The following is a 59,491-nucleotide window of genomic DNA, read 5'->3' as shown; positions in this document are numbered from 1 at the left end:
TTTGTTAAGGAGGAGCCGGGAAGGCCTCTTGTAAGCGGAGGAGAGCACCGGCCAGGAGCTCGCGACGGAGGCGGGGCGGGGCCCTCCCGCGCGCCGGGGGCTGGGGTCCGCTCCGGGAAAGCCGCGCCGCGGGGTCTGGGGCGGGGCTTCAGTGGCCCCGCCCCTCGCCCAGGTAGCCAATGGGCGCGGCGGCGCCGGGTGACGGAGGGAGCCGAAGTGCGAGTGCCGCGGCGGTAGCGGCGGCGGACGGCCCAGCCCCAGCGCAGGGGTCTCGTGGGGGGCGCGGGGGCGCAGGGGAGCGGAGCCGGGGACCCCGGGATCCGGGAGGCGGCGCGGCCCGGGCCGCCAGAGGAGCGCGGGCGGCCTGGCGGCGGCGCGATGCCGCTCGCCCAGCTCAAGGAGCCCTGGCCGCTCATGGAGCTGGTGCCGCTGGACCCGGAGGTGAGTGAGCGGGGCGGGGGACGGGCGCCCGCGGCCGGCTAGCCTGGGTCCCCACGGGGGCGGGGCGGCTCGCGGCGCCCTTGCAGCCTGGCTGGCGCTCTCGAGGGCGCGAGTGCACTCCGATCTCTTGTGCCCTTCTTCGGCTCCACACCCCTATGCCCCGGGTGTGTGTGTGTGTGTGTGTGTGTGCGCGCGCGCGCGCGAGGGACAGTTCCGCCAAGCGCCCAGAACCCCCTTAGCACGGGGAGGGGATCCCGCGAGGCCCTGAGATCTGGCCCCCTGTCACCCCACACACCTAGGACCTGTACCGGGAGCTGTCGGAGCTTCCTCTATCAGCGCAGAAGGGCAGGGCTGAGGTGCCAGATGTCTGGGATTCTATAAGAGATGAGGGTCATGAGAACGCCACGTCTCTTTCATGTCTCCCAGCGCCCTACCCCGAGAGCGCCCCGCTTCTCTGCTGCTGACCCTAGCAGGATTACCCCTCTTGACCCTTGGCAGTTGTGGGATGTGGGGTGACACCACCTGTCTAGGGCTAAAACTCTTGGTTTATTTTGCCCCCCGGGTTAGGACCAGAGGACACCTGTGTCCCCTACCCCAGGCTGTGGAGAAGACAGTGGGGAAAAGCCCTTAGACCTTGTGAGGATTATTCCAGGAGACATGGAGGACCTTGGTGCCTGCCTTCTTTCTTGTGAGCCCTCCCATAGGAAGGGCTGGGCCCCTGGGGTTTTTGGCCTCTGTCACCTAACCTCTCCCAGAAGTAGTTTCTGCCCTCCTCTGAGGATTCTGTGGTGCCAAGCCCTAGGATGCAGAAGGCCAGCTCTTCCTGTGCCTTTTGACCCCCAGGGTCAAGGTCAAGGTCCTGAACCAGCAGATTAAGAAAACTTTCCCCTCAGCCTCATGCTGGGAAGGAGGCAGATGAAACTCCATTTCCAGAGGGGATGTGGGGGTATACTGGGAGGGTGTGAAGACCTCAGCGAGCAGGGGAGCCAAGGTAATTTTCTCTTGGCTTTGGTCCCTAGCCCCTGCCTAGCTCCCCTCCTCTGCCTCCTCTTACCTGGGGCAACCACCAAGTACCCTGCCTCCCAGGGCCACAGGTTGTGCTTAGAGTGAGGACCCCAGGTCCCCAGCACCCAGGGTGTGCTACCCCTTTAAAGGGATGGTCGTAGCTGACACTGGCTATTGGATGGTGGGCGCGGCAGGATTAGGTAACCAACCTGAAGGTGCAATTTGGAGTAAATTGCTCTGGGATCCCTGCCATGGGGTTTTTACAGGCCCTGCACGGCTCTCGGAGGTTCTCTCGCTGACTCACCCTCTGAGGTGAGGAACACTGCCCTCTGCAGTACCCCCCCCCAACAAGGCCTGGGGCATCAGGGCTTGGTTGGGGGGGGGCGCTCAGAGATGGATGCCTTTGCCCTGGCATGCCCCTGTGACTTAGGCCTCCCCAGAGGAAGGGAGGCCGGGAAGTACTTAACCTAGGGACTTACCTTGGGTTATACTCACAGGAAGGGCAGACACCCAGGAGCTCGATTCCCAGTGCAGGGCATTACTTCCTGCTTCCCTTTGGGGAATCCTGGGGCAGGGGACCAGGTTTAAACAGGAAACTCAACTCAGTTTTGAGTACAACTGCATCTGAGTTCTGTGAGAGGAGAAGACTAGTGTATTTCCTAGGACTGGAGGCATCGTGATTTCTGAGCTTCACCTTGGAAACACTGTGTGACCCTCTGCCGGTCCTTAGCCTCTCTGCCCCTCTGTTCTTCCAGCGGCCAGTGCTGGGTCCTAGCTTCATGCTTCCTGGGCCTGAGAGGTGCAGAGCCCTGGGCGCTGCTGCCTGTTCTCCCCCTCCCCCACTGCATGGAAGTGCCAGGCATCTGGGTGTTATTGTTTGGGTAACAGGAGCCACGGCCGCTCTCGCTGGAGAACAGGGCCTTGCTGTTCTTAGCCCAGGTGACATGTAAGCGATACAGTAGCCTGACCCACAGGTACAGTCGCTGCCACCGCCTCCTGGCTGGGAAGGAGGTGGGCAAGGGGCTGCTGGGGGCATTTGGCAGAGGCCTGGGGCCTGGATGGCCCTGCCCTCCTCGTGACGCTGCCGAAAATGGGCTGCTGGGAGGCAAGGCCTGGCCCAGGTGGCAGTGTGGGTGCGGATTCCGCCCTGGGCCTTCCCTGGCCCTGCTGAAAGCAGGAACGTTCTCCGGGGGCCTTGCCCTGCCCTGTACAGAGCTTCACTGTATGCCACCGACCCTGCTTTGCCTCTGTTACCTTGTTAAAATAATTCTCTAAACAGCTTCTTAAAGTAGGGATCATTGGGGTGCCTGGCTGACTCAGTAAAGCGTGTGGCTCTTGATCTCAAGGTTGTGAGTTCAAGCCCCATGTTAGGCGGGAACCTCTTTTTTAAAAAAAAAGGGATTATTACCCCCATTTTTGGATGGGACAGCTGAACTTAGGAGAACTGGCCTATGAATTAATGTCAGAGACAGGATCAGAGTTCAGATCTCTCACTGTCTTCTAACAAGTTGGGGGGGGCGGGGCTCAAGGATGGGGAAGGGCTGGGATCAAACTGGCCCAGGTGGAAGGGACTCCAGGAGAGGCTCCGGATGTTGGCAGACTCTCTTTGTTCCACAGGGCCTCTGTCCAGCCTTTTCAGAGGGCCGGTGGTGCCAGCCAATCCTGGCACCTGGCCCCCAGCCTCCTGCAGCGTGCAGGGCTGCCAGGGCTGGGCTCTGAACCCAGCTCCTGGGGCTGCTTCCTGCCCGTGGGGCACGTGCTGTCTTTGTCCATCTGCTGCCTGGCTTCTCCAGATGCTGCCCTGAGCCCCACTTCTCAAGACAGAGCTGCCTGGGCGAAAAGGACGAATGCCTTTTGGAATCCATCTCTGACCTCTGGGGAGGGGGCACGGTGGTCTGGGGGCAGCTGTCCTAGGAACAGTGCTCCCTGAAGAAGAGCAGGAAGAGTGGGTGAGGCCCGAGGGCCCTTCCTATGTCAGACTTTTTAGACAAGGTCTTTGACTCAGGATGCTGCAAGGTCAGCGTCATTGTCCCCTTTCGTTCATTCATTTATTCATTCATTCAGCGAATATTTATTGAGTACTTACCATGTGACAAGTACTGTGCCAAGCAACAGTTCAGCTGTGAACAAGACAGACCTGGCCTCGACACAGATGAGAAAACTGAGGGTCAGAGAACTGACGTGACAGACCCAAGGTCAGAGCAAGCGGCCGGCCGGCAGAGCCGGATTAGCAGCTGTCTTTGTGGCTGGGGAACTGTGTTCTTCCCACCTGCCTGTGCAACAGTCAGGCCAGAGGGGCACATGGACCCTGTCTTCCCAGGACCTTGGCTTTGAGGAGGAGGCTCCCCTGTGGTTTCTTCACTCCCAGTCCTTTCTCCAGGGCTGCCCATCCCTTTCTAGAACCATCGTGCATCAGCTCTTACAGGCATGGGGTTTCATGAGGGTGGCACCCAGGCCAGAGACCCTGGGACCAGAGACAGCCAAACAGGGCCTCTGGGGTCCCCTGAACCATCCAGATACTGCTCAGTAAGCTCACACCTCTGGGGGCATCCGAGGCCTCCTCCCCTCCCTCACTGGGGATTTCGGCTTGCAGCCTTGTGACTTCGGGTTATGGCCCCATGTCCGTCACCTGCTAGGTGAGGGATCTCAGGTAAGTCCCTTAACTCTGAGCCTCGTCTAAAAAATAGGAGTACTAGAAGCTGGTCTGGGCTTCTTGCTCTCCCTGCTGAGCAGCGCTTTCCTGTGACCGACGGCGTGCCGGACCCTGAGCTGGGTGCTGGGAAATGATGGACAGGCTGTGGCTTCTTCCTGAGTTCACCTGGGGTTTGCTCAGTGCCGCTGGGTCCAGAAGAGGGAGGAAAGGACTTGAGACCTTGTGAACAGAGGAGAGGACATTGCTGGAAGAAGGCTAGGCATTTGCCAAAGTGACAAGGCAGGAAGGGTTTTCTTGGTAGAAGGAGCCACCGTGCAGATGCTAGGGGTATGAAACAAGCTGGTCTGCCCAGGGTTCCAGGTCATTCGGTTAAGCTCAAGAATAGGACCCAGTAATGATGATGGCTGTTGTTTGTGGAGAGGGTAGATTTTGTTTGCTTCTTGTCGCCTCCCAATGAGATACATTGCTTTCATGTCTGTTTCACAGACGGGGAAACCAAAGCCCTGAGAAATGAAGTAACCTCAGGGTCGTGCAGTGGTAGAAGCCAGAATTTGAACCCAAAAGGTCAGGTTCTAGAACCCACATGCTTAATCGCCTGTGTTGGGCAGTTGGGGATGATGGTCTTGAATGCCATGCCAAGGAGCTGGGACTTTATTCTGTGGGTAGTGGGAAGCCATGGAAGGATTTTGGGCCGGGTTCATAGAAGGTTCTCAGTAAGGAGTGTGTGAGCGAGAGTTGATTGCTCAATGCGAGGCTCACAGTTGAGTTTGAGGAAGGACAGGGTTTGGAATGAGGAGTGCGGGGGCGGGACGGGGGGACCTGGTCTGCAGGTAGGCTCTGTGACCTACTGTGGGAATTATCGCAGGAGTCTAGAATGCCGGGTGAACTCAACATATAAAGGCATCATGGCACCTACTCCCTACTCCCTGGCCCTGAGCCACCCAGCCCTCCCCTCAGGCTGCTGAGAGAAGACAGCACGTATGTGTACGTGTGTGTGGAGGGACCTGCAGAGCAGCGGGCCCTGGGAAGGGTTGGGGCATTAAAGGGGCTCAGGGGGCAGGATGTTCTGCGAGCCGCAGGGAGGAGCCGCTCCAGGGGCCGGGAGATTATGTAATGGGCAGAGCACAGCTGTGCCTGCTTCTGCCAGGCAAAGCCACAGCTGCCCTGTGGACCCAGCCCCTGGCTCCAAAGTCCTGACCTGCCGAGGCTGGGTCTCGCTAACAGGAGGAGCCGCCATCTGCCTCCCCACACTCCGGCTGTGCCAGGTGGGGTGGGGACTGCTCCTTCCTTGCTTCCCAAGTCCTGGTTACTCACCTCCTATCACACAGGAAAGGGATGGGCTGGGTTTAGTATACCCCTGAGGGCGAAGTCCAGGGGCTGGAAGAAGCAGGACTGCCTAGAAATGGGCCCCAGTGGCCACCTCTTTGCAGGTGTTTCGCCCCGCCGAGGCTGGGCTCCTCTTCAACAGACCTTTCCTTGATCACCTCCTGGGTGTCAGAGTCTGGATTTTGCATCTCCGCTTCCCAGTCCTATGACCTTAGGTGCCATCGCCATGCTCCTCTGAGCCTCAGTTTCTTCGTCTGCCAAGTGGGGACAGGGCCTCCCTCCCAGGTCAGGAGGATTTAATGATGCCACAAGCAGGAGGCACCAAGCCCAGTGCCTGGCATGTGGCAGGGGCTCGGAAGAGAGCAGCTGTTAGCACCAAGGCCTAATCTCTGTCCTCCCCTCTATGAGGAAGGACAGGCCTCTGTGTATATAGTCCCTGCCGCGTCGCCAGCGGCACAGGGGAGGAATGCAGGGGCGCTGTGTGGCGGCCGTGATTCTGCCTGGCAGGGGCAGGGGAGGAGTCTGAGAATGGGGCAAGGACAGGGCAGCCAGCAGCTCCAGGCTAGCCACTGGGGCAGACTTGGTCTCCTTACATCCCTGCAGCAGTTCTGGGAGGTGGGGGTAACTCTCCCCAGCTTACAGATCGGGAGACTGAGGCCTCTTGGCAGTCGATTCCTTAGCACAGGCTCAGTTTGTCTCCAGCAGAGCGGGGAGCCACACGTGCCCTTTCCTTCTCCCTGGGAGGAGGTGACATTTGAGCTCAGTCTTCAGAGATGAGGGCTTTGCTAGGCAGAGAGCATGAAGGAGGGAGGGGGGAAATGCGGGTGAGGGGCTGCTTCAGGAGGGCCTGATACCTGTCCCCCTGCAGCAAAGATGGGGGCAGAGGGCTCTCACCTACATGGCCTCCCTAGCTAGCCAGGGCAGCCCCCCGGGGTGGGTATGGGGGTTCTGGCCGGGTCTGTTTTTGCTCTCTTCCACCCTGGGAAGTTCTGGTAATATTCCCCAATCTTCCTTCCTTTCTCTTTTCTAGAATGGACAGGCCTCAGGGGAAGAAGCTGGACTACAGCCATCCAAGGTGAGGACCAAGGAAAGCACCCTGAGCAAGGGACCGTTTGCATGCTTGTAAAGGAGGAGGGAGACCCACCCAGCTCAGCCTTCCAGTCTGGTCCCACTGAGTCCTCGAGGTGACCCTGTGCACAGAGATAGCTTGCTCCAACTTTCCTCTCTCTCTTTCCTTCCTCCTTTCTTTTCTTTCTTTCCTTTCTTTTCCTTCCTTCCTTTCTTTTTAAGATTTTGTTTTATTTATTTATTTTTGAAATATTTTATTTCTTCATTGAGAAAGAAAGAGAGATGCGCACGCCGATGTGGGGCTCGATCACAGGACCCTGAGATCACAACCAGAGCCAGAGTCAGTCACCCAACCGACTGAGCCACCCAACCATCCCTAGAGATTTTATTAAGCAATCTCACACCCAGTGTGGGGCTTGAACTTACATCCCTGAAATCAAGAGTCGCCCACTCTACCCACTGAACCAGCCAGGAGCCCCTCAACCTTCCTATTTTTTAGGTGAGGGGACCGCGGCTGAGCCTGGGTTAGGAGCAGAATTCGGCTAGAACTCTGGCTCCTCCTCACCCAGGCCACTTCCTTGGTTTATTTCCTCACGGCAGCTGGGCTGGCTATAAGGAAAGGGCTGAAGGGGTGATGGGAGAGGCTCCGGTCAGCTGGGCATGACAAGGGCCTAGAATCTTCTGGGTATGCGGTGCTGGTACATGAAGGGAGGGCACCTGGTGGCCCCCTAAGTCTAACCAGGGCCCAGTGCCTGGCACATGGCACCTGGCCGTTTCTCTGGGTTCCCACGTCCCAGCCCAGGGCTGATTCCCTCCCCTACTGTCTTTGCTTCCCTTGGGCGCCTCCCTTTAGCCCTTCAGTCCCTGTTGCTGGTTTTGTGTGTCCCCAGTTGTGTGACCTTGGGTGGGTCCTTTGTTCCTTCTGGGCCTGGGCTTTCTCATTTCTCTGTTGGGAAAGAGCACAGCCGGTTTTCGGGAGCTGTGAGGCCACAGAGCTGCTGGCCATTGTGGAGCGGGGGGAGAGCGGCAGGCGGTGTGTGTGCTTGGGAAGCTGCCTAGGGAGGGTGGAGCCTGGGTTCTGACATTAGGGCAGACCTGCGTTCAGTTCCTGGCTCCGCGCTCACTATATGGGCAGAGGTGTTCTCCTTTCCGAGTCTCAGTTTCCTCATCTGTAAATTGGGGACGATGGTGCCTGGCTCAAGGGAGTGGTGGGAGGGACAGATGAGGTTGTAAGTGCCCCGCGTGCACGCACGGTGGCTTCAGCACCAGTAGCATGGGTATAACAGTATTGCCTCGCTTCCAGGGACCACACCCTCTAGACCTGGATCGACCTGGGCACCAGACTTGCCATGAGCTTGACCTTTGAAATAGACCTAGAGCTGGTCCCGAGGTTTGCCTTGTCTCAGCCTCCTAAGATAAGGCAGCTGAGCTGCCCGAGGTATGGCAAGGTGAGATAAGTAGGCTGTACCTCTCTTCTGATGGTCACTGTGGCCACCTTGGCCAGCAGCGGCCAGACCGAGTGGTAGAGACTGGCACCCTCGGTTTGTCTGGGCCCCTGGTCTGGAGAATCTCCTTCCAGAGTACCTGCTTCTAGTTGCTTTGTAACAAAACCAAAGGACTCAAGGAAGAACCAGGATGTTCAGATCTTAGGGTTCAAGTTCTGGGGGTTGCAGAGAAGCTCGCAGCTTTGGGGGGGATAGGTGGTAAGCTACCCCAGGAGCTAGAGGGGCCTGTTGGGAGAGGGCAGGAACTTACTCAGGCAGGTAACCTACATTGGGTCTCAAGCCTATGACGCCTGTTCTCAAGCAGAAGACCCTGGGATGGGAAGGGAGACAAGGCTGGGGATGGATGGGCAAGGAGAGCCTTGAAGGCCACGTTAAGGAAGAGAAAGAGCTTAACCCATACCTGGCACCACCCCAGGAGCTTTGCATGTAGTTTTCACAACACCCCTGATGAAGAGATTGTTACTATCCCTGTTTTACAGATGAGAAAATCGAGGCCCGAGGTCACATAGCTGGTGCACAATGGAGTCAGGTCTTGCTTGCCTACAGAGCCCATACTTCTCCCAGCCCAGAGAACACTGCGTGCTGAAGAGGGGTAGTATTGGGTCCCGGTGACCCCTGGTTCCACCATTTTTAAACACCTGCTCATCTCTTCTGTTGCCCCCAGAACCTCACATTATCCCCCGTGCCTACTTCTGGAATCAGCACACCAGGGGGCGCTCAGCCTGTGGTCGGGACCTCATCAGTTTGTGCGGTGCAATGAGCTGGGAGCAGGCCAGTTTCTCCTTTGCTTCATCAGACTTTAGGGGCACTGTGCTGTGGCGCCGGGGGGCCCTAAAACAAAGTCAGCAACCCCAGCCTCAGGTTGCTCTCAGGCTTGAGGAGAGGGTGGAGACAGACAAGCCGTGCGGTGGTGGTTGCTGGGTTGGTAGAGAACATGACCGTGGGCACAGAGAATCTCCATTCTGTGCCAGGCCCCATATCGGGCAGAGAAATATACCCCTTTCCACGTGCCCACGTTTCTCCCAGTGACATGGTAAGAGGAGCAGTCCTGGGGAACCAGCGAGGGGCACCTGTGCTCAGGGCCAGCACGGACCAGATGGATGGTTGCTGTTCCGCGTGGCAGGGGAGGAAGTGTCACGGTGGGCTCTAGGGCTCCCGGCCCCCTTCCCTGCAGAACTGTTGGCTGGGCCTCCAACAGCCAGATTTGGCGGCCCCAGAGAGCGTTGGGCTTTCCAGGTAGAGACGAGGCAGGGAGGGGCCCTTGGGAGTCCAGCATTCTGAGTTCAGAATCCTGCCCCTTTCTCATCTGCTGTGGAAGTCTGGGCAGGTGCCGTGCTCCTCTGAGGTTCCGAAGCTTTTCCAGTAAAGGACGAATAGGGTCTGCCCTCAGGCCCCCCTGGGGGAGGGAGTGTGATATTATAAATTAAACAGTCCGACAAAGTTTGGTGTGTTGGGTTTGTTTTGTTCTTTTTTTTAAAGTTTGTATTTTTTAAGTAATTTCTAACCCGGTGTGGAGCTTGAACCCATAACCTGAGACGGAGAGTCGCCTGCTCCACTGACTGAGCCAGCCAGGCCTCCTCAAAGCTTGGTGTTTAATGCTTGCTTATTTTATTCGTTTTAGGCCAAAAGGGGGATTTGGGTTTTAGCTGCCATAGTGTGGACGGCAGTCCAGGGCAAGAGCTCCCCGGATCCCTTCGGTACCCCGACACTCCTGGGGTCCTCAGGCAGACTGTGGCTCCATGCACCCTCCCTCTCTCCATGACGGTGGACCAGGCGCCCCCCTGTCCCCCCAACCCCCCCATCTCCGGAGCTGGACCCCTTTGAAGCACCGGCAGGTCTATTTTGAGAGCTGAGCGTCTCCCCCCTCCCATCCTCTCTTCCTGTTTATGAAACCCTGATCCATCCCGGATCCCTCCTGCTCCTCTGGCCGGAGCACAAGCAGGATGTGACTGTGGACTTTGGGGAGCCTTGGGGGCCTCAGGTGTTGGGGGGAACTTCCCTCGGACTGGCCGGGGTAGGCCAGCCCACCCTCCCGTGGACCCTAGGACCGTGTGGCTGGGCTGTGTCCCCGGCGCCTGCCGGGAGGAGACTGTAGCAGTGATATCGTCCGCCCAATCCAGGGAGAAGTCCTGCTTACGGCATCCGTTCGTCTCTGGCCCACTGTACTCGTAGCAACAACCTTCCCGGGCTGGAGTATTTAGTTTTAACCTCTATTTTATAGTAGGGGAAACTGAGGCTCACACAGCCTCTTCTTCGTGCGGGTCTCTCTCTGCAAAGAGGGTCTTTTCTCTCTCCTTTCTGCCTGGACAGCTCCTGTTCGTCCTCGGGGTTTAGCTGGGCTGCACCCTCTCTGGAAAGTCTTTTGGGACCTCACCCCTGGCAGGTTGTTACTGCCCCTGGGCACCCATAATACTGGATTGTAGGATTGTAGCCACTTGTGTTTCGTTATCATGGATTTTCAGGAGCTGCCTGAGAACAAGGCCTGAGTCTTAACATGTGCGCCTCCTAGCGTCAGGCTCGTACCTTGGGGACGGGGCCCGGAGTGGGTGGGTGGGTGGGTAGCTTTGAGGATGTCCCAAGGGGAGCCAGGCTCGCACTGAGGGCTTGAATGTAGGCTTCAGAAGCAAACACTCTTTGATTTTGCCCTTAGCTGTCCCCCTTTCTAGCCATGTGGCCTCGGACAAGTCATTTTCTCTCCAAGTCTGGTTTTCGTGGCTCTGAAATGGGGTGACAGGATCTCTCTCAAAGCTAACACACAGGGCCTGGCAGAAGCCACACCGGTAGAGGTTGAAGGAAAGAAAGGCCTCGTGCAGTACATGTTTCGTTGAGAAGGGGTGGGTTCTCGTTGTCACTCATGCCGGTCCTGGCCTGGTGCAGCAGGGATGCCCGGGAACTGCCCACCTCTCCTCACCTGCCCCAAGGAACCAGGAGACAGAACAGGAGCCATCTGTCCCACCGGAGGGGGTAGGCCTGGGAGGCCTTGTGCTCACTGCCACCTGGGGAAGGCACTGTGGGTGTCCGTTACCGCTGGGATTGGCAGCTGGGTTTGGGCTGCAGCTGGTGGTGGAGGGAGGCCCACGGCGGGGACCCTAGGAACCAGGGATCAGGCCGAGGGGCTCTGGGCTTCTCTCCCAGCTGCCTTGTAGGAGGAAGTAAGTAAGAGGAAGTGTCTGTAGGGGAGAACGGGGCAGGGACCAAGGGATGTGGTCTGGTGCCTGTCCTCCCCCACTCCTGCCACCAGAGGCCTCACAGTCCCAGCACAGACCCTCCAGCGAAGGCAGCTCTGAGACTGTTTCCTTCCTGTAGCCCCTTCCTGTACTCTGCTAGCCACAAAGTTTTCCTTTGCTTCTGAGGGATTTGAGGATTGGTGGGGGGCCCAGCTGGCTCTGGCCCAGAGAGCTTTGGGGCTCCCCGGGCTGTCCCGGCCTCCACAGCCCCGCCAGAGCTGGGTGCAGTGAGCGGCCTGTCTGAGGAGGCCTGTTTCCCAACCGCCGGCAGGCCATCATCAGACTGTCGTTGGAGGCCCTTTGAGGACTGGAAGGGGAAGTCCGTGTGTACGTGGGGGCGTGTGTTTCCACATGTCTGTGGAAATGGTTTCCGATCATCGGCCTGTGTGTATTTGTGGGTGTGCCAGTTCCTGTGGGGGTACTGGTGGGACTGATGCGGCCAGGCCATGCGGAAGGGGGCTGGGCCTGGTCAGCCCCTGCCTCACTGCTACCTTCTCCTCCTCTCAGACTTCGGTGAGGCCCTCTGGCCCCCTTGCCCATCCCAGCGCCCTGGCCTGGCAGGCTTCTGCTGGGCAGGGCTGGGTGTGGCGGTGCCTACTCTGGGGGCTGCCATTTTGGGTGGGCCCAGCCGTAGGAAGGTCACTGCTGGGGAAGGAGCTTCTGCACTCTGGCTTGGGGCACTCAGAGACCTCGGCCTTGCTGAGTTCTGCCCCACATTCTCTCAAGGGGCTGTTTGCAGGTGCTGGGATGTCCAGTGTGTCACCGCCTCATTATCTTGTGACTTTTGTCTGTGTTCTAGTCTCCCCTCCTTAGGATCAGAGGAGATGATGAGGGCTGTATCCCTGGACCGCCCCCACCCTGGAGTCATGGGCTTGGGGTCTCCAGTGTCCCCTCCTCAGCTGGGGAGCCTGACCCGTCTTCTGTCCCTCCTCCTTGCAGAGGGGGAAGTGAGAAGGAGGGGGTCAGGGACCCTGCCTTCAGGGCCGGGAAGGCTGAAAAAGCAGAAGTAGAGGAGTACTGGGGCCCTTTGGCCACCGCTTGAGCCCCACCATGCAGACCCCGGCAGATTTCCCCAGGGGTGAGAGAGACTCACTCCCCTGTCCCAGAAAGGTGAGCAGAGGGTTGGTCTGCCTAGTCTCTGCCCCCATGGCCCTGGGCAAGGAATGGGTTTGGGAGTGGCTCTGTCCCCTGGGGTTTCCGGGTGACTGCTTCTGTCCCCAGGGAGTGTCCTCAGAGGCAGGCAAGCGGAGGTTCAAACCTCAGGGCGGGGTGGGCAAGGGCTGCTGTGTGGCCTCGGCTCGCCTCAGCCCCTCTCTGAGTCAGGCTTTCTGCCTGTCCTGCCCAGGCTTCTCCTCAGGGGCCTGCAGAGCCTGTAGCTTCTTGTGGCTGCAGCTTTTGTGGCTGTTCAAGGTCGCCTGAAGATGGGGCTGCGTCTGTCGGGTCCCAGACCTAGAATGGGACGTCCCTGGACTGACCCCAGTGTTGAGGGAGGGGGTGGGATCGGATGGGCAGGGCAGGGCTCTGGCTGGCTTCCCTGCTCACCCCGTCCTGGCACTGAAGGCCCGCTGACCCCAAGCCAGGCAGTAACTAGGGGAAGGATTTGAGTGTCAGCCGGCTCTGCCGCCGGTCTGCTTTCAGCCTGCGTGAGTCACTGGCCTCTGGGCCTCAGCTGCCCGTATCTGCAGTGGGGATAACAGATTTGGGGAATTTGGATCAGAGACAAAGCTATCAGCCTCCACTCAGGAGATGATCCTCTCACCCACTGCATCGGTCCTGGGCCCTCTGCAGGCTCTGCAGGGATGAAACTCAGAGGGGTGTCTGCCACAAAGACGGGACTGCTGCCCCAGATGCGGGGTGATGTCCCCTCACCTACCCCCCCAGCCCCCAGCAGACCAGCAAGAACCCGGAGCTCTGCCCTTGAGTCCCGGAGCTGGCTTTCTGTGTGTCTGGCCTGCATGTCTGTTGGTCTCCCTGGGCCTCACTGACTGGCTTTCTCTTTCTGTGGCCCACCTGCCTCTCTTACCGGGTCCCCATCTCTGTCTCCACCTGATGAGTGCCTGTCTTCACCTGTTGGGTACATGTCACATGTTGGGTGCCTGTTGGGTTGTGTCCCCTTCTGTCTCTGCCTGTTGAGTACATGTCCCCATCTGTCTCCACCTGTTGGATGCCAGCCCCCATCTGTCTCTGCCTGTTGGGTCCCCATCTGTCTCTGCCTGTTGAGTTCACGTCCCCTTCTGTCTCTGCCTGTTGGATGTATGCCCTGGGCCCCTCTGCCTGTTAAGTATGGGTCCCCTCCTGCCTCAGCTTTGTTGGGTACATGTCCCCATCTGTCTCTGCTTGTTGTGTGTGTGCTCTTCCTACCTCTGCTGGCTGGGTGTGTGTCCCCCTCCGTCCCTGCCTCGTGGGCCCATGTCCCCACCCACCGCTGCCTGACAGCTGCCCACCTTCACCCGTCTTTACCTGTGGATGCCTGCCTCTGCCTGTTGGGCGTCTCCCCTCATCCGCCTTTACACGTTAGACGCCTGTCTCTGCCTGTCAGGTACCCATCTAGCCCTCAGCAGCTGTGTTGGCATGGGGCTTTCCCTTTGCAGGCCCATGGGCAGGATGAGGGGGACAGGGCCAGAGGGCGGCCCACAGGCAGTGGGGAGGGGGGGCAAGAGAGGAAGGGACCGTGGTAAGATTGTAGGCCTGGAGCTGGGAAACCACAGGCCCCGGGTGATTGGCGGCCCTGAGCTGGGCCCAGCCCCCGCCCTCACCCTGCACATCCGCCTTGGGCCTGGCCACCTCCGAGGCGGCCCCCGACGCTGCCTGCTCCTGCCATGGTGCCTCGGCCCTGCCGGGCGGATGGAGCAGGCTCCCAAGCCGCCCCGCCTGCGGCTCTGGGCCCTGCTCCCCTGGCTGCCCAGGAAGCAGCGGCCCCAGACCAGCCAGACCTCTCTGCCTGCCCCTGGCCCTGGCTCTGGCCCCAGGCGGGACTCGGTGAGTGTGCCCAGATGTCTGGTCCCGGCCTGGCGGGGGCCCTTGGAGCAGGTGCCTGGACGGCGAGTTTGGCCTCAGTTGGCTTCCGGCTCTCCTGGCCCCGGCCCGGCCTGGCTGGACAACTGGCCCCTGCCCAGACTTGCTTCCTGGGGAAGTGAGGAGGCGCTTCAGGCTCCAGGGTACCAGCGGCTGATTGGAGGGAGGTCAGGAGGGTCCTGGAAGAGCTAGGACCTGGCAAGGGGTTTTTAGTAGATTCCTCTGACGGAAGTCTCAAAGGGCGGGGGGAGCTCATCGAGTCTTTGGCCTCAGCTCCTGGCCACCCCAGACTGGCACTTACTGGGTTAGTGTGGGTAGTCTCTGGTGGACTTTGAGTCTCTGTGACTCTGGGCCATCCTTCTGGCCAGAAGGATCCTATCATCCACTCTGACAGGAATAAAAGCCCAGCTCTGCCTCCCCGGTACGAGAACAAGCTCTACTTCCTACTGTGGCAAAAGCAAAACCTTTGCAGCAGGGGGAAGGGAGTCCCACAGGCACAACCCGTGCCGTGCCTGGGCATCTCCCTGGGCCTCCCCGGGCCAGAGCAGCAGGAGCGGTGGGAGCTGGGCCTCACCTGATGCGGCACTTGGTGGTTTGACCCTCCCTGGCCCTTGAGACCCTTGGGGCATTTTCGAAGAGGAGGTCGGCCCTGTCGGTACAGCTGTCTGGTGTGGCCAGAGGTCGGCCCTGTCGGTACAGCTGTCTGGTGTGGCCAGCAGAGCCCTGTCTCCAGGGGGAGGGGGCTTGGATGGGCCCCCCTGTGCTCACCAGCTCTATCCCTCCCATTAGGATGAGGGCGTCCTCAAGGAGATCTCCATCACGCACCACGTCAAGGCTGGCTCTGAGAAGGCCGACCCATCCCATTTTGAGCTGCTCAAGGTTCTGGGCCAGGGATCCTTTGGCAAAGTGAGTCCTGGGCCCGCAACTGGGAGGGCCACACTGGTCGTGTCAGAGGTGGGGGTGAGGCATCCCCTTGGGGTTCAGGACCAGAGGGCAAGGGTTGATGGGTCTCAGGGGAGGAGAGGAGGTCACCTTGGTACCCAGGGAGGGCAAAAGGTCAACCTGGGGCTTAGGGAAATTAGAGGTAAGCCTGGGGCCTGGGGGATGGGAGCTAACAGGCCTCCCCAGCTTCTCCTCTGCCTTTTCCCCATTGCATTCTCAGGTCTTCCTGGTGCGGAAGGTCACCCGACCTGACAGTGGGCACCTGTATGCCATGAAGGTACTAAAGAAGGCAACGTTGAAAGGTGAGTGAAGGTCACCTCCCCATGCAGAGCCCAGGCTGGGCACAGGATTGAGGGAGACAGCCCTGTTCTCCAGAGTGTTGGGTCTGATGGTGGAGATGGCTCTATTTCCAGGAGCCCCTTGTCTGAAGGTAGAGAAACAGGTCTGTCCTCGGCCTCCCCTTACCCCCCTCCCACCTCATGGCAAAGACAGCATCTGTTTCAAAGAAAAGACTTCTGGGGGATTAGCCTCATCCCTCCGTTCTTCCCCCAAGCCAAGCACCCATTGCCGTAGCTAGAGATAAAGATCTGGAAGGGAGGCAAGGGGTGAGCACGTGTGTTTGTGGCAGGGGTCCTCTCGTGCCTGGCATTGACATGAGCTGGGAGAGCTATTTCATGCTTGGAAGGCTGAGAGAAACCTCTCAGGGTGGAGAAGGGTGTGAAGGAAGAGGAAGAGAGTCTGGGAGACAGTGAGGGAGGGTAGGAGAGGGGAAGTTGAGGCAGAGCCACAGAGATGGAGAGCAGGGAGGTTCAGAAGGGAGCCCAAGGCCAGGTCTGGAATTCCAAGGCTCAGAAAGGGCATGACGGTGGGTGGTGGTGGATTTTGGGCTGGGCAGTGACCCTTTCAGCAGTCTGGGAGCCAGGGCAGCCACACTGACCAGCTGGTGGTGGGGGAGGAGTGGGCCCTGGCTGGGGTGAGGTGGGGAGGATCAGAAGTGTCGACCTTGTAGACTTTAGGGGTCCTGTGGCCCATGAAGGAGGGTTGTTTGTTGGGTGCTGTAGCTTTGGTGCCCTCATGCCAGCTTGGTAGGGGTAGAAGTCATTCCCCAGGAGGGATGATGGGAGCCATGGCAGGGAGGGCGGAGGACTTGGTCACTGCTCTGAAGGCCTCCCAGGCCAGGATGCGAGTGGCCAAGTCAAGCCTGCAGTGTGGGGCAGTTGGGGCTGTGAGTGGGGAGCCCAGGGGCTGGCGGGTTATGGCCTCACAGAGAGTAGGCTCACATAAGGAGGGGCCACCTGAGCTGTGCCTTGAAGGATGAGTTAGGAGTTCTCCAGACTAAAATGGTAGAGAAGAGGTACCGCAGGAAGGAGGTGTTTGCCTGAGCAAAAGTATAAAAATGTAAGGTGTATTTAGGAAACAGTGGCTGGAATAGTCCGGCTCCAGCATGGCCCATGCCGTGTCTGGTGAAGGAAACAAGGAAATTAAAGGAGAGGGTGAAAAGTGCTCTGGAGGGGCAAGCACAAGCACTGTAGGAGAGAGGGCGCTCATTCAGTTTGGCCGTTGAAGGAAGACTTCCTGGAGGAGGTGAGGCCTGAGCTGAGTCAAAGAAAAAGCTGCTGGTGATCAGAATGCCTAGGGACTTTTATTCTTGTTTTTTTGTTTTTTAAAGGATTTTATTTATTTGACAGAGAGAGAGAGAGAGAGCACCAGCAGGGAGAATGGGAAAGGGAGAAGCAGGCTCCCCACTGAGCAGGGAGCTTGTGCAGGGAACCTGCTGGGATCATGACCTGAGCCGAAGGCAGATGGTTAACCATCTGAGCCACCCCGGTGCCCTAAGGGCTTTCATTCTTTTTTCTTTTTATTAAAGATTTCATTTATTTATTTGACAGAGAGAGAGATCACAAGTAGGCAGAGAGGCAGGCAGAGAGAGAAGGGGAAGCAGGCTCCCTGCTGAGCAGAGAGCCCAATGTGGGGCTCGATCCCAGGACCCTGAGATCAGGACCTGAGCCGAAGGCAGAGGCTCAACCCACTGAGCCACCCAGGCGCCCCAGGACTTTAATTCTTAAAAAAAAAGAAAGAAAGAAAAGAAAAAGTATGTGAGGGTGCCTGCTTAGGCCCATGAGTCTGAATTTTAGGCCCAAGGAAAGGAATCTGCCTAACTAGCTCCCAGGTGACTATATCCCCATCCCCCAGACCAACATTAGGGATTTTTTGGTGCCAGGTGGGGAGGGGGCTGGTAAAAGCATCCTGCTGTGGGGAGCCTTGGGGGCAAAGGTTACAAGCACACAGAGGACAGAACAGATTGCTCAGACTGGCTGGATTGAATGGGGCAGAGATGGGGCGCGAGGAATGGGCAGGGTGCCTGGGGCCCAGCCCTGGGCACTCCCATGAGGTGTGAGGAACTCGTGGAAAAGAGATCCCTGCTTAGCCAGAGCTTGGGGATGATCGTTTCGGGGGGCCGGATTCTCCGTGACTGTCTTTTTCTCCTGGCCAGTGCGTGACCGCGTTCGGACCAAGATGGAGAGAGACATCCTAGCGGATGTAAATCACCCGTTTGTGGTGAAGCTGCACTATGGTGAGACCGCAGACCCTACCTGAGTTCCCAGCCTGCCTGCCAGCCCTTGCCCTGCCTGGGGGCTGCTGCCTTTCCCGGATGTTGCCCCCACCCCCAGCAGGCCAAGGGAGCTTAGGGCAGAGGGGCAGGGCCCAAGGCCCGACTGGCTCCGCATTTTTTCCCCTCTCCCCAGCCTTCCAGACTGAGGGAAAGCTCTATCTTATTCTGGACTTCCTGCGTGGCGGGGACCTCTTCACGCGGCTCTCTAAAGAGGTGAGCTGACACCCCACCGCCATAGGGCCCCGGGATGGAGCTGGAGGGATGAGGCCTCTCATTCCAGAGCTCTGTGAAGAACGTGGCCAGTGTGGCTTGGACCGGGGACCATCCAGTCCTGCCCAACCGACCCTGACCTAGGAACCTACCCTGGGACAGAGTGTACGTCCTGACCAAGCCGCAGAGTTTCTCCCGGGGTGGGTGAGGAGGCTCAGGCCCTGTGTCTGACGCCATCCTGGTTCCCGAGAGCTAAGGGGTCTTTCAGCCCGCCACCTCCGTTCTTCTGAGGCTGCCCCGGGCAGGGCTGTGAGGATGGGAAGAAGCCCAAATTCTCCCAGAAATCTAGATATTTTAACATTATGTCCTATGTGTTTGTTTTTTTTTTTAAGATTTTATTTATTTGAGAGAGAGAGAGAGCGAGCAAGCAAGCATGAGTGGGAGGGACAGAGGTGGAGGGAAGAGGGAGAAGCAGATTTCCCGCCAAGCAGGGAGCCCGACGTGGGGCTGCATCCCAGGACCCCAAGACTATAACCCGAGCTGAGGGCAGATACCCAACCGACTGAGCCACCCAGGCTCCCCTAACCAAAAGGATTTTAGCGGACCTAAAATAATTTGAGCCAGATCTAAAAGCGGGACCATTAATACAAGTCAGACTTTAGAAGAGAAGCAAACTTTAAAAGATTTTTTAAATGTTATTTTAATGTTTGAATAGGTAATACGTTTACATGATTGAAAAGAAAAATATCATTGAGAAGTCTTCCTCCCACCCCAGTCCCTCTACCCCCCCGTAGGTAAACATTTTTATTGATTTCTTGTTTAAGCACCCCATGTTTCTTTAGTAGTACCAACCATTTGGCTACACGTTCTGAGTTCCAACCCCCATTTTCTTACACAAAAAGTACTGCCCTGTATACACCGTTCTGAATCTTGCCTTGCTCAAGACAGCGTATCTTAGAGATCGATCCATATCAGAACCTGGAGAGACTCCCCATGCGGTTATGGCCGCATGCGCGGGACAGACAGTTCAGTCCAGTCTCCCGCTCCACCCCTGGGCCCTTTGCAACCCTTCTGCTGTTTCAGAACAATGCCACAACGAGTGACTTGTATGTGAGTCATTTCACACTCAAGCCCCTTTATAAAGAGAAGAGTGTGTGGCCCGGGGGTATCTGAAGGTCCTCCCCGGGGGGGGCCTGAGGACCAGGAGGCTGCTGAGTGCCCAGAACCCTAGCTCCTGAGGGAGAGACGCCCCCATCTGACGCCCCTGCCCGCCCATTGTAGGTGATGTTCACGGAGGAGGATGTGAAGTTTTACCTGGCTGAGCTAGCTTTGGGCCTGGACCACCTGCACAGCCTGGGCATCATTTACAGGGACCTCAAACCTGAAAAGTGAGTGAAGCCCGGCCTCCATACCAGCCTCCCTAGGGAGTGCAGAGGCCAGCCCTGGGGTGTTGCCTGATGGGTGGGCGGGACTCTCCCCAACAAAGTCTCTCTCTCTCTCTGGGTGCCCCATGAACAGATGGATGGAGTGGGCTGGTGGTGGCAGCAGGCCCACCTTGGGGGGCTGCCGTTGACAAGGCCGGGGCTCTTCTGTGCTGGTGATTGCCTACATTTTTTGCTAATCTAGTGTGATATCTGAGATGCCATCACGGAGGGTCATTCCTTGTGATGGTCCTCTCTAGAATTTTCCTTAATATCCATCCTCAAACGGTAACTTGGGGGAGCCAGGGGCACGTGCTTGGCTGGAATGACACCTGGTTTTAGCATTAGGCAGACCTGAATTCGAGTCTTATCTCCACCACCTGTTAGCTCTGTGACTGTGTAGGGTTACTTAACTTCTCTGAGCTTTAGTTTCCCCAATTGTTGAAATAGGGCCCTAATAGTACCTACATCAGCCCATTGTTCCAAGGATTAGCAAAGAAGGCAGGCAATGGTGGCACCAGCCTGCTTCATCTGCCTCTCCTCAGATCGATCTGGCTGGGTCGCCTTCTCTGGGCTAGGCCCACCCTCCATAGCCCCCCTTGTGTCACCAGACCCCAAGGGCCACAGCTGAAAGGCCTGACCCCTCTCTCTCCATTACAGCATCCTTTTGGACGAGGAGGGCCACATCAAACTCACTGGTGAGTGGAGGGCCCCTGCTCCCCCTCCTCAGGTCCCAAGGGAGGGCGGGATGGGCTCTTGAGAGGCCTGGGCTGAGAACCAGGAGATCCTTCCTCAGAGGCTGTGCCACGCCCTTGGAAGTGGTTAGAAGCCCAGGCCCGAGACTTGGATGGCCTGGGTGTGAACCCTAGCTCCCCACTAGGTAGCCTTGAGCAAGTCACCTAACGTCTCAGGGCCTTAGCCTCCTCCGAAGTGTCACGGGGGTGATGCCCTCAGGCCTGTGGGCAGGGGGGTTGGGAGCGCAGGGGTTGGCAGCAAGGAAGGCAGGAGGTTCCTAAAGATGTGTCCTTTTGCCCTCCTTGCCACAGACTTTGGCCTGAGCAAGGAGGCCATTGACCATGAGAAAAAAGCCTATTCCTTCTGCGGGACGGTGGAGTACATGGCCCCCGAGGTCGTCAACCGCCAGGGCCATACCCACAGCGCGGACTGGTGGTCCTATGGGGTGTTGATGGTGAGTGCCCAGACAGGGCTGAAGCATTCAGCTCATGTTGCAGGCCTCAGTTTTCCCGTCTGTGCAGTGAGGGGGTTCATACTGTCTTTGACTTCCTCCTGTCTTCTCCCCGCCAAGCTGCCTCACCCTTCCCGCAGGCACAGGTCCCTTCCTTGGGAGGAAGGAATCCCCCAGCCTTAGCCCCCTAGCACTGCTTTCGGTGTTCTGATTGGAAAGAGAAAGAGAGCTGGTCACAATTCCTTACCCGGGGGGCCCTGCCACAGTCCAGCAAGAACCCTGGGAAAGGAGCTGAGTGGCCCAGGTGGGAGGAGGTGGGGGACATGGGAGATGGAGACCAGAGCCTCACAGACCCTTGTCCTTTGCAGTTTGAGATGCTGACCGGCTCCCTGCCCTTCCAGGGGAAGGACCGGAAGGAGACCATGACGTTGATTCTGAAGTAAGCACCAGCCATGCCCTGACACATCCAGGGCTCCCCTGATGCTGGCCCTAGCCTGGGGGCCAGAACAGTGCCCTGTACCTGCCCCAGGTTTCCCCATTGAGACCCTCCTCTGGGATAAGCCTTAAGCTTTCCCGGGCTTGGGAGGGGAATCCCTGAGTTAGTTGATGATTTGTCTGGATTGAGCTGGAAATTCGACCTAGACAGAACGGGGAGGGGAGACAGGGCCTCTGGGCACGGGCTCAGTCCTGATGAGACCTGGGGGCTATTTTAGGGCGAAGCTAGGCATGCCCCAGTTTCTGAGCACAGAAGCCCAGAGCCTCCTGCGGGCCCTGTTCAAGCGGAATCCTGCCAACCGGCTTGGTAAGCAGCCCCAGCTCGGGAGGGGAGCGGGCCACAGCTGCAGCCTAGGCCACAGAGCCACATCTGGGCTGAAAGGGGCTGTTGTCCTTTGTGTGGGCAGACAATGCCGCGGGCCACCCTGCTTTCGGGCTCCATGTGTGGTGTTTGTTGGGGGGGGGGTGACCTGTGTGTAGGGGGAAGGCAGGAACTGAGTCATCCCCACTCTCCCTGGGGACAAGGACAGAGCCCCCCCCCACAGCTCCTTCGCCAAGGCTGCTGGCACAAGAGAAAGAGCGTGAGCTCAAGAGGCAGAAGGCTCAGGTCCCAATCCTGGCCCCGTGTCAGGTCCTCACCGCCCCGCACACAGTGGTCCCTCCATAAATATTTGTTGAATGAGGGCCATTTATGAGCTAAGTGACCCAAGGCAGTTGGCTTCACCTCCCAGAGTTCCGTGTCCTTGTCTCCACGGGAGATGATGCTCTTGAGCCCTGCTGACTAAGTGAAGTTGCATGAACGTGCCTGGTGCGTAGTAGATGTTCGGTATGTCTTGGCTCCTTGGCTCCTGGGTTCCTCTGGACCATGACCAGCTTTGTAAGGTCCAGTCTGGGTCCCTGGGGTTGGATGGACTGAGAGTTTGCCCAGTGGCTGACAAGGACATGGGATAAGAGCAACAGAGAGGAGGCCTGGCTGGAAGGGAGATGGGGGGCTTTTGCAGATCTCAGAACAAGGCCAGTTTCTGTTCTGTGTGGCCTTGGGCAAGTTGTCTGATTCGCTGGTTCTTTCTTCTTGTGTTAGTACCCTGGAGCTTAATAATCATAAGGGTCTCCAGAAAGTGGAAAATGCCGAGTGGGCAGTAGGCCTTTGGGGTGATGGCTGGGTGGATTTGGGGCAGGGGGAGCCCATCGTCCCCCATGCTCCCAGTAGACTGCTACAGCCACTGGTCCCAGACCATGCAGGTCTGGGTCACACAGCAAACAGGGTGGGGATCTGGGGGCTTGGATGGTCCAGGGGCATACCCCTCATCTGGGCTCTTTCAGGCTCCGGCCCTGATGGGGCAGAGGAAATCAAGCGGCATGCCTTCTACTCTACCATTGACTGGAATGTGAGTGTGTCTGTCCACCCCAGAGCCCCAGTCAGGGCTTTGCCTGTGGGGGAGGGGGAGCTTATACCAACAAGGGCCCCAGAGGTGGAGCGGAGGGTGATAGCATGGCCTCGGAGGCAGGGCTGGCCTCCCAGGGGCCAGCAGTTGTGCCCCTGTCTGCACAGCCTGTGCTCCAAGCCAGTTACCTTCTCCCACCTGAGGCTCCTGGTGGGCTGTTGGGGGTGCCGTGCTGACTGGGGTGCCCGCCTCCCCTTGTAGAAGCTATACCGTCGTGAGATCAAGCCGCCCTTCAAGCCAGCTGTGGCACAACCCGATGATACCTTCTACTTTGACACTGAGTTCACATCCCGCACACCCAAGGGTGCGTCTGTGGTCCGGTTTGTCTTGGGCTGGTGCAGGAGGGAAGCAGGGAGTCAGGGGCCCCTTGGGACAGAGGGGTGGCCAGAGACTCAGGCAGGCCTAGGCGTGTGGGCAGACTGGAGGGTAGGTCTCTGATTCTTTGTCCCTATCTTATTCGGTCTGACCCTCCTACCCCAGGGCTCTGTAGGCTCTTTGTATCTGGGTGAGGGGGTAGGGGGGTGGGTGGTTAAGGCCACAGTGGAAAAGTCAGGCTCCCTGCCCCGGGCGTCTTCCAGCCCACTGGGAAGACCGAACACAGGAGGCTCACATTCACGTCAGGGCTAAAGAATCCGACCCAGCAAAAACATGAGGTGGAGAGAGTCTGGCGGAGCAGAGGTGACAGCACCCACAGGTCAGGGCAAGTGTGGGAATCGCCTTTGGCTGTTCTGATCACTGGACCTCAGTGTACTCATCTACAACATGGGCTCAGCCACAGAACCACTCGGTTCCTGGGGTTACTGCAAGAAGCCAAAGATGGGGCTTCTGAGAGGGGGTTAGATAAATCCCAATGTATTGGCCAGATACTGAGGGGGGAGTATTAGTTCTGGAAGGATTCCCAGATGGATGGGTTTTAGCAGAGGGGGTGGTCTTCTCACTGTGGCTTGCACATCTCTGATGTCAGGGAGCGGAGCACTTCTCCAACAGTTTGTCCCATCTCAATTCACGTGTCTGATCCATCTGTACCTGGTTCCTGCTGTGTGTGCCAGCGGTCAGCCGCGGGGACTGGCCCTGCCTTCACATGGCTCCGACTGTAGTTGGGGGGGAGATGTGAAGACTGTGGGGCAGTGTGACAACTACAGCTGCAGGAGGTGGGGAGCTGGAGGAGCAGCCTCAGGCAGAGTTTCTCAGAGGGGAGCGTGACAGCCGAGCCTTGAAGGACTCAGAAGCCATGGAGTACCCAGTTTGAGGGAACAGCATGTGCGGGGGCTCAGGGGCTCCTTTGAGGACCTGGGGAGTCCGGTGAGGCTGAGCTGCAGAGCAGGGACAGATCACAAGGCCGAGGAGTTGGGCTTTTTTCTGAGGGCAGAGGGGAGCACTTGAAGGGTTCAGGCAAGGGGTGGCTTTGTAGTTGGGACTGTCCCTCCTGGTGCTGTACAGAAGATGGGCCCGAAGGAGGAGGCCCTGAGGGAGGAGGCCTCCAGAAAGGGATGGAGTATCTTGGCTTGGGCCAGACGCCCAGTGTGGAGGGGGTCTTTTCTGTTTCTTGTGTGTCAGGGCTGGGCTGGTCTGAACACACGTGAACTGAGGCCTGGCATGAGTGGCCTGCCCAAGCCCCCCCATAGCCAGCTGTTGAGGCAGGCCTGGAAGCCCCGTGGTCTCCCTCTGCAGGGCTCCTTCCGGGTCAAGGGTACCTTCTCAGGGTCACACCCCCCTCTCACCCCCACAGACTCCCCAGGCATCCCCCCCAGCGCTGGCGCCCATCAGCTGTTCCGTGGCTTCAGCTTCGTGGCCACCGGCCTCATGGAGGACGATGGCAAGCCTCGGGCCACGCAGGCACCACTGCACTCAGTGGTACAGGTGAGGGGGCAGGAGATTGCTGCTCTGTTGTCTTTTCTACCTGGAAGCCACCAGGGCAGAATGGCTGAGGGCACAGGCCCTGGAGTTCAAACCCTGACTGTCACCGCGAGTCCGTTGGGCCCCCCAACCTCCTTGGGCCCCAGTTTCTCTGCTTGGATGGCAACATGGATCGAAATTTCCCAGCACAGGGCCAGGGACACTGTAGAGCCTAGATAAATAAATGCAAGGGGGTGCCCAGGGTGGTGGGGCTGTGGCGTGGCTGGCAGGTCCCTGACGGGGATGGGGGGGTAGAGGGCTCATGTTTCCTCATGTTTGTTCCGCATGAGTGCACTTTCCCAGCTCTGTGGGAAATTTAGAATTGGGAGTCCTGAATGTAGACTCTAGAGCTCATGGCCTGGGTTCAAAGCTTCCAAGGTAAGGGACTTTGAGGGAGACTTTTACCTTCCCAGGGCCTCCGTTTCCTCAGCTATAAATGGGGCTGATGAGAGAACCTTTCTCCATAGGTTGTTGTGTGTGTAGAGTTAAGGTGACTCTAATTTATTATACAACTGGGACATCTTTGTCCAAGACAAACACTAAACCAGACAGGATACAAGGACGACAGGCGTGAACCAGGACTGTCGGGGCCTGCGGTCCCTGCTGGAGGGTGCTGAGAATAGTGCCAGCCCTGTGACCAAGCGCTATAGAAGCATTTGCTATTGTTAGTGGTTCAGAACCTTAAGACACCTCATGACGTGGGCTCTGACACCCCAGAAGGGGGAGGCAGCTCACCCAAGTTCACAGGAAGTGGCAGAGCCGGGACCCAGCTCAGGGCTCCTACGTCCCTCAGGCCTGCCCAGCTTTCTCAGAGCCACAGGCCTCTCGATGTGTTTGGACGGCTCTGTTGCCTATCCCCGTCACCCCGGCCTGACCACGCCCAGAGCCACGGCGTGTACCCATATAGAATAGAAAATGGAGGCCCAGGCCTGCTGTGGAGTCTGTACTGGCTGCGGGGGGGACCCTGCTCATTTGAAAATCTGACATCAGCTGGGCAGTCGCCCCCCTTCTCCCTCCTCCCTCTGCTCTGACATAGCATGTAGTACCTGAATCTTCTTTAAATAAAAAAAAAAAAAAAAAAAGAAAATGGAGGCCCAGAACAGGGCAGATTCTTCTTCCTTTTTTTTTTTTTTTTTAAAGATTTTATTTATTTATTTGACAGACAGAGATCACAGGTAGGCAGAGAGGCAGGCAGAGAGAGGAGGAAGCAGGCTCCCTGCTGATCAGAGAGCCCAATGCGGGGCTCGATCCCAGGACACTGTCATCATGACCTGAGCCGAAGGCAGAGGCTTTAACCCACTGAGCCACCCAGGCACCCCTGAGCGGGGCAAATTCTTGCTTGAGGTTACAGGATGCGGCTCCAGGCCTCCGGCTCTTGCCTGGTGCCACCTCCACCGAGCCAAGGCTGTGGGTGCTGGGGTACGAGCCCCGCATTCTAGAGCAGAGAGTCAACCCCACCTGTTGGTTTCCTGCAGCAACTCCATGGGAAAAACCTGGTTTTTAGCGATGGCTACATCGTAAAGGAGACGATTGGTGTGGGCTCCTACTCCGTATGCAAGCGCTGTGTCCATAAGGCCACCAATATGGAATACGCTGTCAAGGTGGGCCTCTTGACTGTGTCTCAGCCAAGGCTGCTGGGCTGGGGGAGGCCAATGTAGCCACCGCCCTTTGGTGGGGGAGGGTGGGTGCCTTGGGCTCTGCGGGTGGGTGAAAGGTATGTGGCTGAGACTCCCCCCAAGCCCTGCAGTGTGGGCTCCGTGGCAGGGAGGGACTCCGGAGAATGTCCCCCTGATTTTGCCCACATACCCCCTTTCCTCAGGTCATCGACAAGAGCAAGCGGGATCCCTCAGAAGAGATTGAGATTCTTCTGCGGTATGGGCAGCACCCCAACATCATCACTCTGAAAGATGTGAGTAGGGGAGGGGGCCTTGAGACTGGGATGGGGGCTGGGGTACTCAGCTCCGGGATTTGTCTCAGGACTAACATTCCTTTGACTTCTGATTCTCCTCTGCTCATGGGAGGGAAGGATCTTTGTGCCTCCAGTCTGGCTGTGCCCCAAGGCCCTCCACTTCAGACTCAGGCATTCTCTGACTGCTTTCCTGCCCCTTGGGGGACCAGTGCCAATATCCTCCTGTCTGGGGAGGACAGGGGCCCGGAGAAGTGAAGGCCCCGCGAGGGCCACTGAAGCACAGAGTAGAACACGTGTCTGAGGCTCCTGTCCTTCTTCCCCGGCCTGGTGAACGGGTAACCAAGGGGTCCAGGCCTGGCATGGAGGGGAGGGCCCTGACACTGAGCTCTCTGGCAGGTGTACGATGATGGCAAGCATGTGTATCTGGTGACAGAGCTGATGCGGGGCGGGGAGCTGCTAGACAAGATCCTGCGGCAGAAATTCTTCTCCGAGCGGGAGGCCAGCTTTGTCCTGCACACTATCAGCAAAACTGTGGAGTATCTGCACTCCCAAGGGGTAAGTCTGGGGTGGGGGACAGCCAGTGGGGGTGGCGGGCTGCCAAGGGTCTCACCGTCAGTAGAGTGCGTGAGCCACGGGCTGGCCCAGGCAGTAGCCGTCTTCAGGCAGCCAGCCAGAGGGGAGAAAAGGGATGGTGGGTGGGTAAGTAGACGGATGTAAGGAAGGGAAGGAGGGAGACATGAGGCCAGATGGTGAAAAGGAATGTTTACACAGTACTTGCTGTGTGCCAGGCACCATGCTGAGTGCTTTCCTTACATTATCTCAATTGCTTTTCACAACAACCCTGTGAGGTAGGTGCTGTTATTGGCCCCACTTCGCAGGGAAGAAGAGCAAGGCTCAGAGATGTGAGGTCACTCGCCCAAGGTCACACAGCAGGGAAGAATAGAGCCGGAGTGTCCCACTGAGGAGTGAGGTTGGGGAGCTGCAGGTAGGGTGTGGGTTTTTCTGTGAGGAAGCAGCCGGGTCAGCCGGGAGCTGAATCTGGTTGTGGGTTCCGCTGCTAGGACAGAGGAACTGGATGCAGGAGGAGATGCTGCTGGAAAGACAGCAGGTGCTCGAGAAGTGTTTGTCCAAACCACACGATGTGGCCTTCATCATTGCATGGGGTGGAGGTAGAAAATTTCCTGTGGTGTGAATAGAAGCTGAGAACAGAGTTAGCATGAGTTTCTGTCTGGACGAGACAAGGTTTTGGGGTGCTTCCAGTCACACAGCATGGGGGTTAAGAAGGCAGGTTCTGGAATCCGAGGATTGGCTGTGTCCAAGTACTGTGTGTACAGCTGGGAAGGCCTCTCACTTGTGAGCCGTTTCCTCCTCTGCGAGCTCAGGGTACCCGGAGCGGCCACCTCGCTGCACTGGGAAGGTGCCATGGGCCAGGTAGCCCCGCAGGAAATGCTGCACTGGGAGGAATAGGGCCAGATCATGGCTGTGGCTTTTTTTTTTTTAATAATAAATTATTAATTTATTATCAAAAATTTTAAACATATACAAAACCATGAGAAAAAAGTATAATGAACCTCCAGATACCCATCACCCAGATTAAAGAATTGTTGAGATTTTTATCTCTCTTTTTCCCTCTTTCTCTCCCTCTCTTTCTTCTTTCTTCTCTTTTCCTTCCTTCTTTCTTCCTTCCCTCTCTTTTTCTGTCGTTGCTGAAGAATTTCTCCCACCCTTTTATTGAGGAAAACGTTCAAATCTGTAGAAAAGTTAAAAGAATCTTATAGTGAAAACCATTTCCCTTCTAGAGTCATCAAATCTTAACAGTCTGCCACATTTTTTTGAATCTTTGTTTCTGTCTTTGTCTCTCTCTCTCTATCCTTGTCTCTGCATGTAAATGTATATTTTTACAGGTGCATTTGAAAGGAAGTTACAGACATTATGACACTTGACCCATAAATCCCTATAATTAAAGTATTTTAAAGCATATCTCAGAACTCATATTATCTTATCTCTAAAATATCTTATCTCTAAAAAAGATATTTTCTTTCATAACAACTCTCAAAATTAACAATTACTCGTGTTCACATGCTACCTAGTCAATAGGTACATTTCTCTATTGTCTTTTCAAAGAATCTTTTTGCCATTATTATACTGGAATCACAATCTCTGGGAGATTTACACTTTTCATTCACTTTTTAAATCCCTTAAGTCTCTTTTTAAAAACGGAGATAAAATTTGCATACAGTAGGTCTTAAGTGTAAACCTGATGACTTTTTTTTTTAAGATTTTATTTATTTATTTGATAGAGAGACACAACCAGAGAGGGAACACAAGCAGGGGCAGTGGGAGAGGGAGAAGCAGGCTTCCTGCCCAGCAGGGAGCCCCATGTGGGGCTCCATCCCAGGACCCTGGGATCATAACCTGAGCCGAAGGCAGAGGCTTTAACCCATTGAGCCACCCAGGCACCCAGGCAGACGCTTAACGACTGAGCCACCCCGGCTCCCCAAACCTGATGACTTTGTTGAATGTATACATCCACATAACGTCTGTAGTAAAACCTCCCTTTTTTATGCAATTGACTAGTTGAAGAGATCAATTCTGGGAAATGTCCCACATTCTGAATGTGTGTTTGCTTCCTTATGGCATCATTTTTTTAAAATATTGTTTTGTTTTAAGATTTTAATTATTTTTGAGAGAGAGAGTGTGTGAGCAGAGGGAGAAGCAGGATCCCCCCTGAATGGGGAGCCCAACTCAGGACTCTATCCCAGGACCTGAGATCATGACCTGAGCCAAAGGCAGACGCTTTACCGACTGAGCCACCCAGGCTCCCTATGGCATCATTTTCATTGTTTTTTTATTGCTTCTATTCTTCTATTTCTAAAGTCTCTTTTTTTTTCTGCCAGACTGTAATTAATTGTAATTAATGCCCCACCCCTCTCCGGGCCACCAGTAGGCCAGAGCACCATTCCCGCATGCAGGCGCCCCTATTTCTAAAGTCTTAATCATATCCTGCTTTAACTTCTTTTCCGAAGCAAGGAGTTAGAAAACACTTCATGGGAGGTGTGGTGTATACTTGATATGGCATCACACCCTGAGCCCAGCGTCAGTGGGTGAGCCTGGCGGGGTGTTGTAAAGACCCCCACCAACCTTCTGTGCAGTGTTTTCATCCTCTCAGGATCTTCGCCTGCATCAGTCATTTCGCTGGGGTTTGCAAAAATGGCAGTGTCGGATTCCATCTAGTTTATGAGGGGGGGTTCTTTTGTAAAAGAAAAAAAAAAAATCAGAGCTTCACTTTGGTTACCACATGTACTGACCGTTTTAATGGTCATGTTTGAAGTGGTTTGGGCTTTTGAAATGGCCAGTGCAAATAGACTAATATTTAAATATGTCAGGTCAGATAGTAAATGTTTCCTTTTCCTGTTTTGTTCTCAAGTGAGTACTAGTTAAAGTCACCCCCAAGAAGGTTTAGAAGATAGAGCCAAAGCAGTGAGTTTCCAGTGGGTCAAGCTCAAAGCAAGGAAGGACTTTCTAGAGCAAGAGCTGCCTTCTCTACCAGGGGTGTATAAACTCCAAGTACAGACAGCTGCGTGGGGGGCGTGGCATGGGAGAACGTTGTCTCTTTCCCAGTGCCTCGAGTCTGTGGGTCTCTGAAGTTTCTGGCCCTTTCCAAATACCAGGGGAGATGAGGAGGAAATGGGAAACTCGCACTGAGGTATTTGGAGGGAGATTCTTTGAGCTGATTATGAACTGGCAGTATCTGTGGTCTAGAGGCTGGGACTCTCCTAAGGGGGATGGAAAGGGGATAACCAGCAACAGGGTCCCCTGGGATTTTCTATATGTTTTAATGTTATCTTTTTACTGAAGTAGGACATAAACACGAATCCTAACGTACAAGTCAGTAAATTTTCCAAAAGTGAACTGCCCACATAATCAGCACCCAGATCAAGAATCAAAGCTTTTCCAGTTTCCCCAAATGTGTTAATATCCCTGCCAGTCCCTGCCCCCTTCCCAGGGATGACCCTTCTAAGCTGACTGCTGACAGCTTCGATTCATTTTGCCTGCCTTTGAATTTCACGTGCACACCCTCTGTCGTATCCGGCTCCCACCACATCACACACTGTCCTGCACGTGGTTGTGTGGCCGATGCTCCCTGATCCTCATTGCCGTGTAACTTCCACTGTGTGAAGAGACAATGCTTTTATGGTCCCTTCTGCTGCTAATGGACCTTGGGTTGTTATCAGTGTTTGACAATGACGAGTAAATAATGCTGCTGTGATGTAGCACTTGTCTTTTGGTGACCACACATGTGCGTTGTGACACTGTGTGCACGCCTAGCAGCGGACCCTCCGGGTTGCAGTGTGTGTGTGTGTGTGTGTATGTGTTCATCTGTAGTAGGTGATGCCAGGCAGTTCGTCGAAGCTCTTTTGCCCACTTACAGTCCCTCCAGAGCATGCGGGAGTTCGGGTCCTTGCCGATGCTCGGGCTTTTGCAGGGCTGTAATCCCAGCCCTTCCGGTAGACTAGACGGGGAGGGCTTTCTCATGGCAGTTTTCATTTGCATTTCCCTGGTGACCAGTGAAGTTGAGCCCCTCTTTGTGTGTTTATTGCCACTTTGGACAGCCTCTTTCATGAAATGCCTGTTCAAGTCCTATGCTTATTTTTAAAAATTGGGTTGTCTATCTTTTTCATCTTATTTGCGAGAGTTCTTTGTGGAACACATGGAACCCTTTTAAGCCCAGCTTCCCTCCTGCTGCCTCCAGAAGGGCCCACTGTGCCCGGGGGAGCCTGTTTGAAAAGTCAGTAGAGAGTGACACTTTGGCTTCTCTGTTTGACCGATGATTTGCATAGAAGAACTTCACTTCTGTGTGTGTGTATGTGTGTGAGTGTGTGGCTGGTCCCAGGCGCCTAAACGCACATCCTCCAGTGATGGGGACCGCGACAGACGTGTGGCTGCTAATAGTAGCCACATAGCAGTTCCCACAAGCTGGACAGAGTTCTTTTTTTTTTTTTTTAAGATTTATTTATTTATTTATTTGACAGATAGAGAGAGAGAGAGACAGCAAGAGAGGGAACGCAAGCAGGGGGAGTGGGAGAGGGAAAAGCAGGCTTCCCGCTGAGCAGGGAGCCCGATGCAGGGCTTGATCCGAGGACCCTGGGATCATGACCTGAGCTGAAGGCAGACACTTAACTACTGAGCCATCCAGGCGCCCCCTGAGTTCTAAGCACTTTACTTATCAACTCACTTAATTGTTCCAACAGACAATTGGAAGTTGGGTAATGTCATTATGCCCATTTTATAAGTGAGGGAGCTGAGGCTCTGGGAGTAAGTAAAAGTCTCCTCGCTAATCTGGCTTCCTGGTCCTCTAGTTCCTCCTTATTGTCCTTTAATCTTTAAGTGCTTCTTTTTTCTTTTTTTTTTTTTAAAGATTTTATTTGTTTGACAGAGTGCGAGCACACAAGCAGGGGAAATGGCAGGCAGAGGGAGAAGCAGGCTCCACGCCAAGCAAGGAGCCTGATGCGGGACTCGATCCCACGACCCCAGGATCATGACCTGGGCCGAAGCTAGACACTTAACCTGAGCTGCCCAGGTGATCCTTTAAGTGCTTCTTAACAAGCATGCACCGTATCTGAACGTCCAGCACGGTGGTGGCTTCGGCCCTGGGAGTGCTGGAGTTACAGGGCCATTTCCCAAGCCCGGTGCTAAATATTCCTGGTACATAACTCATATGCTCCTTCCTCCCTCAGCACCATCACCAGCCCCATTTTCCAGGTGAGAAAATTGAGGTCTAGAAAGGGTAAGTGACATGCCCAAGATCACACAGGCTGTTAAAGCCAGGATTCGCACTCTGGCCTTACCGAAATCCCAGCTCTGCCCGAGGCCACAGCCTGTGGCTCCTCAGTGGCTACATTTGACTGCGTACATATTTTGTTTGGTCTGCAGGCAGTGGGGTGGTTTTTTTGCTTTGGATTTGGTTGAGTTGGGTAGTTTGGCTCCTTTTGAAACCTGGGCCTAAGGTGCTGTGCGGGGACTGTGGGCTGGAGTAGGTCAGGTCGCAGCTGCCCCTTTAGACTGGTTGGCCTGGCTCCCCCTCTCCCCGCACACACACACCCGGAGTGGGGGGATGACATCAGAATCAGCGGGGGTGGGGGGCTTCCTGCCATAGTGAGCCACCATCACCTGGAGGAGTTTGGGGGCAGGATAATGATCAAAAACTTCCATATCCCGGTTTTCCAAAAGTGTCATCTGTGTCACACCACCTGCAAAGACTGTGGAATTAAGGTCCAAGCCGGGTTCAAGTTCCACCTCTGTTTTTTACTTGCATGAGCAAGTCCATTCTCTTCTCATAGCCCTGGTTTCCTTCTCTGGGGAACAGGGCCAGCAGTCCCTGCCCTGTGCGCTGACCTAGGTATAACCGGAAGCACCGCCCCCCCCCCCCCCCCCCCCCCCCCGCGCCGTGAGTGAGCTCATGGGCAGGAGAGTTCTTTGGAAACCAGGAAGATCACTCATACTGGGTAGTCAGTGTCTTCAGCCCGGCTGAGTGTCCCTGACTCCTGGGAAGTTTGGCTGGGCCCTCCTCAGGGAAGAGTCTACGTTTGTGGGGTCTGGCTCTGTCTTTAGGCCATATGATTGGATTAGGAAGGACAGAGTCCTAGGAGCTGGTCAGGCACGGCCCAGTCAGGGGCTGCCCAAGAGCTTGGCTACAACTCACAGGTGTCGTCCAGACCCCCCTGCCGGTGCAGCCCTCTCCTCCTTATCTCACTGTTCCCTCTGTGGACGTGGACTGTCCTGGGCCAAGTCTACCCTCCAGCCTACCCGCCCCACAGGCATCTGCTAGAGGGCTTGGGGCTCGACTGGGATTATGAAGGGGCCGTCTCATAAAGCCAGCTAATCTGTGAGAGTAACCTCACCTGCAAGGTCTCCGTGTGTTTCAGAGGCAGGTTTGTTCGTTCATTGCACACAGTTCACTTCACCCTTGCTCAGTGCTGGAGGTGAGCAGCCGTTCCACAGACAGACATGGTTATTTATGGTCGAAGGAACCTCCATTGGCCTGAGCTTAGGACAAGTGAGAGGTTGTCGTGGACAATGAGGCTGCAGTGGATAACCGAGTCTCCTACACCGGGATGGGGACTTCGGGCTTTGTCCTGCAGGTAGTAGGGAGCCACTGAAGGTTTTTGAGAACACCTTTTTAGTTCATGGGAGAAGGAGCAAGAGGGTGAGACTGAGTATGTTGTGGGATGTGTTGGGTTCAAGGGTCTATGGAACATTCAGTGGTTGCTATCTGGTAAGCAGCTATATGATTCTGGACTCAGGAAGGTTCTAGGCTAGGGTCTGCGATCTGAGAGTTGTCGATAATTAGGTAACCGAGGAGTGGCTCTACACAGAACCCTGCAGAGGGAGGGAGGAGAATGGAAAGAGGAGTGGGTCAGCCCTCAGACCTCAGAGGAGCAGGGGGTCACCAGAGGAATCATTTGCTTTGGCCTCAGTGGTAAGTGTCATTCAGGCAACAGGCTCCTCGAATACCTGCTGCGTGCTAGGAACTATTGTAAATGTTGAGATACAGCAGTGAATGAAAAACTCATGAAACTTACATTCCAGTGGCTGGATTCAGAAAAACAATTAAGTACATATTATGTCAAATGGAGGTAAATGCTATGGGTAAACATAAAGCAGGGTGAGGAGACTAAGGGGTACTGGTTGGTATTTGCTATTTTATATGGAATGGTCCAGGGAATTCCTCACTGATAAGGTAACATTTGAGCAGGGACCTGAAAGAAACAAGAGAATGGGCCAGGCAGATGCCTGAGGCAGGAATGTTCCTAAAAGTGGGAACAGTGAGTGCAAAGGTCCTGAGGCAGGAGTGTGCTTGGCATGTTGAAGGAAGTGCAAAGAGACTGGTGTTGCTGAAGCTGTGAGCAAGGAGGAGGGTGCTAGAGGACAACAAAGTGCAAGAGATGTGGGTGAGGGGCAGGGGAAAGATCAGGTGGGGCCATGTAGCCTTCGTAAGGACTTTGTAAGGACTCTTAAAAGGGGAAGCCTTGGAGGGGTTCCAGCCAGGATGACATGATCTGACTTACATTTAACAGGATCACTCTGGCTGATGTATGTATGTATGTATGTATGTATTTAAAAGATTATTTATTTGATTATTTCTTTGAAAGAAAGAGAGAGCTTGCGAACAAGCAGGGGAGCTGCAGAGGGAGAGGGAGAAGCAGGCTCCCCACCAAGCAGGGAGCCCCACATGAGGCTCAATTCCAGGACCCTGGGGTCATGACCCAAGCAGAAGGCGTATGCTTAACAGACTGAGCCACCCAGGCGCCCCTGGCTGCTGTATTTACAACAGACTGTAGGGGGCAGGGGAGAAGCAGGGAGACCAGTGGAGGTGGTTGCTGTAATACAGGGGAGGAATGATAGTGTCCCTGGTAGAGATCAGTGTGCTGCCAGTAGAGGGGTTGAAAAGGGTTTGGGCTCTGGATATATTTCAGTAGTAGAGACAGCAGAGCTTGCTGATGCCTTGATTGAGGAACGTAAGGAAAAAAAAGGAATCGAAGGGGTGCCTGGGTGGCTCAGTTGGTTAAGCATCTGCCTTTGACTCAGGTCATGATCCCAGGTTCCTGGGATCGAGCCCCAAGTCTGGCTCCCTGCTCTGCGGGAGGCCTGCTTCTCCTTCTGCCTGCTGCTCTCCCTGCTTGTGCCCTTTCTCTGTCAAAGAAATAAATAAAATCTTCAAAAATTAAAAAAAAAAAACACACCCAAAGAGAGTAAAAAAAGAGGAATTGAGGAGGACTCAGGATTTTGACCCAAGCCATGGGAAACATTGACGGAGTTGTCTTTGGGAAAAACTGTGATGAGCACATAAGAGGGGAGAAGGCAGAAAAAGCAGAGTCTGGTGTGGACACGGGTGAAATTAGGGCTGCCTCGCAGGCATCCACACGAAATTCAGGTCAGTGGTACCCTTAGCACCAAGGGCCCCATTTCAGCCCCTTCCCTTCCTTTCAGATTCTGGGTCCTTCTGTCCCTCTCTGAGCCTGTCTTCCTCCCTCTCTCATCCCTGGCAGTTGACCTGGGTCACTGGCAGCCTGCCCACACTGAGAACTGACCAGACCTTCTGCCCCTAGGTTGTTCATAGGGACCTTAAGCCCAGCAACATCCTGTACGTGGACGAGTCTGGGAACCCCGAATGCCTGCGCATCTGTGACTTTGGCTTTGCCAAGCAGCTGCGGGCTGAGAATGGGCTCCTCATGACACCTTGCTACACTGCCAACTTTGTGGCACCTGAGGTGAGTTGTGCCAGCCTCCTCACCTGCGAGGGGAAGGGGGCCTGGCACAGGAGGCCTTGTGCCCCTTTTACGGAGGCCCCACATGGTCCAGGATTCCAGTCTGTATGGTCTTGGCTTCAGTGCCCAGGGAGGATCCAGCCCATGGTTGGGATCCTTGTCCTACCCTGGGGAGCAACCCGCAAGCATCTGGGGCCACTTGCCACCGCCCCAGACTAACCACCCTCCCCTGCTTTCCTTGCTGCCAGGTGCTGAAACGCCAGGGCTATGATGAAGGCTGCGACATCTGGAGCCTGGGCATTTTGTTGTACACCATGCTGGCGGGGTGAGCGTCCCCTCTCCCCTGCCCCTTCCTCCAACCCCAGTGCACAGGCAGGGCTGGTGCTTGGCTGATGGAAGAGACACAGCCCCACCTCAGGAAGGTCTGAAGATAGGGACGTGGCCCTGCCCTGGGGAGCACCCAGTCTGAAGGGAGAAACACAGCTCCCTACCCCCACCCCGAGCCCAGGATGGGGGCCAGAGGCTTTGGCCAAACTTTTCTGGACTTCTCTCCAGATACACTCCATTTGCCAATGGACCCAGTGACACACCAGAGGAAATCCTGACCCGGATCGGCAGTGGGAAGTTCACCCTGAGTGGGGGAAATTGGAACACGGTGTCAGAGACGGCCAAGGTGAGTCCATGAGGCCCAGCTCATTTGCAGTGGGGAGGCAGGGTCCCATCCCGGGTCTTTTTAGCAGTTCGTGAATAGGTAATCTGCAATCTCGTTTCCGCAAGCGGAATGTTCCACAAATCCCTGTTGCTGTACTTCTCCAAGTGGAAGATAGCCAGGCAGACTGCCTTCCTTCCTTGTTTGGACAACCTGGTGACCATTCACGGCCCTTCCCATGTTCTGAGCCCTGCGTGGGGGGGCAGAAGGCTGTGTAATCACAGCCCTTGCCTTGTGGGAACTTGGTGTGGGAGGAGATATAGGCTTGCATACAAGGAATAGAGATGCCACCCCACAGAGATAGGCAAGTCCTCCTCCAGGACTGCAGGCGTTGGAGGCATGGAGCAGAGCTACTGACCATGTCAAGCAGAGAGGCCTTCTCAGAGGAGGCAACATTTGAGCTCTCAGTATTACCAAGCTTCCAGCTATGGGAGCCTCTGTGCCAGACAAAGGATTGAGCCCTTAATAAATAGTACCTCAAATCAGCCTTACAAGGCAGATAGTGTCATTCTCCCTCTTTCTCAGAGGAGAAACTAAGGCTCAAAACATGGAAGTAATTTGCCCAGGATACTCAGTCGATCAGCAGAAGAGTTCAAGTTTTGAACCCGAGTCTACCTGATCTCAACCTTAGGTTCTCCTCACCTTCCTTCATGGCTTCTAGAAGGTGAAAGAGAAGGGAAAGAACATTCCAGGAAGAAGTCCCAAAGAAGGGCCTGTGCTTGGGGAGGCCTTGGAGTGATGTGGAAAGTGGATTACAGGGGCTGCTGGAAGGGTTCAGGCTGAAGATGGTGGGAGATGATGGAAGTTGGCCACTTGCCCATTTCTCATCAGAGGAACCCAGGTGTGTGTTCCTCCCAGCAACCCTCTTGTTTGTCATGCCCCCAGGACCTGGTGTCCAAGATGCTGCATGTGGACCCCCACCAGCGCCTCACAGCTAAACAGGTGCTGCAGCACCCGTGGATCACCCAGAAAGACAAGCTCCCGCAGAGCCAGCTGTCCCACCAGGACCTGCAGCTGGTGAAGGTATGGCCACTCCGGGCTACTGGGCCTCTGGTGGCCCAGGCCAGGGTTCCGTGGGCCAGAACCTGGGTGGTGTAGCCTACAGATGCCATATCTAGATCTGCCCTTAGGGAGCCCCAGTCTAATACGCAAGGATGTCGTTGGTCCTCTGGGGGACATAGGCTCTGACCTCTGAAGCCTCCAGTCTGATGGAGGAGGCAGGAGGACAACCATGACGGACCACCAAGGCTGGCTTGGCAGGGGATTGGGCGGGTGTGGAACACAGAGCAGCTAGGGAACACGTGTTCCCGTTCCCACCTGCACCCCCAACTGTTGTGATCTGACCTCCCACCTTCTCTCCCAGGGAGCCATGGCAGCCACCTATTCTGCACTCAACAGCTCCAAGCCCACCCCTCAGCTGAAGCCCATTGAATCATCGATCCTGGCCCAGCGGCGGGTGAGGAAGCTGCCATCCACCACCCTGTGAGAGGCCACAGCGTTCCGGCCGCAGGGCGGTGCTAGCTTGATGGAGGTGGCATACTTCCCAGATGGAGCAGGCCTGAGTCCCAGGGCCAGAGGGAGCGGAGCCCCGAGGGGCCCAGGAAGCAGCTAGCCCAGGTCACCCCCACTGAGGGTGTGAGAAGTGCCTTCTCCTTTCCTGGGATGGACTCTTCTCGGCTCATGCTCTGCTGGTTGAAATCAGTTCACTGTACAAACTCATCTTTTTTTAAGGAAAAAATGGCATCAAACGCCATGGATTTTTTTACAAGATCCATTTGCCTTTCCGGGAGCGAAAATAGTCAGTGCGGCCCCAGGAGGGGCACTGCATCACACCAGGGCTCTCTGCGGCAGAGAATCCTTAGAGCTTTGGCATCTACCCCGGGGCCCCCCACGAAGGGCCATCCGTAGCCATCTGCACATACCTCCAAGGCAGTCCAGCACCACCTTCTAGAGCCCTCGGCTGTTTAGCGGAACTTGCTCTACTCACGGTCAGCTCCTTTTCCGTTCTGTTCTGCTGGGGGGCGGCGGGGTCAGTCTAAACCTCTTCCTGCTAGAAGAGAGGACCAGGACCCTGTGACCCGCAGCTCAGGCACCAGCATCTACACCGGCCCCGCCAGGGGGTTCCCTGCAGGGAGATTGGGCAGCCCCAGGAGGAGGACCCAGAAAGCACTTTTGGGCTGACTCGTGTTGGAGTCTGCTCCGGACAGAGTTCACGAGAGGCCTGTGGGACGGGCTGAGAGACGCAGGGGCTCTTTTTCATTTCTTCCTCAGCTGGTTACTCAGGGTTCATCTGTCCATGGCCTTTCTAATAAACTTGCAGTTGAGTTGAAGCACGCTTGCCTCTGCTTTTCATCCCTGAACTTCCCCTCTCTGCTACTGGGTGTCGAGGACTTTGGCAGCAGCAAGAAATGGACCAGGGCCAATGAGCCCAGCTGCTTGGAGCTCAGGTCGTTTGGGGAGCACGTGGGAGTCCCACCAGCCCCTTCCTACACATCTCTGCCAGGGGATTCCGTTATGGTATTAATAAGATTAATAAGAGTAATAGTATTATTAGCCACCAGTGACCAAGTACCAGGCACTGTGCCTGGGCCTTACGTGTGTATCTCATTTAATCTTAACGCAGTGAGAGAAATACTAGTCTATTATTAACTGTGTTTATAGATGGGGAAACACAGGCTCAGAGAGGAGAATGACATTTGTCCCCAATAAGTATTTTCTGAGCACCCACCTTGGCCCTGCTCCAGATACTGGGGAAGCAAATAGAAAACAAGGTCATTGTTTTCATGGGCCTTTCCTCCTAATAGGGGAAATGGACAATTAACAAACTGAGGTCAGCTATGGGAAGACACATACAGAATTAAATTGGGGTATGAGATGGCATGATCAGGAAGACTGGTCTGGGGAGGTGACCCAGAAGCTGAGACTGAATGATAAGGGGCTCTCTAAGACTGGGAGGCAGGGCAGAGTTGGGAGGAAAGCAGCCTGGGCATGCTCAGGGTGGGACCAAAGAGAGGCCGACATCGCTGTGACAGGGCCGGGGGTTTGCATGAGATGAGGTTGGAAAGGAAGGTGGGGCTGGTCATGCCGGGCTTTGTGGCCCAGGGTAAGGGGTGTGGGTTTGATTCAGAGGAAAATGTAAGCTCCTAGAAGAATTTAAGCAGAAGAGTGCCATGATTTGATTTACATTTTTAAAAGATGACTCTGACCAACGTGCCAGTGGCTCAGATGTGAGATGAAATGGCCTAGACTGGGATGGTGGGAGGAGAGATGGGGAGGAAGTGAACAGGTATATGCTTTATAGGTAAAACAGCATTTGTTGGCAATTTGGATAAAGAGGCTAAGAGAGAAAGGAAAGTCTTACAGTATCTTCCATATTTTTGACTTCAACAGAACACTGAGGGAAATGTGGAGGAACAGGTTTGAGAATTCTGTGGGAGAGAACTTTTTTTTTTTTTAGATATTTTGTTTATTTATTTAACAGAGAGATCACAAGTAGACAGAGAGGCAGGCAGAGAGAGGGGGAAGCGGGCTCCCTGCCAAGCAGAGAGGCTGATGCAGGGCTCAATCCCAGCACCCTGAGACCATGACCTGAGCAGAAGGCAGAAGCTTAACCCACTGAGCCACCCAGGCGCCTCAGGAGAAACCTTTTAAATACCCAAATAGTTATGTCAGCTAAGAGTTGTAACTAGAAGTTGGAGTTCCAGAAAGAGGTCTGGATTAGAAGTATAAATCTGGAGTCATTCGCTTGGAGGAAGTTTATAGAACCGAGAACCAAGAGGCTGGACTTTTCCAAGTGTGGTCCACAGACCAGCCACAGCAGCATCTGGGAACTGGTTAGAAATACGGAATCTCAGGCTCATCCCCACACCAACTCAGTCAGATTCTACATGTGAACACAATCTGCATACGGTTTGTGTTCACACTGAAGTTGGAGAAGTGCTGTTGTAGGGACGGAGAGCAGAGAAGAGAGGGGACTGCCCTTGAGCCCTGGAACATGCTAGCATGACAGCCAGTGAGCGGGGCCTGCCAGTCTGGCAAGGTTGGAAATGAACCCTATGAACCAGGGCCTCTGCTGCTGTTATTCTCAGCCTCCCCGCTTTATAAGTTAGAAAGCCAGAGCCTTAGAGGTGAACAGATCCTGTTCGGCTGGAAGGAGTTTCCGACACCAGCAGCTTAGCTAGAATTGACCTAAGCATGCAGGTTGTGAACTAGCAGCTTCCCCATAAGAGGAGGGAAGGCGGTGTTGGAGTCCCAAGGGCTAAGCAGCCCTCCTGAACACCCACGGAGACACACAGCGCTGAGCCCCTGACCTGGGTATGTTCCACTCTCCTGAGACTCAGTTTCTCCATCTGTGCAATGAAAGCAGCATGTCCTACCCACCACCCAGGGTTGTCTATCCTGGACCTCTTCACGCCAGCTGGAATCCTGAGCATCATCCCTGACTCCTTCCCCCACTTCCCACAATCCATCTGCATCCTGGCCCATCAATTCTGTCTCCTAAATATTTGGGGGATTTATCCCCTCCTCTCCATCCTCCCTGTCCTCATATTTTTGTCCTTTGCCACAGCCTACTAATGCCCTCCAGTCTTTTGTGTCCGCCGCACCCTCCATTTAGAATTACAGATCAGACCCAGCATCTGCCCTGGAGTGGCTCCTTGTAGTCCACAAGACAGAGCTCAGGCTGACAGTGTCCTGTGTGATGCAGTCCTTGCTGGGCATCGGCTCTTATAACGTATCCTCGTATTGTTCCCGAAACCTGAACTTGCCATGCTCCTGCCTCCCCTGGATTCTGCTGCTATGTGTTCTGGTTAGCTCTTACTCATTCTTTAGGAAAAGATGAACACCACTTCCAAGAAACCAACTGGCATACCCCACACAGACTTGGGCAGTCCTCCTTTGGGATCCCCAGATATCCTCACGGTCCATTTCTTTGTACATCACACTGTTTCCAAACAGCTAATGATGTCCCCCCCTCCCCCACACTAGACTGTGAACTTGAGGGTATGGATTCATGTTGTACCCCAAGCACCTAGCATCAGGCCTGGCACACAAGATTTTGGTCCTTAGCTAGTGTTTGTTGAAGGGGTCAGCACAAGAGAAAGCAGAACAGTGGACTTGATCGTGGGTGGTACTAGAGGAAGCATAGAAACTACGTTCTCAGAGCTGCAGGGCCCTGGAAAGGCATCTAGGGAGGAGGAAGAGAAGCTAGTGCTCTGAGGCCCAGAACAGTTAATGCCTTGTCCCAGGCACCAAAGGGAGGATTCAAGAACCAGGAATTGGTGATGGGTGGGGTGGGAGCCCATAGGTGTTTTCTCAGCAGCTAAGCTCTAAAGCATGAAATAGTTCACCTCTCTGCACCTCAGTTTCAAGTCAAAAGAGCAGCTTTACCATTAAGCTTGTTCTAATTTTCACAAAGTCAAGACAACTCCCCAGGAGCTCAGTGGACTCCAGGAAGAGTGCCCAGCAGCCAGCAACTCCGCTAGGAACTTCCTTCTCTGAGTGCTGACTCCCTGGGTAAAACCCACTAATAGAAATAACCTGGCTTGTGGGAACAAATTATCAATACATATGTCCCTAAATTCTAGAGTCACTTTTCTCTGTAATGCTCAATGACAATCCTCGAGCTCCCACCGTGTGGGACACCCCTTCCCATAAGATACGTGCTCCTATCTATTAAACAAATACTAGGGGCACCCGGATGGCTCAGTCAGTTAAAGGTCCAACTCTTTTTTTTCTTTTAAGATTTTATTTATTTATTTGACAGAGAGAGAGAAAGACGGGGGAAGAGGGAGCGCAAGCACGGGGAGCGGGAGAGGGAGAAGCAGGCTGCAGGGAGCCCGACACGGGGCTCAATCCCAGGACCCTGGGATCATGACCTGAGCTGAAGGTAGATGACTAGCGACTGAGCCACCAGGCGCCCCAAGGGTCCAACTCTTGATGTTGGCTCAGGTCATGATCTCAGGGTTGTGTGAGTGTGAAACCTGCATAAGATTCTCTCATTCTCTCTCTCTCGGGGTGCCTGTGTGGCTCACTTGGTTGGGCATCCAACCCTTGGTTTTGGCTCAGGTCGTGATCTCAAGGGTCCTGGGATCGAGCCCCACATTGGGCTCTGAGCTCAGATTCCGTCTCTCTGCCCCTCCTCCCCCATCCCTCTCTAAAATAAATAAACAAAAACTATGTGGAGTGCTGGACACCAAGTGTATTCATGCTTTACTTCATTTGACCCTCATGTGAAGGAGGGATGATTAATTCCATTTCATACATGAGAAAATCGAGGCTTGGAGGTTGATTTGCCCAAGGACATGGGTGAGTGGCAGAGCAGAACTTGAAACGAAGTCTGCGTGATTCTGAAACTCCCTCAACAAGTGTGCTGTCCCATCTCTCTCCTTCCGAGAATGCCCCAAATCTACTTAAATGTCCCACAGATCTGTCTGGTGTGGTCATAAACACTTCTATAATACTGGGGTCTGGTCTCAATTAGAGGATGTGGTTGTTCCACAGTTACATTTCCCAGTTGGCAAACAACAGAGAATACACTGGGAAATGCGGGGAGTTTCCTATGCACAGTCTCATAAGGTAGTGAGTTCCCCATCACCTGGGCTGCAAACACACAGAACTAATGAGCCTTGTCAGGATCTTCGAAGAGATTCTAAGTCCCCAGCCGGGGGCTGTTTAAATGGTCTTACATGTCCCCCTCTGAGTCAGAGGCTCAGATTCTCAATTGTTGGCGCAGGCATCAAGGTCCCCGAGCACTTCTTACATTTTATCCGCTATGTACCATGTTCTCCATATTGTTTCTAAGATGGGCAACCTCAGAAAGAAGGCTGGTTTCCTACAGATATTAGATATCCCAACATTTGGTACTTTGGTTAACACTTGGATTTCTCTCACCCAGCCCTATAAGAAAAGGCCACCAAAGGACCTGCCAATCTGTGATCGGGCCATTCGTTTAATGGCCATAATAGCAGGTATGATTTATTGAGTTCCTTCTTGACATTAAGCACACAGACACATCATCCCTAATGCAGTTATCCCCTTTTTCACAAGTTCACAATAGGCCATTTCACATTTATGAAAGACCAACTTATGGAGCGGCTGGGTGGCTCATTTCATTGGGCGACTGCCTTCAGCTCAGGTCATGATCCTGGAGTCCCGGGATCGAGTCCCACATTGGGCTCCCTGCTCAGTGGGGAGCTCTGCTTCTCCGTCTGACCTTCCCCCTCTCATGTTTTCTCTCTCTTAAATAAATAAATAAAATCTTTTTAAAAAATGAAAGAAAGAAAGACCTACTTAAGTATCTGTTTCTGCTAACCGAAAGAAATCCAAAGAGGATTTTTGATGCGAAAAAGGCAAAAAGTGAAAATAAAGAGCATTCCATGGCTCTCACAGAGGCCGCGCTCCCCCCAAGCACCCCAGCCAAGCTCCTCCCTGAGGAGCCCCACTCATCATCAAGCCGCCATGGCTTTGCTTCATTCTTTCTTTTTTTCTTTCTTAAGATTTTATTTATTTGAATGACAGAGATCACAAGTAGACAGAGCAGCAGGCAGAGAGATGGGGGGAAGCAGGCTCCCCGGTGAGCAATCAAGCCCAATGCTGGGCTTGATCCCAGGACCCTGAGATCATGACCTGAGCCAAAGGCAGAAGCTTAACCCACTGAGCCACCCAGGCGCCCCATTTTTTTTAAAAGTAAGCTCTATACCCAACCAGGACTTGAATTCAGGACCCTAAGACCAGGAGTCACATGTTCTACCAGCCGAGCCAGCTACTACATCTCTGAACTGTGTCTGGGAGCATCTGTGCTTTATCTCAGTTTGTTCTGTGCATCTGCTAGCAAGATGGGTTCTAAGGTATCAGAAAAGCCCAATAGAGCTTATTTTTGGGGTCTTGGGAAAGCTAAAAAAATTTTCCATTTTTAATATTAATTGCTTCTTCGCTTTTTGTCATTTCGGCTTATGGAAGTCTTCATAGGAACACTGTGCTTTCAGACAGTGGAGGAAACCTGTACTTGAAGCAGTCTCATGAGGTAGGTATTATAATTTCCATCTTACGAGACTTAGAGAGAAAACCCGCCCACAGTCCCTAGCGAGTTGGTAACTGAGCCGTGTTTTAAACTCAGGTCTGTTTGGCCCTAGAGCCAACGGTACACCACCCTGACGCACAGGTGGGACTTCATCCCGCAGTGACTCACAAAAATCTCACAGTCAAAAGGGCTCTGAAAGACTTCGCCCCAGTCTCTACCCACTACAGGAATCTCCCGTAGAAGGTTATCTGGTTCTGCTCAAAGACCGTCAATGACGGAGACTCCGCCACATCACAAGGTGGTCCCCGCATGGTTGGAAAGTTCCTCCACTTTGAGGTCTTCTGAGTGGCTTCTCTTTCTTGGGGGGTTCCCACTAACTCCAAGGAACTCAACAGAGAAGTGAGTCAACAGTAGTAGGGAGGTATCTGAATGAGCTCTCCCCTCACCCCCAGGGAAGGCAGCCGCTACAGCTGGGGGCCCCCATCTGTTCCCTTCTGCCTCGACTACTGCCCAGCTATCTGCGAGGGCAACAGTGGGTTAGTAGTGGGAACAGTTACTGGACGTTGAGTCAGACCTGTGATCACACTCCAACCCCAGCTCCCCCAGACCTGCTGTGTGACCTTGGGCGAGTCATCGTACTGCTCTGATGTTCCCTCAACCGTCAAACAAGGCTATTGCGAACATTAAAAGAGAGGGTGTGTGAAGTGTCTACAGAGCTTTTCAGTGACAAGCAAACAGCAACCAGGATGTAGGAAGCTGTGTAGACCTGTGGTTAAGGGCAGACTCTGAGGTTAGGCTACCTAGGTTTTGTTGTTTAACTGTTTTCTTCACATATAAGCAGTCCTGGGTTAGAATCCAATTTTGACCACTTGTCTGTGTGACTTTGGGCAAGACATTTAAAACTTTTTTTTTTTTTAATTGAGAGAGAGAGAGCACGTGTGCATGCACACTCAAGCAGAGGGGGTGGGGTTGGAGGATGGGGGTAGGGGGAGGGGAGAGAGAGAATCCTAAGCAGTCTCCAGGCCCAGCACAGAGTTGGGCAAGTCATTTAACCTCTCTGCCTTAATTTTCTTTCTTTAAAATGGCTGTTAATAGTCGTGTCTGCTCCTTGGGGAAGGTGAAAGGGGTAATGCTTTCAGAAGCACATGGCCCGGGGCCTGACACATATGAAGTACTTAACCCACTCTGCCCATTTTGACTACCCCTTCCCTCCTCCCAGAGCACAGACTCCAACCTCTCAATCCCCTCCCTCTCCCTCTCCCCAAGCCCCTTTGACGTAGAGGGCGTCACATCCAAAGCCTGGAGAGAGGCCCATTGATCTGAGCATCTCTGGCCCACAGGGAGAGGATGGAGTCCTCCCTTAAGGACCTTCCCTGCCTTTCCCCCTCCTGCCCCCAGAGCCGCTCTCTGACTTACACTTCATGTTTATGACTCAGTCTGAAACTTCTTATTATAAATAATTTCCTCTGTTCCTCTTCCCTTCTTTTGCTCCACACCCACTGCCCAGGCCGTGAGCCAGATTGAGAAACTGAGGGGCAGATGACACGTATTTGAACTGGATGTGAGCGCTGTACTTGCGGTGGGCCTGGTGTCACTCAGCCATCTCAAACCCGTCTGACCAGGGCTGGATTTGGTCAAAGTCATTCCTGCCGTCATGACAGAACTTTAGTTATCAGACCCTTTGCATGGACTTCATAGAGCGCCTGAAGGGGCTAAATTCTCACCTGGAAGAATGAGTAGGGGTTGGAATCAGAAGGCATGAGATTGAAGTCAAAACTCAACACCAGCCATGACTAGCTCTATGATCTTGGGCAAGTAGATTGGCCTCTGACCTTCATTTTCCTCATCTGCAAACCATCCTCAAGGGTTATAAGAACAAGGGCACCTTGTGGCTCAGTCAGTTAAGCATCTGCCTTCGGCTCTGGTCATGATCCCAGGGTCCCGGGATAGAGCCCTGCGTCGGGCTCCCTGCTCAATGGGGAATGCTTCTCCCTCTCCTTCTGCCACTTCCCCTTCTTTGTGCACTCTCTCTCTCTCTCTCTCTCTCAGATAAAATCTTAAAAAAAAAAAAAAAGGTTATAAGAACAAAAGCTCTGGCAGTGATTAGGTGCAGACCAAAGGGTAGCTAAATTGCAAGATGCTTGATAGAACCTTCAGAGCTACGTGCGACCTTCCAGAACCAGAGGAGCCTAACTTGGGGTCCATAGGCTTCCCAGGAAAATGGAAATTATATGCATATGTAAAACAGCGTGTATATGTGTATTTTCCTGGAGGAGAGGGTATAGGGTTGTCTTTAGATTTTGAAAGGGGTTTGTGATCCCCTAAAATGTTAAGAACTATTGTCTCCAGGAGAGCAGATAACCAACACTTTTACCTTATAAGTGCAGGACAGACTTTCTGTCCCAGCACTGGGCATTAGTTCATTCAGAAGATACATATGTTCCAGGTACTGAAGATACAAAGAGAAATCCTCCTTGCTTTTCAGCAGTACTGTGCATCAGAGAGGTTAAGTCACTTAGCCAAGGTCACCCACTTCTGAAGGAAGCCTACTGTTCGGATTGGAACCCCAAATCTCTGACTGTGAAGCTGGTCCCTGTGTGTCTCAGCAGAGGGGCCCCCTCAGGTCTGTGGCATGTCAGAGTTCCCTGTGGTCCCCAAGACCAGCGGGGTCAGCATTCCATAAGAAAGGCCCTGGAGTCACCATGAAGGAGCCAGATTTAGGCGATGGGCACACCTCTCCAAGCTTCCTGTGGGTGGCGGGTCACTGACTGCCGGGACCCCTTTCGTGAGCTGACTCAGGGAGGATGGTTTCCCTTCCTAAGCTCCAGCTCAGCCTGGCCGACCAAGAGGGAATGCCACGTGTGTATTTATATCAACCATATTGGGGTTGGATTTACGTACAATAAAAATGCATGCACTTGGAACAGTTGGATGACTTCTGACAAACGCACACCCTGGTGAAACCCATAACACTCTCAAGAGAGAGAACGGTTTCATAACCCGGGGTTCCCTTGCATTCCTTTCTCAATATCCCCCAGTGTTAGTCACAATTCTGATTTTTGTCACCACAAATTATTGTTGCCTGTTCTAGAACTGGTATACATGGAATCGTAACAGTATGTGCTCTTCTGTGTCTGATTTCTTTTGTTCAACGTGATGTCTGTGAAGATTCATCTGTGCGGTGGCCTGTATCAATGGTTCGTGCCTTTTTGCTGCCAAGTTGTATTTCACTGAGTGAATATATCACAATTTGTTGAATCCTTTCTTCTGCTGATGGCCATTTCTTTTCCCCCCAGTTTTTGGCTAATAGAAATATTCATGTAGGATCTTTGTCTGGGCATATGTTTTTATTTGTCTTGGGTCAACATATAGAAGCGGCATTGCTATCTTACAGGTTAGATGTACGTTTAACTGTATAAAAAAATTACTGTTTACTAAAATACATTTTACAGGGGCGCTTGGGTGGTTCAGTCATTAAGTGTCAGTCTTCGGCTTAGGTCATGATCCCAGGGTCCTGGGATCGAGCCCCATATGGGGCTCCCTGCCAGGCGGGAAACCTGCTTCTTCCTCTCCCACTACCCCTGCTTGTGTTCCCTCTCTCGCTGTGTCTCTGTCAAATAAATAAATAAAATCTTTAAAAAAATTTTTTTTTACACTCTGACCAGCAATGTATGAAAGTTCCAGTTGCGGGGTGCTTGGATGGGTCAGTCAGTTAAGCCTCTGCCTTCAGCTCAGGTCAAGAACTCAAGGTCCTAGGATCAAGTCTTGCTTCGGGCTCTTTGCTCAGCAGGGAGCCTGCTTCTCCTTCTCCTTCTGCCTGCCTCTCTGCCTGCTTGTACTCGCTCTCAGTCAAATAAATAAATAAAATCTAAATAAAAAAAACAAAACAAAACAAAAGACAAAGAAGTTCCAGTTGCTTCATACCCTTGCTAGTCTTTGGTATTATTGGCCTTTTTAGCTTTAGTCATTCTAGTGAGTGGGAAGAGGTTTCCTTTTGCGATTTTAATTTGCATTTCTCTAATGACTGATGATGCTGAGTATCTTTTCATGTGCTTCCTAGTTATTCCTATATATTCTTTAATCTGTTGAAACCTTTTGCCCTATCTTAAAAATTAAGTTATCTTAGGGGCACCTGGGTGGCTCCGTGTGTTAAGCCTCTGCCTTCGGCTCAGGTCATGATCTCAGGGTCCTGGGATCGAGTCCCGCATCGGACTCTCTGCTCAGCAGGGAGTCTGCTTCCCGCCTCCCCTCTCTCTCAGCCTGCCTCTGCCTCCTTGTGATCTCAGTCTGTCAAATAAATAAATAAATACAATCTTTAAAAAATTTAAGTTATCTTATAGATTGTAAAAGATTTATTGTGTATTCTGGGATACCTTTGTCAGACATATGTACTGTGAATATTCCAATCTGAGATGTGACATTTTATTTGAAGACCAGAAATTTTTAAAGATTTTTATTTATTTGACACAGAGAGAGAAATCATAAGTAGGTAGAGAGGCAGGCAGAGAGAGAGAGAGGGGGAAGCAGGCTCCCCACTGAGCAGAGAGCCCGATGCGGGGCTCGATCCCAGGACTCTGAGACCATGACCTGAGCCGAAGGCAGAGGCTTTAACCCACTGAGCCACCCAGGCGCCCCAAAGAGCAGAAGGTTTTAATTTTGATAAAATACAATTTATTTCTCAAATTCTAACTTTGTTTGATATTTTCCTATCCAAGGAGGTTTTGTTTTGTTTTGTTTTTCCTATCTAATGGTCACAAAGATTTTCTTTTAAGGGAAACCCATAATTGTAATGAAAATTGTACTAACAACTACTGAGCCCTTGGCACCAAGCACTGTGCCAAATCATCAGAGTGACCACCATGAGGCAAAAGTATCATCTCCACTAAAAAGATGAGAAAACTTAAGCAATGGGAAATTAAATAATTTACTCAAGGACCCAGAGCTTAGAGGGGACAGAGTTGAGATTAAATTCAGGTCTGTCTAAGCTGGAATTCCATGCTCCTAACCTTTACTGCTTTCCTACCTCCATAGTTTTAAACCTAGGTGATGGCTAATCTGGGAATTTTTTTTAATTTTTTTTAAAGATTTTATTCATTTATTTGACAGACAGATCACAAGTAGGCATAGAGGCAGGCAGAGAGAGAAGGGAGGAAGCAGGCTCCCTGCTGAGCAGAGAGCCCGATGTGGAGCTCCATCCCAGGACGCCGGGATCATGACCTGAGCCGAAGGCAGCAGCCCTAACCCACTGAGCCACCCAGGCGCCCCTAATCTGGGAATTTTAAAGAGTTGTAAGGTTTTTTGTTTTGTTTTGTTTTGTTTTTATTTGACAGAGAAAGATCACAAGTAGGCAGAGAAGCAGGCAGAGAGAGAGGAGGAAGCAGGCTCCCCGCTGAGCAGAGAGCCCGATGCGGGGCTCGATCCCAGGACCCTGAGATCATGACCTGAGCCGAAGGCAGAGGCTTTAACCCACTGAGCCACCCAGGCGCCCGAGCTGTAAGGTTTTTATTGGAATTACATTAGGTCTGTAACTTAATTTGAGGAGAATTAATATCTTTTTAAAAAAATATTTTATCTATTTATTTGACAGACAGAGATCATAAGTAGGCAGAGAGAGAGGGAGGGAAGCAGGCTCCCTGCTGAGCAGATAGCCCAATGCGGGGCTCGATTCCAGGACCCTGGGATCACGACCTGAGCCAAAGGCAGAGGCTTTAACCCTGAGCCACCCAGGCGCCCCGAGAATTAGTATCTTAACAATACCGAGTCTTCCATTTCATGAACATGGTGTATCTTCCTCTCTTGAGGTTTTATTTTTATTTGTTTATTTTAAGATTTTAACTTTAAATACTCTACACTCAATGGGGACTTGAACTCACATCCCCGAGATCAAGAGCCACACACTCCACCGACTGAGCCAACCAGACTCTCCCATCTGTTGAGGTTTTATTTAATTTTGTAGACGTCAGTGTTCGGGTCTTGCATATCTTTTATTGACTTTATCCTTAAGAATTTGATGTTTTGAATAATGTTGTCAATGGCTTTGTTTCTTTAATTTTAATTTCCAATCATGTGTTGCTAGTATATAAGAATGCAATCGATTTTTTAAAGATTTCCATTGTTTGGGGCGCCTGGGTGGCTCAGTGGGTTAAAGCCTCTGCCTTCGGCTCAGGTCATGGTCTCAGGGTCCTGGGATCAAGCCCTGCATCAGGCTCCCTGCTCAGCAGGGAGTCTGCTTCCTCCTCCTGTCTCTCTGCCTGCCCCTCTGCCTACTTGGAATCTCTGTCTGTCAAATAAATAAATAAAATCTTTTTAAAAAAAGGTTTTCATTGTTTATTTATTAATTCTAATAGCTGTTTTTGTAGATTCCTTAGAATTTTCCACATAGACAACTTGTCCTCTGCAAATAAAGATAGTTTTATCTATTCCTTTCTGATTTGTATACATTTCTTTTTCTTGCTTATTGCATTGACTAGAATCTTTGGTACAATATTAAATTTAAAAACATTTTGTCTTATTCTCAATCTTGGGGGGGAAAGCTCTCAGTCTTTCACCTTATGTATGATTTATCAGTGGGTTTTTCCTGGATGTCCTTTATCAAGCTAAAGAAGTCCCTTCTCTTTCTAGTTTGCTGAGAGTTTTTATCATGAATGAATTTCGGATTTTGTCAAATGTTTTTCTGTACCTATTGAGATGATCATATGTTTTTTTGTTGTTTTAGTCTATTGATATAATGATTATATGGATTGATTTCAGAGGTTTAACTTTGCATTACTGAGATACACAGTGATTCTGGTTATCTATTTCTTCTCAAATGAATTTTGGTCATTTGTGTCTTTCAAGGAATTTATCCATTTCATCTAGGTTGTTGGCATCTAATTTACTGGCATAAAGTTGTTCCTAATATTCCCTTAGTATTTTAATTTCTGTGATATGTATAGTAATGTCCCTAGAATGTCTCATTCCAGATGTTAGTAATTCATATCTTTTCTCTTTTTTTCCTGATCAATTGACTAGAGATTTATTATCAATTTTACTGATACTCTCAAAGAAGTAACTTTTGGCTTAACCAACTTTTTATATTGCTTTTCTGTTGTCTATCGCATTGAGTTTGCTTTTAAAATCTGCAAAGTTCGGGGCGCCTGGGTGGCTCATTCGATTGAGTGGCTGCCTTCTGCTCGGGTCATGACCTCAGGGTCCTGGGATCGAGCCCCACATCGGGCTCCCTGCTCAGCGGAGAGCCTGCTTCTCCCTCTCCCTCTGCCTGCCGCTCTGCCTACTTGTGCTCTCTATCTCTCTGTCAAATAAATAAATAAATAAAATGCCAACATTGCCTCATTCTCATAAGCTGCTGGTAGAAGTGCCTGACCTTTCTGGAAGACAACAAGGCAATAACAAAATGTTTAAAATGTGTGTAAAATGCACATACTCTTTGCTTCTGAAATACTACTTTGAGGAACTTACATAGCGGTATACTGGAAAATATTTAATAACCGACAGGGGCACGGAGAAAACCCTTGATTTGTAGTCTTTACTGATTTTGTGATATAAATGTTCCCACAATGGCCATTTTCAAGCTACTAACATACATGTGTTGCTGGAAAGAGATATCCACAGTTGGCTCTCAGGAGCCAGTACAAATAAGTTCCAGAATACCACTGAATTTATGTTAAAGAAAAAATTAGGAATAAAAATAAGAAATTACATATAGGTGTATCCCACAGTGTTATTTTATTGGTAGGAAATTGGTTGAACTATACAGCAGTGAGGCAAAAAATGCATTACAGTATAGCTGTAAGATGGTATTTTATACAGACATAATATTTTATACAGACAATAAAATTTTGTTTGGTAAATCTATTGAGAATGTAGGGAAATATTTATGATAAAGTATCCCTTTTTTTTAATATGATGTCTTAAGAAGCAAGTGTAGGGGCGTCTGGATGGCTCAGCTGGTTAAGCATCGGTCTTGGGCTCAGGTCATGGTCCTGGGGTCCTGGAATAGAGTCCCGCATCAGGCTCCCTGCTCAGCAGAAAGCCTGCTTCTCTCTCTTCCTTTACCTGCCGCTGCCCCCGCTTGTGTTCCCATGCGCGCTTTCTCTCTCTCTGTGTCAAATAAATAAACAAATCTTTAAAAAAAAAAAAAAGAAGAAGCAAGTGTAATATAGTATAAGATCAATTTATTTTTATTTTTTATGTATAGAAAAAAACCCAAATGGTAAACAAAATATTAACAATGATTTTTCTTTGTATTTTTAATTTTTAAAAAATATTTTATTTATTTATTTAAGACAGAGACAGAGAGATCTCAAGTGGTGGGGGAGAAGAGGGAGAGGGACAAGCAAACACCCTGCCGAGCAGGAAGTTCGCTTTGTGTTTTTTGAATACTTGACAGACTTTCTAAAATGAAGCTATGAATCTAGAAAAAGAAAAGAAAGAAAGAAAGAAAGACCACACACTCCTAAGTAAAAAGAATTGTGTGTGTGGTTTTCAGAGTCCAGCTGTGCCCTAAGCATGTGTCCTAAGAATGGAAGATCCAGAAGTCGCTGACTGTTCCTATGACCATAGCCCTACAGGGCCACCTTCCTTCCTTTAGGATCCCAAAGGAAGAGTCTTGACTAATCCCTAGGGCCTTTGTAGGGACACTATGCAAAAAGAAAATGATTTACCAATCTCCAACCAAGAAACTAGAAAGCCTGAGTAGGGACAGGCAAGTGTTCTAAGTGCCTAAAAAGCATGTTTTAGAAAAATGAAATTAAAAGAAAAAGAAAAATGAAATTTATTTATTATGCTGTGCATTGCAGTGATGTTGGCATCTGCTCATTTCTCAGTCAACAAACATTTCCTGGGCATCTACCCAGCATCTAATTTTTTGAAGGAAAAAATTATGACTTTGGTTTTGTGTTTCTTAAAAAGCAATCTCTCTGGTTCCTTCCTCCCATTTACCACATGCTAAGCACTTTACTAGGGGTTTTAAAGGCTTTTGCTCATTTAATTATTTAAAGAAAAAAAAAAAAGGAAAACAGGGACGCCCGGCTGGCTCAGTCAGTAGAGCATGTGATTCTTGATCTTGGGGTTGTAAGTTCAAGACCCACATTGAATGTAGAGATTATTTGAAAATAAAATATTTTAAAAAACAACAAAGAAGATATGAGTATTTCCATGTACATATGACAAAAAACTGGAATGTCAGAGAACTTAATCAAATGGTATATTAAAGAACTTATTTATTTATTTGACAGACAGAGATCACGAGTGGACAGAGAGGCAGGCAAAGAGAGAGGAGAAAGCAGGTTCCCTGCTTAGCAGAGACCCCGATGCGAGGCTCGATCCCAGTACCCCGGGATCATGACCTGAGACGAAGGCAGAAGCTTTAACCCACTGAGCCACCCAGGTGCCCCTTAAATCTCTCTTTTGAAAAAATGCATGTGTTTTTAAACATCTCTGAAATTGATATGTGTCTTATAAACAACTAATAAAGCCTTATGCCATGGTCTTTAAAAAAAGGACTTATATCTCTTAATCAATAGTTCATTTTTATTGCATGCTTACCCAGTGCCAACTGTACCACATGCTTTATAAGTGTTAGTGCCTTTACTTACTTGCTTATGGAGTGAAGTCTTTGACTATACTCATTTTACTTAGGAGTATGATGTTAAATTATTTGTGAGGTTAAATTACACTCGAGGTCATCCTGTTAGAAAGTAGTAATGCTGGTATCAGCACTGGACTTGGCATTTGACAACTTGTGTTCAAATCTTGTTTTTATTTTATTATTTTTTTAAAGATTTTACTTATTTATTTGAGCAGGGGAGCGATAGCAAGAGGGAGCAGAGCAGGATGGAGGGGCAGAGAGAGAAAGAGTTTCCCCGATGAGCAGGCCCTAGCAGGGCTCGATCCCACAACCCTGGGAGCATGACCAGAGCTGAAGTCAGATGCTCAACTGACTAAGCCAACCAGGCGCCCCTCAGGATTGTTTTAAAGGCATAAAAGGGCTTGGTATACCTCTAAATACTGTGTATATGTATTACTATTCAATCAAAAAACATTGTTGATCACCAGTTATGTGCAAGGTCTATACTGGAGGTACTGGGAGGATGCATAAATAACTTGTTGGCACTAAAGAGGGCCTTATAGAAAGGAGATTAGATATAAATACAAATAAGAACCATAGATACAAAGGAATCCCACTCTTACAAACAGATTGGGTTCTGGAATCCAGACAAATCCAAGTTCAAAACCTTGACTCCACCGTCCACTAGCTGTGTGACTTTGGGCAAATTAGCCAACATTTCCAAACCTTGGGTTTTTCCTCTGTCATCCCCTCCCTGTATATTATACCTACTTTGCAGAGGTGTTTCAGAGGACTGAGTTAATTAAATTAAATTAAATTAAATGAAGTGCCAGCACTATGTTTGGCACAGAGCAGATGTTCAATCAGTGGTAACGATTTTATTTTTTAAGAGCTGTGGGCAATTCCCTTCTGATCATGTCCCTTCTGAGTCTATCTCCTCCTCTTCCTGAGCAGGAAGCCAGAATACATTTCCCAAGTTCCCTCGCTGTTAGGTGTGGCCATGTGGCCATGTGACAGAGCTCTAGCCATGGGATGTGAACAGACATACTCTGTCCACAGATCCTCCTCCCCATGCCCTTTCTTCTTCTTATGGTTTGACAGCTTGGCTACCTTGGGAGCCACTTAGGGAAGATGGACAGAGTCATGAGATGGCAGGAGCCTGGGTTATGGAATCACTGCTAAAAATGTCACATGCCGGGGCACCTGGGTGGCTCAGTGGGTTAAACCTCTGCCTTCAGCTCAGGTCATGATCTCAAGGTCCTGGGATCCAGCCCTGCATCGGGCTCTCTGCTCAGCAGGGTGCCTGCTTCCTCCTCTCTCTCTGCCTGCCTCTCTGCCTACTTGTGATCTCTGTCAAATAAATAAATAAAATCTTTAAAAAAAAATAAAAACATAAAAAGGTTACATGTCAATCAGGGACACTTTGGATTTTATGTTAACAAGAAATAAACTTGTTTTGTGGGTTTGTTTGTTATAGTACCAAATACTACCCTAAGGGATCAACGAAGAGTCCATTCTCATTTTTGGCAATCCCCAGCCTCCAAGCCTCCCAGGACCTGTCTTTGTGGACCTGAGAAATCCACACAGAGGGCCCAGCAAAGGTAGTATTCCTCACTCCAGACCTCTCCATGCCCTGTGCCCCCACTAAGTAGACATGGAATGATAGAAGAGCCAAAGACTGACCTCTGCATTTTGTGTGCTGGCAGCTTTATTGAGATAAAACTGACATGCAATAAACTGCACCAAGAATAATTTGATGAGTCTGACATTTGTATACACCTGTGAAACCATCTTCGCAATGAATGTATTCTTTACCCACAAAAGCTTCCTTGTGCCCCTTTGAGTCTGAGCTTTTTCATCCGCAAAATGCAGATTGGTTTTGAGGACATATGGTGTGAGCCTAGCTGGAGTCCTGGCACATAGAGGGTACTAGGGAAATAGAGCTAGTATAACTGAACCACAAGGCAGGGTAGATAAGCGCATAGTCCCCGGAGCCAGACTGCCTGGGTTCAAACCCATCTCTGCTATTTGTTACTTGGACAATTTATTCTATGAATCATCTTTTTCAACCGTAAAATGGGAACGATAACGTGGTACCTACCTGAAAGGATTGTCATGAGGATTGAGAGTTAATATGCGTGAAAATTTTTTAAAAATATTCATTAGCAGGCGCGTCTGGATGGCTCAGTGGGTTAAAGCCTCTGCCTTCGGCTCGGGTAGTGCTCTCAGGGTCCTGGAATCGAGCCCCGCATCAGGCTGTCTGCTCAGCGGGGAGCCTGCTTCTCCCTCTCTCTCTGCCTGCCTCTCTGCCTACTTGTGATTTCTCTCTCTGTCAAATAAATAAAATCTTTTAAAAAAATATTCATTAGCACCTTGTCTGACATGTAGGGGTTTGGGACTCCAGCTTGGTAACCTCTGAGCTGAATGCGGTCTCCCCGGGATCTGTAGGAATTCTTACAAACCTGGTCCTGCGAGGTCTAGGATGTAAGTGGCAGCGGTTATTCTCGGAGTGACCACAAGGGGGAATAGAAATTTACTCTTGTGAACGGTGAGAATATTTTTTTTTAATCTACCCCCTTGGGAATAACAATATTGATGTCTGAGCAACCAGCTACTTCTTAGCATGTCACATCCGGGGCTTAGGTGAGTGACTCATCGCTAGTGTTTTGTCCATCGGGTCTCTGTTGTTGAGCGCCATAATGAACATATGGACAGAAGGACTAACAGCCTTTTGGAAAATAACCTGTTGAACGTAAGGAGCAGTAGCGGCCGCAAAAACCGCGGTAGTAGCCTACATTTACTGAGTGCACACTTTGTAGTGGGCACCATTCCAAGTGTTTTTCATTAACCTATCCTATAAGGTAGGCATTCTTATCTTATTTCTCCACTTCAAAGATAAGAAAACTGAAAAAAAAAAAAAAAGAAAGAAAGAAAGAAGGAAAAGAAACAAAGAAAATAAAGATAAGAAAATTGACACCCAGAGAGGCTAGGAAACTTGTCAAAGGTCCTGCAGTCATTAGAGGGATTTACGGTTCATTTAGGGAATCCTACCGTAGGAGAGAAAAAAAGGGAGAGTGTATTTTGATGAAGGTCCTTTCATCTCTTACCGCCTTTTGCCACTCAATATGACACTACTAAAAGTTGTAAAAACTGGCAAAGGAGTCAACCAGATCCATAGATAAACACCAAAAGTAAAAGAGTTCCCACCACAGGATTTTACCCTGGTCAGCCTATTACGTAGTCTTCACCAAGAGCAAAACATTGAATTGAGAGTTTGAAGAGGCATCAAGACCTGGTGGAAAGGACACACCTTTGGAGTAAAGGTGACTAGGTTCAACTTCTGAGTCTTCCAATGGCTGTGTGACTTTGGATAAACTACCCAGCATCTCTAAGCCTGTTTTTCAGGTATAAAAAATTTAAATACTTATACCTTGTTCATAGAGAGTTTATGAGGTCTAAATAACCTAGCTTTTGTAGAAGCATCCGAGGGTTTGTAGCATATAGTAGGAACTAGGAACATGCTTAGTTGGATGCCTGGGGAACCTCAGAAGGAGACCCTGAGTTGAAGATTCCTGGGTACGAGATTTATTAAAGAAGTGTTCTGAGAAGCCAGTAAGGGCATAGAGAAAGCAGGGCAGGGAAGAAGGAGGGGGAGGAGAAACTAAGTAAAAATGAGATTTCAGGCAGTCCCACAGAGGGCAGCTTAATCCCTCAGGAAACTCAGGAGTGTAAATTCTACTGGAGACAAGTAAACTGGGCTTTCAAACACTCACATCCAATTAGTCATTTGCTGGAGACTAGGGAAGAGGGAAGAATCAAAGCCATTCTGGTAGCCTGAGGACTGCGCTCCTCAGAAGAGTCTCAGGTACTGGTTTTTGGAAGCAAAAGCAAATAGCAACCAAGGGAGGGCTTTGGGGGGACTAGTAAGAGAGCTGAGAGGATCTGGAATGAGCAAGAATCATATTTGCTACAGGGTTTGGGTTTGTTTTTTTTTTTCCTTCCTTTTAGAAAAGCTGGGCTCAACTCCTTGCTTTGTCACTTACCAGGATCAAATGAAGCAATATAATGAAACCATTCTAGAGTTAAAATGTTAGATGAGAGGGTACCTGGGTAGTGCTGTCGGTTAAGCATCAGTCTCTTGGTTTCGGCCCAGATCATGATCTCAGTGTCATGAGATGGAGACCCGCATTGGGCAACTTGCTCAGGATGGAATCTGCTTGAGATTCTCTCTCTCTCTCTCAAATAAATAACAAATATTTTTTAAAAGTGTTAGATGAGATTTTTTTTGTTTTATTTTTATTCAACAAGCATTTACCAAATTTCTTCTATAAACCAGGCAACGTACTAAGTGTTGGGACATATATCTTATTATGACATTTGTAAACTCTTAAGGAGCTTTTAATCTAGTGAAAGAGTCAGATAAGAAAATAAAAAACTATCTGACTCTATGATAAGTGGCATTATCAAAGCATGGTGGGGAAGGGGAGCAGGTGGTAGGAAGGAGGGTATGGCAAGCTCTATCGAGGAGCAAGGTTTCAGGGAAGGTTTCAAAAGGAGCTGATGCCTAAACTGAGTCCCCAAAGATGGGGATGGATTTTTAAGACAGATCACCAGAAAGGGCATTCCTGGCAGAGGGAACAGCCCAAGCAAAATCAAAGAGGTGTGAAATAGCCTGACAAATCAGGTGACTTGAAAGCTCAACACAGAGACCTTGGATGCCAGGACTAGGGGTTTGAACTTAATCCCATAAAGCAGTGGGAGCCATTAAAGGATTCTGAGCTGGGGGATGGTTTGACCAACCTTGCATTTCATTTTATTTTATTTTTTTAGATTTTATTTTTTTGTGTAATCTCCACCTTCAAGGGAGGGCTCAAACTAATAACCCCCAAGATCAAGAGTCACATGCTCTACCAACTGAATAGCCAGGGGCCCCGACCTTGCATTTTAGAATGATCACCCTGGCTGGCACTAGTGTAAGCAGTGCTGTGGAGGAAGAGAGACCAGACAGGGAGCTCAGATGGGAGACAATTAGAGTGGTCAAATCAGGTGCTCAAGGGAGACACCCATAAGACTTGGATTACTGAATGGAGAGTCGTGTCTTCTATCAAGATTATAAATTATTATTTTGCCAAGAGTGAAGGGAAATAAAAGTTTTTATATTTTCCCTATTAATTTCAGATCAATGGGGTAACCAGGGTAATGGAGAAGATTGAGGAGATCCTGTGGACAAAATTAATTATTAATAAAAAATCATATGGACTATCATACTCTTCAAAGTACTCTCACATCCAATATTGGACTGATCCTTGAACAACCCTGGAAAGAGGGGAAAGCGATTGACAGATGAAAGGTTTGAGCCCTAGAGAGCTGAAGTGGGTTGCCCATAGTCATGTAGGACTTGTGAGGTTTTTAAATGTTTTTTAGTAAAATGTGGAATTAGAGCCTTGGTATCTTTTAGGGGAAACAAGTTTTTCTTCCATTATACAAGTTAATATATATTTGTGAAAGATCATTTGGAAAAGACTAAAAAAAATAGGAAAAAATGTTTAGTTCTTTATGGCTTTACA

General features: G+C 51.8%; 1 protein-coding gene across 3 annotated transcripts; it reads left to right on the top strand.

Moving 5' to 3' along the window:
• Positions 1–204: 204 nt before the first annotated feature.
• On the top strand, positions 205–38,669 carry RPS6KA1 (ribosomal protein S6 kinase A1). Of its 3 annotated transcripts, none has more exons than XM_080801286.1 (22): positions 205–441; positions 6,456–6,500; positions 15,030–15,146; positions 15,403–15,484; positions 17,677–17,757; positions 17,930–18,009; positions 19,288–19,394; positions 20,088–20,125; positions 20,474–20,616; positions 20,982–21,052; positions 21,327–21,415; positions 22,432–22,496; positions 22,755–22,857; positions 24,283–24,413; positions 25,925–26,050; positions 26,269–26,358; positions 26,755–26,913; positions 35,469–35,630; positions 35,876–35,952; positions 36,183–36,300; positions 37,222–37,359; positions 37,700–38,669. In XM_080801286.1, exons 1-22 carry the CDS (start codon positions 379–381, stop codon positions 37,820–37,822), a joined length of 2,208 nt encoding a protein of 735 aa, XP_080657412.1. In that variant the 5' UTR covers positions 205–378; the 3' UTR covers positions 37,823–38,669. The 3 variants fall into 3 exon arrangements, with proteins under 3 accessions (XP_080657412.1, XP_080657413.1, XP_080657411.1); XM_080801287.1 differs by lacking the exon at positions 205–441 and adding an exon at positions 5,313–5,364; XM_080801285.1 differs by lacking the exons at positions 205–441; positions 6,456–6,500 and adding an exon at positions 14,020–14,204.
• The last annotated feature ends 20,822 nt before the right edge of the window (positions 38,670–59,491 follow it).

This window comes from Martes martes (genome assembly GCF_963455335.1).
Source record: "Martes martes genome assembly, chromosome: 4".
Classification (NCBI taxonomy): Eukaryota; Metazoa; Chordata; class Mammalia; order Carnivora; family Mustelidae; genus Martes; species Martes martes.
Note: the sequence above shows the minus strand (reverse complement) of the source record. Positions and strands in the feature narration are given on the sequence as shown.

Coding starts and splice junctions, on each gene's coding strand:
- RPS6KA1 (XM_080801285.1), top strand. CDS start 14,070: ATGGAGCAGGCTCCCAAGCCGCCCCGCCTGCGGCTCTGGGCCCTGCTC. Junction 15,485..17,676: donor AAAGAAGGCAACGTTGAAAG/GTGAGTGAAGGT, acceptor TCTCCTGGCCAG/TGCGTGACCGCGTTCGGACC. Junction 36,301..37,221: donor CGGTGTCAGAGACGGCCAAG/GTGAGTCCATGA, acceptor TCATGCCCCCAG/GACCTGGTGTCCAAGATGCT.